The sequence below is a fragment of the Pseudopodoces humilis genome, chromosome 2 (genome assembly GCF_049639895.1).
Source record: "Pseudopodoces humilis isolate 2021_Gansu_Grassland_sample_001 chromosome 2, ASM4963989v1, whole genome shotgun sequence".
NCBI classification, from domain to species: Eukaryota; Metazoa; Chordata; class Aves; order Passeriformes; family Paridae; genus Pseudopodoces; species Pseudopodoces humilis.
In genome coordinates, this window is record NC_142201.1 from 67878232 (window position 1) to 67949558 (window position 71327).

Below are 71327 nucleotides of genomic sequence, written 5' to 3' on the forward strand. Positions count from 1 at the left end.
ATAGTAATGACTTTTTTTTTTTTTGTCCTTGTTGGAAACTGTCCAGGAGGACAGCGCGGGCCCACACGCCGTGCACGGCACCCGCTTTGGGAGGCAGAGGCTGCGGGGGGAGCGGCAGAGCCCCTGAGGGAACTGCAGCGCCCGTGGGGGGAAAGCGCCGATTCACGTGGCGCTCGGGGGTCTCTGCTGCCCGGGGGGAAGCGGCGCCGCCGGTGCCGCGGAGCCCCCTCGATGCCGCCCTGGCCGACGCTGCGGGAGCGCGGCGGGGCCCAGGGGCTCCCGCGCCGGGCCGGGCCGGGGGCCCGCGGAGGGCGTGAGGCCCCGCCCCGGCGGCGCTCGGCCCCGGCCGCCTACAAGCCCCATGGTGCCGCGCGGGGCGGCGGCGTGTGCCGCGGCGGGAGCGGGGGTGGCGGAGGCGGCGGCGGAGGGTCCGTGTCCCCCCTGCCGCGTCCCCTCGCTCGGCTCGGCGGGCGCCATGTTGGCTTGAGACGAAGATGACAGGGGGCGGCTGCGGGCGAGGACCGCGCTGAAGGAGCGGCACCTCCGGCTCGCAGCACGGCTCTCGGGGGGCGGCCGGAGCCGCCGGCGGACGAGGCGGGGGAGGGAGGGAGGGCGGACTGAGGAGGAGGAGGCGGCGGCGGCGGCGGCGATGCGAGCGGAGAGCTGAGGCTGCGGGAGGCGGCCGCCGCCGACCGCCCCCCGGCCCCCTCCGAGCGCCGCGGGGGAGGGCTCTCCCCTCCGAGCGCCCTCCCTCCCTTCCCTCCCCGGCCCGCGTCCCCGCCGGGCGCTGTTGGATGCCGCACACCGCCTAGGGGGGGCCGCAGCCCGGCGTCCTCCCCAGCGGCCCCGGGCCCACCCCGGCCCTCCCGCCTCCCTGCCCCGCCGCCCAGGGCAGGAGCCAGGTCGTGCCTGCGCGCCCGGGTCGCCTGCGCCGACTGAGGAGGTGACTTGGACGCACTATTATCCCGTGTGAATCATCCTGTCGTCATTTGTCGAGGCTGGGAGAGAAGGCAGAGGGCGAGAAGGGGGGAAAAAGCCCGCACGCAGCTCATGTGGCGGTGTAGTCCTGCTGCCTGGTCTACCTGGCACCGCTGGTGCTGCTGCTGCCGCCGCTGCCGCTGACAGGGATCTGCTGCCATCTCTGGTCTCCCGCTGGCTCCTCCGGTCCAGCCCGGCACCGCTGCCCCTGGATATTCCTGCTTCTCAGCCGGCCGCCTTCCCCACTGCTTATCGAGCACCGCTTTCGCGTAGGGAACGTGGAAGCTGCTGCCTCCCATACTGACACCGGTTTTGCATCTTGAAGATCTCCGGCGGGCTGCTCCTGGTGCTGCTGCTTTTTTTTTTGTTTGTTTTTGGTTTTTTTTAAGTTGATTTTAAGCCATTTAGGGTAACATCAAAATGTCCAGCAGCGTTCCAGCTGATATGGTGAGTGTTGTACTGTTTATTTGATAGTTTTATTATAGAATAACGTTTATTTCAGCCTGATTTTGACAGAGAACATGGAAAGAAGCGGGGCGTGGGAAGGAAAAAAAAGGTCTTGGTTGCATATTTAAGGAACATAAAGTTCCCAGTTAATTACATTCCCCCTCCCTCCCCAGATGCTGGTTTTGCTTCGCTTTTAGGTGGTGGAGTGGGAGATCTGCAACGTCGCCTCCAGTGTAGCGAGGGAAGGGGGATGCCAGACTCCCTTACCTATGGCAGTCAGTACCTTGAGTGCTCACGTTTGAGTCGTGTAGCACTGCTCTTCAGCTCCGTTGAGTGTTTTTTGCGGGGTAGATAAATACGAAGCAGAGCATTCGGGATGAATTTCTCTACCCATTTATTTCTTTCTTTCTTTTTTTCATTTTTTTTTTCTGGTTTTCCTTTCTTTCTTTCTAAACCTCTTAAACTTGGCTTGTGTCTTGCCAACGCTTTGTCTTCCGATGTTGGTGGGAAGTTAATCTCTTCACTTGCTCCCGGCTCAAGAGCGAGAGAGAAATTTTCATGCGCTTTATTTTCATGGCGAGGTCCTTTGTGCACTAGCTGCAATCTGGACATTTTTCAAGGGCACTCCTAGTACTTCTTATGGCGGACTGTACTTCAGCTTGTATTGGATACTCGGCTCGGTACATTTAAAAAAGGAAGGTATAGCAGATCATGAAGAGGTAGGGTGAATCAGGTCTGCCAGGTAATCTTCCGTTCAGCACGACTTTCTCCATTTGTATGTATTTCCATAAATCAGGTTATATTTTCATAAGTCACTTTATTTGAAAAAACACCCACGAACTTGTAGCCGCAATTTGGTATGTTAATTCTTTATTCTTACAGCAGAATATTTTCACGTGTCTCCGCACGGCTGTTCACATTTAAAGGTACTTTTTTTCCTCCCCAAAAGCAGAGGAGTTGTCTGTGCTTTTTTTTTTTTTGATTTGTGAGTAAAATCTGCCCTGGTAGTGAGAACAATAAAACCGAGTAGCCCTTGTTTAAGTCACTGATGTACAGTTAATTGTGATATGTATGGCAACTACATATATTTCATATATTGAAATAATGGTATCTGTTTAGTTGCTTGCTTTCTGTGTTTCCTTCACAGCTTTTGTACAGCAGTCACAATGAGTGAATTTTTATTAAATAAAGCAGAAACAGTATGATACAGAAGATGATCAAACAGCAAGTTATAAGCTTACAGGTTTTTTGTTTTCTTCCCCCTGCCTTTCTCAAATACTATAAATCTATAAATAAATTTTACCTCCCCTGGATGAAAAGAGCAATGAAAGGATTGAAACTCAGAGGCAATAAGCTCCTCAGCTCTCAGTTTTCACGTATTTCTTTTTAGTGTTTCTCTCTCTGACTCTAGGAGCCTTTTGAACCCCCTTCTCTCCTGCACGTGGCTGTCTAGCATTATATCACAGAAATCCTCGCCTGGGCCGTGGTGGATTAGGTGCAAATCTCTCAGTGCTGCTTTTTAAGTTGCCTGGAGGAGTCCCTTGACGGTGACATGAAGCACACTCCTCCTCCCTGTCACCCTGGGCTGAGCTGCCACCTCCGTGCTCCTCCTAGGGCCTGCCTGCCTGGGAGTCCCGGTGCTGCCACTAGGCTTGTAGTGCTTGACATTTTCTACAAAGTACACAGATTTTAAGATAGGCAAAATACATTTTTTTCTGTGAAAAGTACTTCCTTGTGTTGTTCTGTAATGAGAATACCACTGCTGGGGATAGCTGGGCCTAGTGCTGCCCTGTTTATTCAAATCAGGAAGAAGCTTGTTATACATAGTGATGTTTAAATACTGAGTCATTACAAAAACATTTGAATGAAGATGTTACCAATGTCAGTAGAATTTAACTAAATAAATAGATATTTTCTGGCCTGTCAAGGGATCATTTTTCTCTTAGTTTCTGCATTGTTAGATGCAGTTTCTCTCTGAAAGTTTGAACTGTGGTGTAGAAATTCCTGTTATTAATTACAACTAATAAATATTACATTATGAAAAGATTGCTTGAAAATTCATTTTTAGTCTCCTTTTGTTGCCATCCTCCATATTTGAAAGGAGTTTGTTCAGGAAGGAAAATGGGGTTGCCATTCCTTAGCTATTTGAAGAGGAGCCCTTACCAGGCTGTCACCATGTTTATATATGTTTTTATTTAGTGTAGGATTTTGCAGTTTGCATTTCTCTTACCCACCCACTGTGTAATTTGCATTTGCAAAAAATTGATTTCTCATTTCTGTAGGAGCTGGCAGCAGTGTGATGGAGTGTCATTTTATGAAGACTCCATTATACTTAGTAAATCTGCTATGAATTACATAAGTATTATAATAATAATGTTTGAAACTGTTTATGCCAGATTCACGAATTAACCTGCTCATAATGATAATATTATAATTGCTGCTTCTTAAAAATATGTTAATTTGTCTTCCTGTCTCACCTTTGAGAATGATCTGCTGTGCATGAATTCATAGTAAATTATGTGATTTCCAGTAAGCTTCGTATTTCTAAGTAGACATAATTTGACCCAGCCTCCTGTTCTCTGACACTGAGTTGACTTGCTTCCAGAACTGCAGCAGTTTTTACCAGCTAACCATTTCAACATCACTTCTTAAATAATTAACACAGTACTTTATCACTTGCATTCCACTAATAGATTGGATGGTGACATATCACATTCTGGGTGTTGTAAGTTTGTGGTGCATTATTCCTTAGCAATGTGTGCTACTTATGGCTTAAAACTCCACTCCTGGAATGAAACCTGCTAATATTGACCTCTCTGCCTGAGTAGTTTCATTAACTTCATTGGGACGAGATGTGTCTGTGGCAGTTCTTGAAGACTAAACTGCATATCTAGAGCCTAATTTTATTCAAATTTTCACATAAGCACTGATGACTGTAGTGGCAGCAGGGCACCTCTGATTGCATTCAGTAATTTAATAAGGTAATTTATCAGTTTTACCATTTGGTAGCAGTTAGAGTTTGACTGTGAATAACAGCAGGGCTGTTTGCAAGTTGTATTTCTTTTGTAATGATAAATAGACATGCAGTGGTTTATGGGCTTGTGAAATTAATCACACTGGCTTTTTGGGTGGACCAAATGAAAATGGTTTGATATTTGTTTAAACACTCTAGCTGGCAATTTTAAAGCAAGCTATGAAAAACTTAAGCTCAGTCCAAAAGTTCTTGCTCAATTGAATAATCCCCTTTATTTTAGTGGAGTTACCATCAGAATCTGGGAAGCTTCCTCTCTGTATTTTGTGTGCCCATGGTACTTCTCCTTATAGTTGGAATTCTCCTGGGATTTTAGGAGTCCACAGACAGCTGCCTGCATGACTAAAAAGTATTAACGGTGTCCACCGTTTCCTGTAGTCGGTGTATTTTATGTCTGTATGAAAAGGTTCTGCCAGCACTTTCTTTCTGGGCAGTTCTTTGCATGCCCTCTAGGAGATCCAATTCTTTTTCTGTCTGAGCGGTAACAGAGGGTGATGCTTTTGGCTCATGGTGGAGTTTTTCTTGTTGGTTTGTTTTCTTGTTGGATTGCATTCTGCATTTGGTAAACAGCAAAATGTTGGAATCTACCAAACAATTAAAGGTTTTAATTTTAACATGCATGGCTCTTCAATCGTTTATACTTAAGAGATGTCGGTGGTATGGGAGAGGTTATTTTTAAGAAAACTAGATGTTTGGTGCAAGACATTTGCAGACATAGAAGAGCATGGATATGTCTGTGGTTTGTATATGGTCTAAAATGGTTGTATGTGGTCAATGTTAATAGGGGGCAGTAAGTGGAAAAGAATAACAAATAGAAACCCTGCTCAGTTTGCTCCTTGTTAAAGTCAGCATCTGTAGTGGAAATGTGTATGTATATCTTCTTTTTTAGGAAATTTAATATAGAATGTTGATAAATAGCTGAACATATATAGAGACATTCTTTTTGATATGTATTGATGGAGGCTAACAGTGGAAAAGGATGGCTACATCAGTAAAGGCATCCAAGAATAAGGTTCAGATATGAGAGACTTAAAGGAGCAGCTGGTTGTGTGGCAGCTGAGTTTTGTTGTCCGTCATTCAGTCTAAAAAATTATTTAATTGATGAATAATTAGTGCAGTAGCATTATAATACACTTGGAACATAGAAATAATTTGTTCACTATAGCATTTTAATGTATCAGAGCAAAATGTGAGAAGTCCTGCATCTCTGTTCTTCTGTCTTAAGTGCTTTTTCTTTTGCCTTCTGTAGATCCTTTTTGTGGCTTTGAAAATTATTGTATTCCTAGTAGCCTTTGTGCATAATATTCTGAAGTTAGTCCCTTATGTTTTTGTAGCAATAGAAGTATGATTATTTCTCTGTATTTTTGTATTCCCCACTTGTTGAAAGTTCTGATTCATTATATTCTGTGATAAAAATAGCTAATTGAGTTTTTCTGTATGGATATTTTTTCCTTCCCTTTTAAATTTTTTTTCACAATTGTTTGCTGATTGTAACATAAATGAGTAGCCTATCTTTTGCCATTCTCAATATTTGTTTTGGGTTTGTTTTTCTCCAGTTGGAGAAGGAATTGGAGGTGGCGTCTGAGAAAGAAGAGCTTGGAGAAGCTTCTTTCTGACTCCTTATATATTGAGTCGATATAGCCAATATTGACTCCCAATATATTGAGCTGGTTGAGCCCTTGTAGCATGTTGCAATGCTTCTTGTAATGAAACGAAGAACCTCTTTCTCTGTTATCTGAAGCAGTGGCTGGGGATAAACTTACTAAAGCTCGTCTTCAGTGTGTATATATTTGGGAATACTCCAAAATTATTTGTATTTATCATTTCCCCCACCCACTTTCTTTTTTTTTTTTTTTTTTTTTTTTTTTTTTTTTTTTTTTTTTGTTTCACAGGTTAAAAATGTATCTAATAACCAAAAAGAAGCATCTTAGTAACAACTGACATTTTTAGGTATGGCACTGTAGCAGAAGCTTCATAACATACATCTGCCATATGCTGAAACAATGTTTGCATGACCTTCATCTCATTTTCTTTGGGGATGAGCAGCTGTAACCTGTGGTTGGATTGATCCTTGCTCTGGGCTGTGGTGCAGCTCTATACTTCAGATGGAAGTGCAGGCTGATGATATAAACTGTTCCTTCCTTCCTGCCACACACCCTTGTTGTTGTCATTACCTGAACTGGTTTCTTTCTGCTTTTGTTGTCTAACTTCATGAAATACTGGAGGGGATGTATACTGAAGGAGATTTAACTCCTCACATGTTGGGAATGCTGGGAAGTAGCTACTGGCAGGTTCCAGCAAGACTGGGAGGCAAAAAACAAATGCTGAGTATATATGAATGCAGGAAAATGATCACATCTGCAGCAGAATCTGCAGCTCAATTCTGCATGTTAAAAAATTAGCAGACATCATCTGGTAACTGGACAGGTCAGCCAGGGCCTGAATGAGGACGAGTTGCACTTCTCAAATATGGAATTAGGGACAATGTCAGGTATCTGTAGTGTTTCACCATGGAGCTTGTGACTGCTTCATGCATACCCAAACCTAAACTTTCGATCATTCGAAGACCATATCTCACTTCCTTGGTTTGGCTTAAGGCTGCAGGAGGAACTTAGGCTATCTGAATGTGGTCCTTGCAGCGGTCTTGGTAAGAAATATTTTCATGATACTATGAACAAAATGACTAAAGGCACGCTTTACTACTTCTTTTAGTTGAGGGTTCATCCTAGGTATAACTTTCGTGAATGTTGAAAGCCATGGTTATAGTATTTGTATGGGATTTACTTGTTTTATACTTCTGGTCAGTCAGCTTTGTTACTCAGTAAAACTCAGAATGTAAACTTCTGGAGATGTCTCTGTATCTGCTTATGCAGTAGTGAGCAGAATGGAGACCTCAGTTCTGACTCAGCCTGTAAATGCTACACTAGCTTGCAGGAATCTAGAAATACAGATCTGGATTGTGACTAATCATTCTTGTAGTTTTATGTAAAAGAGATAATTCACCTTATTTTCTGTCTCTTCTGAGCACAGTATTGGATCCACTAGGTTGGTTATTCCTTATTCTGAATTTGGTGAAAAACGTTCCTGCTGATCAGTATTCTTTTTCACATTAAGTCTGTTTTTACTGCAATTAATTGAGCCTACTAAAGTAGAAAGCCTTTCCCGACACAATTTTGCATGGGTAAACTTTAGCTCATTGTAATTGTTAAAGGAATAGGACTGAGCATGTTGTTTCCATTTTAGAAGCATTGGAAAATGAGCAGTGTGTCAATGAGAAATCTTAATTTCGTTATGATAATACAAAATCTAAACTTGGAGACCCCAGTTCTTCACCACTTTTCACATCATTTAGAGATATGTCTTTTGGAATTCAGTTATTGTTAAAATTATTCTGTAATTTCTTCTAGAAGGCCAGTGTTTAATTTTTGACAGCTTCAGTTATAGATATGTTGCAGAACATCTTAAAATAATGACTGAAATATTTTTCATTTGGTATACCTCCAGACAAATATAGTCACAGATGTACTACTAAGTGTAGAAAGCACTGATTGTAAGGAAGGACTGAGGCAAAAAAACCCATGAATAATCAAGACTTTGCAAGAGTTGGTAAAAGAAAGGTTGCTGAGACATCAGTTGAGGTTCTGCAAATAGCATTGTGCACTTCAATATCTGAAAAGAAATTTGAAGTGGGAAAAAACTTGCTATAAAATCTTCCTAACAGTGTAGATAAATTGTTTAGGAGGTCTGTTTGATTTTGAGTGCAATACTTAAAGAAAAAGTTAAGACCTTATTTGTAGGTTTGCTGAGCCTGAAAAGTATAATTTGCAGCTGAGAGCTCTTATATATTTGTGGAAATTTGGTGTATTTTGTGGTCACTAACTGGGTTTGTGTTTAGCTCCTTGACAGAGGATAAATTTATTGCTCCTTGTAAACCATCCACAGTGAAGGCCTGCTCTCAATTTGTAGTAAGACTCCGCATGTATGGTAAAATGCGATTAAAAAACCTAGTGTACATTTTCCACAGATAGAAATGTGTAAAATGAAGATTTGGCAGATTGCACAACACTGACACTGCCATCAGCATCTTGGAATATTTTTCTTACTTTCTGTAAAGAAATTTGAAAATAGCTTGCCAGTGACAGGATCACTTTTGTGGTTTTGTTTTGATTTGGCTGCTTACTTAAAATTATTTGGGAGATTCATTTTAGAGTTAAACGGAAGGCTTGTGGCAGAGTTTAGCTAAGACTATTCCATGACGCTGTTGTTACAGAGACAGAAGCAAGCGAGAAACTCCTTGAGTTTTATGTATCCCATTGAAATTAGCCAAGTAAAACCAGAGATTATGTCTAGGAGTTTGGTAGGTATGTTTTACTACTACCTAAGAAGAAATCTGTGCCTTAGTGGGATGGAGGTGCCAAAATGATATTTGATGTTCACACAAGGGATACAAACTGGAAGTGTTTGTGTTGGTGTCTACCTGCTGTGATGGTTTCAGTCTCTTTCGGGGCTGGTCTGATTTACGTAAAGGGCTCGGACCACTGCTGAGAAACAAAGGTGGCCTTAACCTGGGGTGCTCTTTAGCTGCAGCTGAAGGTCTGGTTTTTAGTCTGACTCTGTGGACAATTTGGATGGAAATTAAAGCTAAGCTAATTTTTTTTTTTCTTTTCATTTTTTTTGTTGTTTTCTTTTTTTTTTTTTGTAAAGGAAGTCCTGAGTTCTTCTGTAAGCTCTTCTGTCATCTTCATTATGCAATATTAACTGTTTCACATTGCATAAGAAATTATCTCTAGCACTTGATAGAAGTTGGACAGTAATTTCAAAATAAAAAGAAGGAAGCTATATGTGTTCTTCGTTGAGACTGAAAGGAACAGTGTATTTCATCTCAAAAAGAACAGTACTTCATAGCCATATACTGTAGCAGTGCGATGTTGCACTCAGTAAAGCTGCGATGTTGCAATGCTCTGTGGTTTGGCAGAGACCCACATCACCATAATCTGTTTCTGATACTTAATATATACTGTAGATGGTACAACCTAGTTTGTCCCCAGAATCTGACATATGTTATTAATACAGAGAAATAATGGAATAGTGATTAAATAGGGAAGTGCAGTGCTAGTCAAAAATCTTTCATAGCTGAGGTTGTAAATTCAGGATTCTCTTCTTAAAGTAGATTAGTGCCAATCTATATGTGAATATATGTGGCATATACTAGTAAGTCTCAAAAAACTTACTATAAATTACATTACTATAAAATAGTTCTTCTAAAATAGCATTTCTTTTCAGTATTTCTTTGAAGATTAAATATTGCACAAGATTTTTAGGTATATTTACCTTTTATATGCTATTAGAGAGTAACTAGAAGCCTTCATGTGCTTTTAAAGTCTGGAATACCTGGTTGCAGTATTTTCTTTTGTTTATAGAATTCTTATTATTATGGGCAGTAACATCAAGATAAAGTTAATTCTTGGACCAGTGCTTTGTTGTTGTATTTGATGCACAACACATTACTTAGGGCATATTACATGTGAATATTTATGTCATTTTGCCTGTGAGTTTATTTTTAACCTCTGCATCATAACAGTTATGTTGTGTGACAGTGAAAGCTTAGCTCTCACTTCTGAATCCAGGTTATTGATCTGAGATACAAATAAACTCTATTGGACTTGCAAGTTTTAGTGATTTATACTTTGCATACTTGTATAGGTTTGGTTTTTTTGCAATAAACCCCAAACTTGCAAAAAGCTTTATTAAAATATTTTACATGTGGGGAATAAGTCCACATTTGCTAAGTCCATGTGATTTGGTGGTAATGATGTTAACATGAAGTCCAACACAAAATTAGTAACTTCCACTACCTATGTTACAGCCCATAAGTGGAGTATTGTTTGACATGAATATTCAAAGATTTTGTACCAAAATGTGTTGTAATGTGTATTCTTCATGCTGTGGATTTCCAAGAAAAGGTGTGTTAGAGACCATCTGTATAATTTAAAGATACGTTAAGTATTTTGTGTAAGGTCAGCTCTATGCACGTTCTTTTCAATCTCAAGAAATTAGGAAGGGAAGCTTTTTATCTCAAAAAAACCCATTACACTGGTGAGTATTTCTAGTGGTCTAGACATAAGACTGAGGTTTTTGAGTGCAATAGGTTAGGTCTGGCACCAAGACAACAGTTTGTTACTGAGATATTTGACTTTGTTTGCGGATCTCATTTTCATAACTAATGGCAAGATAGCTGGGAGCTCTTAATAAAGAGAAACTGCAACTGGGTTTGATTTCTGTCTTCTTACTGCATCTGGCCAGTATATTTCTGGATAAATCGGGATTTCATGTAAGTCTGCAAATGGAGAATTTTTTTTTCAAATTACATATGTTTGAAATTATTTGGAGGTTCAGAATAGCCATTGTAGTGGGTGGAATGCTTGGTAAACTGTGAGCAAGGTTGTGATGAGTGCTCTGGTGAAAGTAGCAGCAGGTATTTGCAAAATAGTTTTAATTTGGAGAGGGTCGATTTTGAATTGTTTCTTCTCACTAGGAAGGGAGAAGGTGGTTCAAGGGATAGCCAGGGAAATCCCTACAGAGGGCTGCAGTGCAGTTGCACAATACTTCTTGTTCCAGCATTCTCATGCAGGCACTTGATGATCCCAGCATATGTGCTCCTTGCACTTAACTGCAGGAGTAAGGAGTGGAAAATTTTTAAGGGCTACTTTTGGTGGGGGTGGACTCCAGAAGGGCAGCTGTAACTGTCCCTGAATTAACTATGAAGACTGAAATATCTCTCTACAAAGAGCCTGGCATTTTTAAGCTGAGATTGTCTTTCAGTACAGATTTTGTGGCTTTCACTTTTATCTTGTATGCTCTGCTGCTGTGAGTGTGGTGTATGTACCATAGTGCTATGTCATACGTGGAAACTCCATATTGGAGGAACTCCCTTGACTTGTTAAATGAAGTACAACCGGTCCTAAATCTGACTGTTCAACGATATTTATCCATCCTGTGGTAAATGCATAATTGTCTCTTCTTCCAGAACCATGTGCTTTTGCCCCTCCCCTTATTCAGCACCTCCTTATTGTTCAGAGACTGGATAGGTATCTTATCTTCCTGCACTGTTCAAACTTTTCTTGGAAGATAAATCTTAATCTTGAGCCTTTCTTTAATACTGGTCTTCTTAACAAGTACTTAATAAAAATCTATCTATTTTTGGGAAGGTTATTATTTATCAAAAATGGTGAATGTTGTGGAAATGCAGTTTCACTCAAATACACTCTTATGCTAGATAACTCTGCAGCAGAGCTGCAGGGAATAAAATCTTACCGTTTGAATTGGAGTGAGTCAAATAAAATTCAAACAAGATCAAGGCTTTCTTGTGTTTTTTTGTGGTTTGTTTTCTTAAATGACATTTCATATTTTAGTCAAATTCTGTTGAAATTTCTCAAGCCAGTTCTGCTCTTGTGCATCTCCTGTGCCTGTCAGTCTCGGTTGTTCTGAGCATGACTTTACCAGCATTTCAGTTAAGCCAGTGTGCTCAGTGCTGATGTGAAGGGTTTATTTCAAAAGACTTCTGGACTGCGAGTTAATTAAAATCAGGCAAAAGACAATAAAATATTTATACATTGAGAAATGCTCCCAAGAACATTTGGGTAAAGGTTGTAACTGTATTTGGTAATGAGTTGTAAAAAGCAAGTTTTGAGGCTAATGCATATGGGGCAGCTGTTTTTTATATTAGTATTTCTTTCCACTCAATATTTGAGAATCACATGGTTTTGTTGATGTGTTTTTGTTGATCTTTTAATAGAGTAGTAATTCTGAGCTCTTGATTGTCAAATATTGACTTAAAATATGTCAGTTTTCTTGTTCTTGCTTTTGAAATGGCATTCCTCAGTTTAAATCTGGAACAATCTCAGGAGAAGCAAAAAAACCAGAGTAGTTCCCAGCGTTCAAGGACATGGGGATTTAGTTTTATTCTTAAATTATCTCCTTTAAATTCTGTATTAATTTTTTTTTCCAGGAAATGAAATGTAGGAAAGACAGCTTGCCCTAAGCATTGAGCACAGAATGATTATCAGTCAGTGCCTTTATCTCCAAATGTGCTGCTTGGTAAATTTCAAAGTCAGCTTTAAAAAAGCCCACAACCAACAGACAAGCACCAAAGTGAGTAATTCAGTGTGCTGAGTGGTGCCAGATAAGGGAGAATGTAGGTAAATAGTTTGCTGCCTTTCATACTTGATTCTGCTCCTGCATGTCTGTCCTGACTTTGATGCCTAAATAAGTGTCCTAAGTTATGAATTTTATTTATAATGAACTTGTGGTTTGGAGGCGGTTTTGTTCCTCTTTATTGTTCTCTTCGGGAAAGAAAAAAAAAAATCTCCTTGTTTTATCTTGTAATTCTTAGCATATAGAAATTAAGACCAGAGGGGAAGAAAATTGGTGTATTTAGTGCCTCTGTCATTACAGTTTTGAAGTTGTTTTTTCTTTTCTTCAACTAGGTGTTGTTTTGCAGGAAATGGAAGACAGAGAATTATACTTGAATGAACACAGCATTTTCTGCTGTGTTTTGTATCACATCATAGTTTTTCTTGTAAAATCAGAGTGTAACATGTTCCAAAAAATGGGATCCGGTTTTTAGGAAGACACATAGCTCTTTGTTGTAGCAATTTAAAATTTTCTATGCAAAAATCACTTACTCAAAATTCAAATATATAGTAGTCTTGTATTTCTGTCCTGTGTTTAACTTTTGGATAAAGCCAGCAGTTGTTCTGTGGTGCTCTGTTGGAAGCTTTATTGGCTAAGCCCCCCAGACAGTCTGTGGAGCCATTGGGATAGGGAGGAGAAGTCTTTTGAATTGCTTCAAAATAGTTCTTGCTGAGTGGCTGGATAGGATGGTATTCATTTGTCAATGGAGTGTCTTAGCAGTTTGTAGAATGGGTGGTGGTAGCAGCTGAAAGGAGTAAAAGGGAAAGACAAATCATGATTACACAATCATGTAGTGATAAAGGTACAGACACTGAACTTATCAGTGTCAAAGCCATCAGGCTTATTTATGGAGGGTAACTTGCTGTACAAGCACAATGGGCTGCAAGAAACAGTCATTATAATTAATTTCTTTTACCATGCATAGATTGTACTTGGAGTGATTGAATTCCATTTAATTAAGCTTTTAGTGTGTCAAATGATAACAGGTTTCTGATGAAGAACACCCTTGCTGTTCTTCTGCCTTCCAGACACAAACATATCTAAATCCATCACTTAATATTTGTATTTCCAGTATTGCTGCTGAATAGAGATAAAAAAGCAGTGTGTGTTACTTTGCTGGGTGGAAAAACTGTTGAGAAGTGTCCATATAAACATTATCTCACCTTTTGGCAAAAGTAAATTTTGCCTTACCAAATACAAGCTTTACAGCAATAAAGCTTCAAGCACATGATTTGGTTGCCTAAACATGGCATCCAGTGCCAGTGTGCACATGCCAGTGTTCTCAGGATGGCCAGAAAGGGCAGGCAGCAATGACACATGAGCTGTGGGAGACCCACGCCCTGCAGGAGATGCAGCTGCTGCCCTGTTTGAAGGGAATATTTCATGACACCTGGAAATAGCACTAGATGTATATATTTAGATAATTCTTCTGAGCTGTTGGGGCTTTGAAAAACCTCACTTCCAATCCTTTCATACTGGTTTTTGGTAGGTGGGCTTTTTGTAGCTTAAATTCATTAAGTAGTGTTTCAAAATTATTAAATGGTTCCATTTGCAGGTAATCACAGTTCTACCAGCTTTATTTCCTACAGAAAACTCACATCTACAGATGTGAACACTGCAAAAGAAAGAAAATTTTCTGGGATTCAAAATACATTTCTGACATTTGAGTGTAGCACATCTTCTCCTAACTACAACAATATGGAAATACTGTGCAGCTGCTTGTGGTGGTGAAGTAGGTACAGTGTGGATGCAGATTTTTGCGAAGTATGATCCCGTCTATGCTGTTGCACATGTCCTGTTAAAAAGAAGAAAAAGGAATTTCATACACGTTGTCACAGTAAATTTAAAAATAACCTAAGGTATCAAACAAATGAAAATTGGGTTAATTTAATTTGGGGTAATTCTGAAAAATTTTAAAGAGCATCATCCATTCTCATCATAATCTGTTGTATAAAATTGATCTTGAATAATGATCTGTTCTAAAAATCACAGCAGAAATGTGGTGTGTTTTTGCTTAGGTGTGTAATCACACCTGTGGAGCAGGAGCGAAAGAACACTGCCTATACCAATGCTATGTTGTTTTAATAACTGAACTTTTTATAAGGGAATCTTGCAAAGAAAGATATGGATTGCTTTGGGGGTTTTTGTATTAGATTAAAAGAAAGAGGCTTACTGCTTGAAGCTTGACAGGTCTCTCTTGACATTTGGCCTGAAATGTTTGTAAGATATTTCATATCCTCGGAGCAGAAATGAATATGAGTGGGTTGAAAAATTATGCTTACATAATTAAATAATGAGAATTCTTTGGCATTATGTAAGATATAAATGCAGAGAAGCTTGTTATCATTGCCCTAGGAATTCAATGTAATTTCTCCAGTTGGATACTGGGGTAAATTTCACACTTAAATTTTGATGAACATATTTTCCATTTATGTTTTGGAGGGCAGCTTTTGATACATGTGCACTGGTAATGATTAACTTACAGATTGAGAGAAGTCTTTCTGGTGTGCTTCATATTAGCACTTACATCTGAATTTCAGTTTTGAAGCATTAGTTTTGTATGTGTGGTGGTTTTTGTTGTGTTTTTGTTGTTGCTGGCTATGGTTTGCCTTTTCAAATTGAGATAGAAATCTAATGGTCATAAATGAAACTTTCCAGCATAAATCGTCATGAAAATTATTTTGCTTATACCCTTATTCATGTTTTGAGGAACTTCATGTAGAGGAATCTTTTCATGGTAACTGTGTAAATAGATATATATCCACATACAGTCTTCATTCCTTTGACAAAAGTAAATTTTGTAGTTTTGTTTCAAGCAGACTTCTTTTGTGTGGTCAGATTCCATTACTAAGAGGTGAATGAAAAATTGGCAAAGAATTGATAGATTGGGAACCCTGGAAGCAATACTTGACCTGAAGAGTCATTATTTTTTTTTAAATAATTTTAAATTGCTAAGGAGCAAAGAACTATCAGCCCACAAATGTATTCATCAACTCCATCCCTTTTCTCTTGTGGGTACATGGGCTGTTACACATACCCTCTGTTTGAGGGTGAGTGTATCATAATTGTTAAATGCAGGCAGATTTGTTTACATGACTTTGTTATTGTTCAAACTAAGCTGAAAATTATCTGTGAGAGAAAGCTGTGACATAGTTCTGGGTTTCCATGCTTTGGGAAGCATTAAACTGCCAAATCTCTGCACATGTATGTCTATGTTTAATTTTATTTCCTTCTCTTTATATATTGATGATGCATAAATTATTTTATGTTTAGGAGTTACATGTCTGTTAATAGAATGTGCGCAGTATTTCTTTAAATGTTAAATTTTAGGGTTTAATTTTAATGTGAAGAGAATGTTTCACCCAATGTAACGTAATGGAGAGGTCAGCCTACCTAATTGATGTGGGCTCTGGAGTAAGTAGCTTGCACATTTGCAGCACCAGCATGCTATGTATTTAGGGAGAATTGACTGCCCAGCCTGTAGTGATAGGTATTTGAATTTTGTCAGTCTGATAATTATAGAATCATGGAATACATTAAGCTGAGAAAGACCTGTGAGGTCAAGTTCAGTTGTTAACCCAGCACTGCCAAGACTGTCACTAAACCATGTCCCCAGGCACCACATCTACATGTCTTTTAAATACCTCCAGGGATAGTGACTCCAACATTTCCCTGGGGAGCCTGTTCCAGTGCTTAACAACCCTTTCAGTGAAGAATTTTTTCCTAATATCCAATCTAAACCTCCCCTAGTATGTATTCACATTTCTTTTTCAAGGATGGTCAAGTGACTATAAATGAGCAAATTTATTACTTAAATATTAGAATAAAGAATCGCAGTTAAGTAGTTAGGGTCTGTGTTTTGCTTTCCTTTCAAATTGATGAAATATGTGGCTGTGCGACTTAATTAAGCTTGAGTCCAAACTGATCTTGTTTTTTATGGTGTTAAATTTGCTGATTAAGAGTTCACTGAATTGACATGTTATTTGCAAGTTTAATATAAAAAACATTATTTAAACCAATGTTTTTTAAGAGGATACCTTCATTTTTTTCCTGTACCATGTGAAAAGCTTGAACTTTCATTTGTGAAGGAATAGAAGGGAATGATCTTTGTTATTTATAAAAAACAAATCTCTTTTCCCCCTGAAATCCTGTAATACAAAACAAAGATTACAGCATTACTCTTTTCTCTGTGAAAATCACACTGGTTGCATGGCATTACATTCCAGAACACCTATGTAGAAGACAACTTGGTAGTTATATGAATTAAAGTTTTAATTGTTTGTATTTTTTTTTTTAAGCAATATAATATTTAGGTACAATAAAGTCACCCTGAACTCCTCACTTTTGTGAGCACAGATTTTTTTCTCAGATAACAGAAATGTGGAATAGGATATAATCTATATACACACATACATTCCAGTAAGTGCTTAGTTTTGTTTCATCTGAGAATTATTCTAAGGGTGTTTAAATATTATATCTCAATTATGTTAAAAAAAAAATATTTGGAGACTGAAGCAAAGACCAATTTCATAACCTGTGTCACCATCTGTTAAATACACCAGAAGCTTATTTTTTTTTTTTCTGGATGGGTTTAGCCAGCTGTCCATTTTATAATGTTGCCTGGATGGAGGCGTGCATTTAAGAATAACACAGTAGGCTTTCTGTGAGTTGACAAAAAGCTTTTTTATTTTCATCTGAAACTCCCCTAGCTTGTCTGACACTTCCTTATATTTAGTCTCTGGCTGAGGAATGTATTTGAAACCTTTTCCCTGTTTTACTCCTCTGTTTTGTGCTTTGATCTTCTCCCACTGAGGTCTGGAGCTGCCCCACAGGAGGAGACGTGCCTTTGCAGCGACCCCTCTGCGAGGCATGTGGACGTCTGTGCTCGGGCAACCAAAGTCCACTCTAATCCTACTGACATCTAGCCCACGTGGCGTTCACTTAATCTGTCGAGTGCTCTCCTTGCTTTATCTGACCCTTTGAGATGATACAGCTTTTTGTAACTTTATTTTCCTTTATATGAGTGTCTTGGGATGGTCGTTTAGACCATTAGAGTTTGCTGAAATCATTCTCTGGTTTCAAGTGTTGTCTTCACTTTAAAAAAGATCTATTCTGTAATGGTGTCAGGGTGACCTGGCAGATTTTAATGTTATGTTGTTTGTGTACTTGATTATAATTTATATAAGGGATGATGAGACAAGGAAAGAAGTCAGTATTTGCAAAAGCCTGGAAAGAAGGTTATTGCAGGTCAGGCAGTCATTCTGTTCTGCTGCTCAGTTTGCAGCAAGACAACCTGTATTCAGGAAAAAAAATAACAAATTGTAGAAAATGGTTTAGAATTAAAAACCTTTTGCTGATTACAATTTAGAGCTTGCTTCAAAACATAGTTTTAGAAGTTAATTTTCCACAGGAATTTTGCCTCTTTTAAATTGCAGAATAATGCCTTAGTAAAATCGAGCAGAAGTCAATTGAAGAAGCTACCTGAGGCAATGCACTGTATTTTCTGATTTGGATTTCCCTGAAACACATTGTGTGTTGTGTCTGATCACTCAGAGTGGCAAAGCTGCTTTCATTGACTCACTGTTCAGGCAGGATGAGAATGCTGTGCTGGGAAAGATCGAAGTCATCATTTGTTTATTCTTCATCACTGTGTTAGCTAGACTTGTGTACCACTTAAAAGCATGGAACTTCTCAATTCAATGTTGCGTATGAATACCCCAGTATATTCCTGCCCTGTCCAGCTTCATTTTTGATCTTCTCAGAACAGCAGCACTGTTTGTGTACAGCTTGATGGAATAGCATTTTGCTGTTTCTCTGAAGCGTAGATATGTTAAGTGAGATGAAAACAAGAATTTGTTGCGATTGTATGGAGTACATCTGGACTAGTAATCAAGCTATGGTATCAAAATAGTTGAAATGCTTGTGTTTTTTAATGCATATGTGAGTCAGCTAAACTGAACTTGAGAATTAATTGCATCCAGTCTCTGCTGTTTGTAGATGGTTTGCTTTGGCTTAACTTTATTGGCCCAGCTCATCAGAGGCTTATTGTAGGAAGATCAAGGACCTCAAGTCTATGCTTTTAAAATCTCCTTTGCCCCAGCCCTTGTCTTCAAAATCTCACGGGAAGCTTTGTAGCTAAAACCAGAGTATATAAGATGATTGCAAGATGGTCCATTTATCTGTGTTCCTGGCAAGTGGACAGACAAACCAAGCACCTCTGGAGATCATCTAGTCTAGCACCCCAGCCAAAGCAGGGTCACCTAGGGTGGGTTATACAGGAACACATTTGGGTGGGTTTTGAATGTCTCCACATGAACCAGTAGACAAAACTGTGCTGTAAACTCTGTTTCTCCCTCTACCTTCCCATCCAGCCATTATGTCTGTACATGATTAACCATGTAATACTTGCCTTCCACTGGCCACGTTTCCACCACATCCTTATAGGAGGATTTATAGGAGTTAGAGGTCCTACTGCTCCAAGAGGAATTAGCCAGTGAGTGATTTGAAGGGAAGGTAATCTACCAGAAATTCCCCCAAAGCTTTCCATAGGCCCAGCTTGAACCCACTCATCAGGTGATAGTAGGTCATTAGACCTGACCCCAGCAAAGGGGGGAGAGCAGGAGCATCCCTTTTATCAATAGCCTGTGTCACAAGAGGTAACAGAAAATGCACACTTGTAATGAAATGACCAGCAAGCTGAATGTTAGAGGTCCAAGCCTGCTTACCTTTATGTAACCACCACTGTTCTGAGACAATGCCAGTCTCCAAGTCGGATCATAGCAGTGAACATAGCTTAAAGGATTAGTTGCTTGTCAGGCAAAACAGAAGCACTCCTCTAATTTTTTAATCTCATGAACTGAATATATTAATAGTGAAAGGCACATGAATCCCTAAATAGTCTTCATTTTAGGTAGTTATTTCTATTATTGACTTCTGATGCAATTGAATAACCAAGAGAATTTAGGAAATAAACTTCTTTCATTTTAATACCTTTTCAATGCAATATTTACTCACTCTCTTCTCATATTCCTGGTGCCATATTTATCAGACATTGGTCTCCCAACAAGTTCTGTTTTGAGAGGGCAGGGAGGAAGTAAGTCAGAGGAACAGTGAGGAATCTGTAGCAATTTTTATTGTCCATTGTCTTTCTTTTGTCCATTGGCCTGAGAGAGGGCATGAGTTTTAATAAAACTGTGGTGTGAATGTGTGTGAGAGGCATTGGGCATGTTCACTTATTCCTGTAAAAATTTTTTTTTTTGTTTTGTTAGCCCTTCAGCTACCACTTGTAGTAGTGAAGCAATAGCATAAAATGTTAAGGTAGAATAAATTTATTTTTTTTTTCTTTTTAACTCCTGGAGTCTCATAGAAAATTTCCAAGTCAGAGTTTGTTATGCAGTTACAGTTCTAGACTCATAATAAATCATTTTTCCAGAACTTACAGGGCTTAAATCTGTCGGTGAGGCTGCCAAACACAAACTTTGAAGCTCTATTCAGTTTACCAGTGCTTTGATATATGCAATATGTTTAATACAAATAATAAATATAAGTAAGAAAATCTATATTTGTAGATCATTGAGTCTTAAGATTAGAAGAGACCTCTGAAGGTGTGTAGCCCAAAGCATAGCTAGCTGTGATGGTGGTTCAGAGCAGGGCTAACCTCAGACTTAGGTCATGCTGCTTGAGCCTTTTGCATTTGAGTTCTGGCTGTGTCCAAATGTGCTGATTCTGCTGCCTGTTAGGGCCAGAGCTTAACCTGCCTTCACTGGGAAGGTTTTATCTGCATGGGCAACGGGAGTTTCCCTTGCTGCACCTTGCCACCATCGAGATGGTAAAAATGCTCTTAGATACTTTTGCTCTTGGAAACCAAACTACATCAGAATTCCTTGCATTTTGAGGTCCATATGTGATTGATTTGGCATCTGTAGCAGATAAGAAATTTGCCTGTACATAGGAGCTTGCAGATATGTCTCTTGAACTTTTACCAAAATAGCCTATCTTCTACATTCCTCACTTCATTTAAATGTTTGCCCTCATCTAAAGGTGGAATGGTTGTGATTGTATAGATTTGTATTGAAAATCAAGCTTACCTGAAATACCAACCAAAAAGGCCATCTCAATTACTTGGGTGGAAGTAGGAAAGAGAAAATAAATTAATTTTTTTCAGGTTAAGAGGGACTTAAATAGCAAGACACTTCAGTTGAAACTAGATAGCTAAATAGGAACAAGGGAAATAATTCTTCCCAAATGCTAAACAGGCTATTGTGTGTGTGAAGCTTTGGAGAGGAGCACTTGATCAGATTTTTATAAGGCAAAAAACAATAAACAAGGAAAAGTTTATTCTCGTTTTGCTGTTTGTAACAGGCAAAAGTGCTTTAAAAGTGTATGCACAATGTTATGTTCTCCCATCCAATCTTCTGGGTCAGAAGTTAGACTTTTGTTCCTTGCATGTATAGTAACCTGTATTTTGTTCACTTACATACTCTAATGTGTTGGAGGCGTTTTATGGTTGGTTGCTTCTTGCTTTTGGTTTTGTTTTAAACTTTATTTGAAACATTCAGGCTACTGAAAGAAATGAACAGGAAAAGGGGAAAAAGAAACCAGCAAATACCTTATTTAATCTAAAAGGTGTCAGTGATACTGAAAGATGTGGAAATTGTATTTTAAGTTGTTCACTGAAATGCTTTATTGCATGTGTTTCATAAATTTTTGAAAAGAGATATTGCAAGGGTTGTCATCTCTGAAATATGCATCCTGGTGGAATTTGGTACTAATTACTGGAAAAGAGGGAGATCTGGAGCAGAATATTGCTCTTTGCTTTAGTTATCAGCTAAGAAAGGATCTTGTCCCTGTCTGGTCAAACATGTGATGTGTGTTTCACTGTCCTGTGCTTCACTTGAATGTCCACGCTGTCGCTGTACCTTGCTATTTGTACATAACAAACTTTTCCATTTGAGTGTCTGTTTCCCTGGCTTTATTTCTGAAAAGCCCTTACATTTTTTGAAGTGATAAAACACAGCAGTTTAATCTTGCAGGGTCACTGGGAGCTATGCCACTCAGGATAATGTCACATTAGAGGTACAGTACCTTCATCTGAGTGCTATCAAGCAGTGTCATCCTTGCAGCAGGTTGTGTAGTATTTTAGGTGGTGTGACCATACACTGGGTAGTGTTTTTCACTCTGTCACTGCTCGTGTGTGTCCCTGTTGCTCTCTCATTCCAATACCAGGTGTGAACAGGCAGTGACTCAGTGAAGAAAGGCATGTTTATAGCATTTGCATATCAATGGAATGCCGGTGACTGCTTATACTTGGTGACTTTTTTGAACCTTTCAGATACAGGAAAAAAAAAGTACATGCCTGGCACTCAAAGAAAGCATTTCAATACTGGAAATAAAATTATGACCTAAGAAAATGCCTGAACCACCCATAAAGCTTTATAAAGGGTTTGGTAATATTCTAGGAAAACAATGCTCCTGAATATCTTAATTGTAATGAAAATGGCGCTATGGGATATTTTTCCCTCCCTTCAAATATGGGCCATGAAGAGAAAAGTTCATGCTGTTTTAATGAATTCAAAAATGACCTTTTCATATTTGTAGTAGTTAGAGGAAGAAATAATAAAAAAAGCACAAAAAAATACCTTCAAATCCTAAATTACTTTCTGAACAGATATTTATTCCCTGCAATGTTTGTCTTTCTAAAGAGATCCAAAGATTGGTATATTAAATGTACATTTAATTCTCAGTGCCAAGGGAGGATTCTGAATAAAACAAGAATAATATATAAATAGGTTTATATACCAACAATTGAAAATTTTCTGATAAGGCATACCTTTCTTCCCTGGGCTTTTGCCTGGCCTGAAAGTCCTAACATCCCTGGTATGGTTGTGGAGAAAACTCTTTTAATTCAGGTATTCTGTAGAGAGACATATGGTAGGAGAAGAAACAGAAGGTTGTTTTTTGGTTTTTTTAATTAGATAATGGTAGAAATCCTGTAGACTGCAGCATCCTACAGTGCCAGCTGGAAACTCTGCCATGCCCCTTGCCAAACTGCTGAAGCTTCCCTTGTCTGAGCTTTCTTCATCAGGACTTTTTCCAGTTCCTCTAAACACAGAGATAGTCCATCCCAGGAACGGGGAAAATGAAGGGAAGAGCCCGTAGGCTGGTTGGTTAAACAAGGAACTTATGGTTGGAACATTAAACTTTAGAGGTTGTGCATAATGATTGGTTTCCATCCTGCAGGTTGGAAAGCAGACATGCAGGGCTCTGTTGTTGAACCAGGTTATTTAATATCTTATATCAGTGACCTGGAGGAGGAGACACTCCTGCCTTGTGAACTCTTGTGAACACCAAACTACAGGTGCAGTTGACCTGCTTGAGTTGCAGGGCTGCCATGCAGAGGGACCCAGTCAGCTGAGGGAATGGACCAGCAGGAAGTTCAGAAGATTCAGCAAGAACAGATGTCTTGCACCCAGGGTGGACCAACCTCTAGAAGGGATGTATGTTTGGGACTGAATGTGGTACCAGACATGAGCTGCCAGAGCATCTTGGCAGGAGTGAAGGCTGACAGCACCCAGGTGATTCCAGGAGGAGCATAAACCAGGGAATTAGGGGAAGTGAACATTCACCTTTACTTGGCTCTCAGTAGACTGCATCAGGAATACAGTGGCCAGCTTTGAACATTGTTTCCTGTACTGCACTGGAAGAGGAAGCATGTCCATCAGCTGCAGCATATTCAGCAGAGAGCACTGAGGTCAAGTACTTCTGTGAGGAGAGGCTGGGGGAACAGGGCTGCTTCAGCCCAGAGAAAAGCTTTGGGGAGACCTCACACAAACCTCCTTGTATCTACAAGGAGTTTGTCTAAAAGCTGAATCCAGGCTTTTTACTAAATTAAAAGGGTAAGAGAATGAGTGACAGTGGTCATAAATGGTAACAAGAAGGTTTTGAATTAGGGGATAGGATGGGGGAATACTTCTTTTTTTTTTTTGCTTTTGCATTCATCTATATGAAGTTTTTTGACTCATTCATAAGCTTGCTTCACATTATTAGTGTTTAAGTTTACTTTGAAATTATTTTTAATTAAGTCTAGGTGTAGATTAAATTTAACCCCCCCCACTATATTTATAATATTTCAAATAGAAAACATAAATGATGTAAAGAACACAACTACAGAAATGGAAAAGAGTTAACTGATTTACAGTTAACTGATTTACATTCAGATTGAATGTGGAATACTTCCCTCTTATATCCAGATGGTTTGCCATATTTTATTTCTTGAAACCCACCTTGACAGGGATGCTGTCTTTTTTGTGTTGTGTTCCATATGTAGTTGCTTCTTCTGGAGCCTCTTTAACTTTTTTTTTGCATTTTTTTTTTAAATTTCTGGCTTTTAAGTCCTGAAAGGCTGTGATTTAATCACCTCCTTGAATCATCTTAATATATGCTTCAGATAATGTCTTCTCTTGTGTTAATACAAGTACTGTATTACTTTCCTGAAGATGGAATTGCAGTTTTTTTTGGTATAATTTGCAATTGTTTTTGTCCTGCTAGGAACAACTCAAAAAGGCTTAAAACCTCTTGTTCCAACTTCTGTGCCCACTCTAGTGCCTGTAAACCCTTGAGAGAAATGTCATCTTCAACTACATATTATGTCTGTGTCCAATATTCATTAAATAATACCCTTTTTACTAACCTCTAAATGAGATGTATGCATATATCTCACTATTGGAAATAAATTACAGTCTTGGGTTCATAATGGATTTGAGGAAGCTTGTCCCTCAGGGATACTATAACATTATTTTCTCTTCTTTTTTTCTGCAGTATCTTTATTGCTTTAGATGGCTCAAACTCTTTCACTCCAGGTTTTCTTGTAGAGGTTTCAAAACATACTGTCCTTGGTACTTTGCTCAGCTGTGTTTGTGTACCCGTCTTTGCTCTGTCTCTCCTTGCTACGACTTTCCCAAGCACTTCCTTGTTCACAGAGAACCATCTGCTGCCAGGTTTGTGTGAAAGCCTCTAGTCCAGGCTTGTCTTTTGGTCCAGCTAAAATCTCTGCTCCTCTGATACATCTTTTATTAGCTAGGGCAGAACTGGGCCTAAAGCAGTTCACTTTGCCTCTGCTCTGGTTAAATGAGCAGCAGCAGCTTTCTGATGATCACTTGGGCCTGTAAGCTAGGTGACATTTTTGAATGGGTTTGATTGAAAGGCCTTAATAAGATCTTCATCTAAAGCTTACAGATTCTTCTTTCATAGCAACTCAGAGTTACGTTTTCTTGCTGTCGTGGTTTTAAACCAGTAACTAAAAAAAAAGATTACTTATTTCTTGCTGTGAGATATGGATTAGAACAAGAGCAAAACAGGCATAAAACTTAAAAGGAATAAAGAAAGTTTATTAACAAACTACAATAATAAGAACACCAGAATAAACTTCCAGAAAACCCCTTTTTATCCTCTACTACTCACCATTCCCTTGTTCACATGACAACAGAGACAAAAACTTTGGAACTTTGATGGTTAAAACAGTCCCAATTCCTGCTACAGTCTTTTCACCTGTCTTTGTAGAGAACCAGAAGTCTCTTTCTGTTAATTTATGGAGTTTCTCACAAGAAAACTATTTTTGTTATAGTTTTCTATTGCCCTGATGTCAGCTGCCCAGAACTGCTGTTATCAGAGCTCACTCCTCCCATTTCACATCACTCTGAGGTGTGTATGGGCCATGAGTCTAGGGATGGCATTTTAAGGATGAGTTATTCAAAGGCAAAAGTCTTCTTCATCTGTCTCTGTGAGCTTCACTAGAAAACAGTTTTTCTCACTGTCCCCCAAGGCTTCAAATTTTCGCTTCACTGTTTCTAGCACTTCACTGTATCACAATCACTCTACTTTTTACTCAAAATTTACACTTTGAACACTCTATTCCTCCCTATATACTGTCATGAATTAAAGGAGTTTTTTCAAGACTTTATTGTCCATTTCTATAGCTTCAACAGAAAGGTATTTCAGCTCATAAACGCATCTTATTCTCTACTTTTTCTGAAACTTAATTCTTTTCTTTACTGTCTCTGATAGTTTTATAAAGTCTCTTTACATGTTGATCACTCTCTTTTTCTCTCTCTGGATAAAAGGATTAATCTGCAAATCTCATCTGGGTAATGAAAAGTTTAAAATCTTGCCCAGGCTTTGTAGATGGTTCTGTGGCCTCTGCCGGTGCAGGAGCTGGAGCTGTCTTCGATAGAAGATTCCTCATGGCTGTTCTGGAAAGTGTAGTCGCCGCTTTAGCTCGCTGCAGGTCCAGAGCTTTTTCTCCTTCTTTACTCGGCAGTCCTCGGTGAACTCCGTCACTGCAGCTGAGCCAGGAACCGGCCCGGCCCAGCCAGAGCTCAGGCCGCAGGCCCCCATCTCCCTGCCGGGAGACGTGGCAGGCCCAGCCCAGCCCCCGCTCGGCCGCATGGCCGGGCAGAGAGCAGGAGGCCAGAGCTCTGTTACTTTTCACAGCCAGGAAACAAAAGAGAACAACAGAGCTCTTTCTTTACATCTTAAGGTAGGGTTCACAAGTTGATCTCACTTTTCAATGGTCAAAACTGCTGTCAGTTCCCAGTAATGACTGATAATTGGTCAGGAGAAAAAAACTCCCATCAGTCACCAGCAACTTCAACTTCCTTAGCTCTCACAACCACCTTAAAGGTAAAGCCACCCCATGACACTTGCCCCTACAGCTCGTACTGTCCAGGTTCTCTTTTTTTTATTTTTTTTAGTTGCTGCAGTATTCTTTTCTCTAACTCATTTTATAAGCTTTCAGGATGATCTGCAAAGATAATACATGTAATGTTTGCATTCCTAATATGTCCATTCAATGTCTCTTTCTTCCCTAGTTCATGAAAAAAATAGATTGCTTATCTTTGTATTATGCTCTTCTGTTTGCTGCTGGATTGTTTGTCTCTCACAGGCAGCTGCACGTGCACTTAATGATCCAGTGAGTACATCTTGACCTTTATCCCATACTGCTCATTCTGTTCAGAAAGATTATTGTGTATGTCTATTGCAAAATTAATATTTTCCATTTTTTTTACACCTTGAATATCTTTTGCAAATTTCCGCAAGGATTTTGACAATGCACGGGTGTTATTCTAAGACCACTGAGCATAATAATAGTCAGCAGTGCTGTCTTTGTGGTTTGTCTGTAGGGGTTTTGTATTTTTTTATCAACCTTGAGTTATAAGGGACAGCTTGTTTATTCTGGTAGCAGTTAAGTGTGCAAGGCTTGGATTTCTAGGCAATATTGTGATACAGATAAGTAAGGAAAAGGTGGTCAGTGTCTGTCTATGTTTGTAAGGGGCAAATGAAAATTGAAAGGTGCTCCTAGTGAGTCCTGGCCAGTAGCAACTCAGCAGTCAAGAAAATGGGACAATAGGAATAAGTACAAGTAGGAATACCTACAAGTAGGAAAGAGTTTGAAGGCAAAACACAAACTTACTTTGGATTGTGCTGAGACTGAGGTACCTGCAGGTGAAATGAATTGTCACATATGTAAGTGACTAAATTGAGGGAAAGTGCTTCAATGCATACTGTCAAATAAATGTGTGAACACAAATGAATTGCTTTGTACTGGGTGCAGATAATGAGCAAACAGGGCTGAAAGGGGGAAAAGTTAGGAAAATAAGTAAGAAAACTGATAGGAAGCTGAAGTATTGTAAGAGGTGGAGAGAGCAAGGAGCATCCAGGATCACAGCAGATGACTTGGGATTAAATAGTCATCAGAGTGGTTTCTTGCTAGTTTTGTTCACCTTCTAAGAGTAAGTTGGTTTTTGGCTTCTTGACAAGCTCCAGACAAACAGGAAAGGTGATGTAATACATGTTTTCTAGTGATTTGTACTCTTTTTCCCGTGGAGCAATAACTCACCCATCTAGAAAAAGTGAAGTTAATTGTATAGGATGATTCCTGAGGGAAGCTGAATATGAGCTAGAATGCTTATAGGAAGATTTCCTCAGTGTTACATACTTTTCTGTATTATTGTGGATGCTTGGTCTCTTGAATAGTATTTACTTCTTCATCTAGTTGCATCTAGTTCACTATGAGCTAGGAAATAAACCTAAGCTACAGACAGGAATGTGGGCCAATGAATTAATTAGCAGAAAGCTGTCAGCTGAAATGACATCTGCGAAGGATGACTTGTCGCAAAGCTTCCTTTTAAAATGTAACTCTTTCCGGAAAGACTAAATGTTGTGTTCTGATACAGTTTCCAAGATAACTGTAAAGAGGTTTTGGTTTTTTATGTGCTTGAGTTAGAAGGTAGCTATGTTAGATAATAAACATGAAGGGGATGGTATGGGCCTTAAAGATGATCCAGTCCCACCCCCCTGTCATGGGCAGGGACAGATCCCACCAGACCAGGTTGCTCAAGGCCATTTCCAATCTGGCCTTGAATGCTGCGAGGGTTGGGATATTCACAGCTTCTCTGGGCAACCTGTTCCAGTGTCTCATCACCCTCACAGTGAAATTTTTTTTCCTAATCTCTAACTTAAGTTTTCCCTCTCCCAGTTTTCATCCAAAGCTCCTTGTCCTATCAGTTCCTCATGAAGTGTCCTTCTCCAGCTTCCCTGTAGTCCCTCTTCAGGTACTGGAAGGTTGCTATGAGGTCTCTCTACATATCTTCTCCAGACAGAGGAGCCCCAGCTTCCTCAGCCTGTCTTCATAAGGGAGGTGCTCCAGGCCTTTTATCAACCTCATGGCTCTCCCTGGATGTGCTCCAGCAGCTCCATGTCCTTCTCTTGGGGACACCAGAACTGTAGGCAGTACTCCATGTGGAGTCTCACAAGAGCAGAGTAGAGCACATGGTACACAACACTTGAACATTACCACTGGACCTTTAGGTTCCTTTCCATTTGTATTAATACAGTTGTTTCAAACTTTAAATTTTAAAAGTTGCTTTTTAAAAAATAAGTGGGAGTGCTTATCCTTTTTTCTTGTTTCTTCACTTTTTTCAGAAGCAGTTACTTCATTCCAGATCTCCTTCTGGACATACAGAGTAAGCCCTGTCTTAAGTGAAAACTAATGTAGAAAATCTCAGTGTCACACATGTAGGTCTCAGAATATTAAGTGTGATCAGTGCAGAAGGTTTCAATGGAAAACCTCAGACAGTGTTAACTATCTCTTTGCTGCTAGCATTGTATGTGCTAGTAATGCAGTGAATGTGGGCCTGTTTTTCTCTAAAAATGTTTTTCTGGAAAGATTGTAGTCAATGTACAACCTGCAGTTTTATACAACAAAAATGTAGTTATATTGTTTCTGAAGCAATTAAAATAATTGTGGCCATTTAAAAACCCAAGCAACTCTAACCCTTTATTTTACACAGAAGTATCTAATCTCTTAAAAGATATGTATTCACAAGCACTTAATGCTTTTCTGGAAAGGAAAGCAATCTGTTATTTCAAGAAATTAAATATTTGTTCTGTGTTTTGTACTGCTTTCATACTTGAACCATGTGCAAAGGGGAAAATATTTTGGTTAGTAATAGAGTTTCTATGTTAGAGCACAATTTTAAGTGTTACAAAAAAAAGAAGAAAAAGAAGCTACCATAAAAATATACTGAAGTTCTTGAAGTACTGTGGGAAAAACTACAAATTGTTGTCCTTACTAAGCAGTCTGGATCAGAAGTCATAAGGTCTTTAAAATCTCTTAATTTTTGGAAGCTGATGGTTCAGTTCCATTCCCTGCACACGGAACTGCTGCCTGTGGAAGACTGGTAAAATATACATGTTATTCTTTCTCTTAAGCTCAAACCAAGAGCGTCTACTGAGGGTGGTACTTTTACACCCCTTTCCAGGGATGTTATGTCTAATTAAAACTATTTCAAATGCGCACATGTACGGCACAGTTTTCAAAATGGAAATGGAAACCTGTCTCAATTTGAGGGTTATGCCTTTGGCCTGTTGTCATGAGCTTATGCTTCCAACTGTTAATCTTGCCGATTTACCTATAGGATAATTTTTCCCCATATGTATTTCCTAGTGTTTCTGTCTGCACTCGTTTATGTGCAGGAGACAAATCATATGACAGCCTGTGTGTGGTTTTGGAGAGACAGAAGGGAATGGAAGGGGGTCCATTTAGCGGCTTGTCATCTTTAATATTTCTCTTTGGTTTTCTTCTTAATGCTTTTCTACAGAGCTGTAACAGCTCTGTAGGAGAATCTGTTTGGTTTCAGCCGGTTGTTAGGAGGCAGCAGAAGCAGGAGCCTGGGGAGCTGCAAGTCAAACTTCAGGTCAGCCCCACCTACAAGCACATGGAAATGATGTAGAGGCCTCACTTGTAACTTCTCCTGTTGAATCAGTGTCAGCTGGACACTCAGCATCCATTCAGAGCTTAGTTTGTTGAGAGAGGGGAAAAAATAATAATTAAGAGTCATAATGACTTTGTCTCTTGTGGTTTTAATGTCAGTTACACTTCCTTCCTTGATGAAACAAACAGTATCATAACAAGAAAGTATTATTTACTGTTGTATTTTCCTTTGGAAAGTTGGCCAGTCTTTAACTGATGAGTGTTTGTGAATGTAACTTGTGAAGCAGAGGAGGGTGAAATACTGCGTTGATTTATGTCCCTATGGTAATTTAGCGTATTGCAAGTACCTTCCCTCTGTTACCAAACCACAAAAGAATTAATTAGTAGGCAAGAAACATTTGGATATATACTGCAATTTGCAGAGTTCTTAAGAAATGTATTTTCTCTGTATGTATGTGCATGTGGTTTTTTGGTAATGATTATCACTATTTAAAGAAAGATCAAAGTTAATGTTTTTTCAAACCTCCCAGTGTGCACCTTAGTGCACTTGTATTTGACTTCAACTTTGTCTATATGGTGCAATACCATATTATGAATTATGTTAACTATTAAACATTAACTGAGAAAATAATGGAGTCTGAGTTGCTGGGAATTGTTATTAACCCTTAAATTTGAAGAGAAGTGAGAACTTAATGAATAAAAATACTGTTTTGGGAGTGAAAGGTTACTTTTTCTTGATTACATACAATGTTTCAAAATACATCAAAATCGAATATGCCACATGCTGATTTATTTCCTTTTTGGACATGAAAAACATGCTTAAATCTCCCTTTTGAGGTAAGAAAAGGATGGGGAAATGCTGTAAGAGTTAATAATGATATAAAGTGTCTTTGGACACTGAGGGACATTAATGGTCATATTTCAAGAACACAGAGGATGTGCAAGGTAAGTATTCAGTGGAATTTACTAGTTTGTTTTAATGAGACAAAAGATGGAATTTAGTAAGAATGATTGTGAAAATTATTGTCTTGATTTGCATCAAACAGGGCTGTTTATTTTCAAGAGCCAAAACCAGTCATTGAAGGCAGGAAAATATTCTTCAGTTGTGGCACTGTGGAAATGAGACTCTCCGTAAAAATTTTACTCCTTTCTCTGATATATCCAGAATAGGTTTGTGATAAGATAAGGCTCCATCTGCAAGTTAATATTCTCCATAGGTAGAATTAATACTGAGAAGTAACACTATAATTAATAGTTGTGGAACTTCTTGCTAGTACATGGACTTTACTGTTGTTTATTTGGCAGTTTTTAATGGGGAAAGAGAGAGGTGCTTTTTGTAAAAACGCTAATAATATTGGAGTTGCAAAGGAACATCTCAGAAGTTTAAGAGGAGTTCAAACTTGTGACCTGACAAGCATTCTAGAATGTAGGATTGAAATACTGCCTCAACTTTCTTTCTGAAAGCACAAATTATTAATATTGTATGTATTATTAATATTCTCACTATTAGTGAAACTAAATTCTATGGGTATTTTATCTTAATTTTTCACAGTGACATTGCATGTGAGTTATTTTTCTTATAATGCAACCAGATTGCTTCAGTGTATGCTTAGAAAACTAGTGAGTTTTAGCAACACTGGTCACTTTTTTATTATTTAATCTGTTCTCGTATATGCAGTCCTGTTTGTTCAGTGTTTTGAAGTTTCAGATCATATCCTGATGGAGACTTATCTTTTATGAAGACTTATTCTTGTCTCCATACTTAGTGTTCTCTTTTGTTAATCTATTATATTTCTTGGTATAATGTATATAAATGCATGTAAGTAATGTAAGTAATATTATATTTATTAATATAAGGATTTTATTGTGGAGGAAGTCCATTTTCTTCACATTTAAAGAAAGGAAGGTGGATTATGGAGAGCAGGTGTGTTCTCAGTTCCAGAGTGTGGATGGGTACAAGAGTGCAAGGTCTGTGCTGTCTAACACAGAGCAATCATGTGACCTTTCCTGTGTTGTTTTGAGGTGGCACTGAGGCTTTTGAGATTTGACTGTTAGCAGGTAATCATGATAATGGTCTCTTCTTCAGAGAGCAAATAGTACCCTGATGACTTTACTGATGGCACTTGGGGAGAAAGGTGAATATGATCAGCTGGTTCAGTACTTGCATAAAAAGCTAATTAAACTTTTTAATCCTACCTTTGAGGCATGTATTGGAAAGGTCCAAAATACCACAGGTTTTGAAGAGAGGAATTTTGCTTATGGTCTGCTACAATTCTCTGTGCTGCAGTTATTAAAATGTGAAACATGTTTTTGCCAGGATGGAATATAAACTTTGATACTTTATTAGAAGTTTCTAAACATTTGCCTCAGAGGTACTTTGGCCAAGCTTTTATTTGGGGCATATCATGTTAGGTGTATTCACCTGCTCTTTCTTGGAAAGGTTTGCTACTCAAAAGACTGAATTGATTATTACTTTGGTTTTACTTATTTCTAATTGCTTGGCCATGAATATTTGTGGCCAGTTACTTTTCATGGCTTAGAGCCTCATAGGCTTCAGGGAGCTTTCCAAAGTTTGTAGCTGGTGGCCATCAGTCTTGTTCCATGCTGTGTTGTTCATCACCACTGTTCCTGATTTTTGTCCTTTTGCTGCTGCTCTGTTTCCCTTGCTGATGTTATTCCTGTGTTCTTTGCAGTCTGGAATTGAGTTGGCTTTGGGGTTTTGTGGAGTTTTTGTTTGTAATTATTTTCTGTTGTGTTTTGCTTTGGATTTGTTTGTTTGGTTTTTACCCAGGGAGACAGTTTCCAGGTTCCACAAGTTTTTGTAGCAGTCATCTTGTTTCACTTCTACATTTCCTTCTCCTCTCTGCGCTGCCCTGTCTAGTTGCTTTATCGTGGTTTAAAGCTTTATTTAAAAATCTTGAATTTAAAAAAAAAAAGGTTTTGAGTATCACTTACAGTACAGATTAAAACTGAACTGAACTGTCACTCATGGGACTCACCTGTCAGATAGCTGACACATTAACAAATGTGTTCCTGAGGTGACAATATTAAATGTTTGTGTAATGTGATGATGTTTAGATTCTAGACAGTATCCAGCAGTGTATGCTTGCTTATTCAGCTTCTCAGACCCTTGATTTATTGTGTAAATACCACACAGTGCTTGTATAACACTTATTTGGTATGGTCTGATGGGCTGTTTGTTGCAAGTCTAGCTTGTTGAAGTAATCAATGGAATAGTTATATGCACATGAGAATTCATTATATTTGCTGAAAAGTAATTTCTGAATGAGAATGGGAATGTGAAAAGCAGATGGTGCCATAGCTGTGTCTGGCACCAGTAAGGGACAGTATTACTTGTCGCAGGTTGATGCTGATTGACTCTCTGCTGAATAGTCACCCAAGCCTTGCATAACTTAAGACAATAGTTTTCTTGATAGCTGGTTTGTATGACAAAAACACTTTTCTTTCTAAATGCCAGATCTTCCTTTCAGCTTTGTGTAATTATTTGTCTCCCAAACTGATAGGGAAGAATGGAATAGATCTGACTATGTGGACTTTCATTCTCTTCCTATAGAGTGGCTGTATTTTTCTAGGCCATCTTGTGTGTATGTGCTAGACCCTTTGTAAGAAGCAGTTACAGCTACAATTATAGTATTGTGTTGCAATTTTGACTTGGTAATTAGCTAGACAATCATTTGCCTGATAACTGGAAACTTTTAAACCATAACACTGTTAGTATCATGTTGTATGAACAGAATTGACATTCAGCCAATTCACATATGTATTTCCCTTAAAACATATTTATAATAATGGATATTGTGTCTCCTGACAGAGAGAGCTTGCTAAATTCTATTCTTATCCTCTTCTCTCCAAAAGCATGCTTCCAGTGACTTTATTATGCCATGACAGGAAATGCAAAACTATAGCATCTTTCTTTCATCTAATGAAAAGAAGCCTTTATATATATATGTGTGTGTGTGTGTGTGTGTATTTATATATAATTATTTGTGTTAAAGATTGGTCATTGTTGCTGACATGGACATCTGTCCACAACTCTTGAGTTGAACATGTTGAAACCAAATAAGGACAACTTTCTGGCTTGTTAGTTTTTGCAAGAGGTTATTCAGTTTCTTATAATATCAAATTAATGTTGCAATTGAGATAAATACAAAAGTTTTGTAATTGTCTGGGGAATCATTCTTCTCTAACTATAGCTAGTTATAACCAGTAGTGCTAGTGAGATTTTTCATGATGTAGACAGTTGATGCTATCAGTCTAGATTTTCAGGCCTTTTCTGTAGTGAAAATAGAGCATTAGAGGGTCTTTGAAACCTATTATAGCATTTGTGTAACTATTAATAAAACACTCTTAATTTTAAATCAGCATCTGTCCTGTAGCCTGGAAGTAATATTACATGTCAAGCATAACAAATAGTTATCCTAAAAAGCTTAATAGCTTGAGTACACAAGAAACAAAAATGAGGAAAGGGTCAGGTCATCTCTGATCGGGTCATCTCCAGGTCTCAGAGGACTTGGACATGTGGAGGTGATGAGTACTGTGTGCTAGCTGTATTAACCACATGTGCAAAAACATGAGGACAGGCAAATTTAGAGTTTTGGAATATGACTTAGGTCTAAAATTATTTTATTAGAGCAAAAGTCACAACGTATGAGAAGAAAAACATGCTAAATTATGTATTCTCCTGTTGCCCTATGTATATAGATTCAAACAAATTAGTTCAGGGAAGTAATACTAATTCCTTTTTTCTTTAACGGTAAGAATCATAGCTACTTGGGGAGCTGTCAATGACATACCTCTGTGGTTGTCCATAGTGTTTTGTAAACCATAATTAAGATGCAAGCTAGAACACATGTTGCCCCAGATTCACAGAAGCCAACCTTACTCACTGCTTTGACACAGAGCAGATGGCTTGTTATAATGTAGTTGTTGATGCAGTAAGAACTGAGAGCCGTGACTGGTGTTGCTTATAATCACTACTGATTAGAAGACTGTATTGCCTTCAAGAAGGCATCACTGTTGTCTCCTCGTGCTAAGGATTTAGTGAGATCCTAGACCAAGAGGATATTTATGCTTAGAAAACGTCTGAATATCAATAGGGTCTTAAATTTGTGCTATTTGTATGAAGACAGATTTTTCTGAAGGGGTGGAATGAAGCATTTTTATGTAATTTGATGCTTTTTGTGTAGATGCTGGGAATATAAGACAAATGAAGATAGAAGAAAGCTCTAAAAATATTTTCTTATAATTTTTTTTCCCCATCGTCACTAAAATCTGATTTTCTTTGAAGAAAACTCTTGTGTGGATGAAGAAGGCGAAGGTACCTTGCCTGGCACTGTCTGCTTTGGAAGGGCCTGCCTACTCTGGTGGCGATTACTTCACAAAGCCGTGGGGTAGTCATAAAAGGATACTGCATCAGGAACTACATCATGCAAGGGAGTTGGGTAGCAAATTAACAGCTGGTAAATTGTATGTTTCTGACTATGGAAGTCTTACCAATTCTGGAAAAGGAGGAGACCAAAATGAAAGGGCCGCTTTAACTCTTTAAATCATTAATAGGCAGTCTGGATGTGCTAGTGCTCTTCATGATGGAAACAGGATTAGAATTACTCTTAGACTGACAGCTGGTTGGAACACAAGCACTTGACTGGCTTCAGAAAGAGAGGTGGATAAGCTGTGCCTTTTAGTGTTCAACAGTGAATGCAGAGCACAGTAAATAACTGGATCAGATCTTATTTGTGATGTCATTCCATTAACTTCAGTCAGTTGACTTCAGCAAACTTAGCTTGGGGATGCATTAGTCCCATAATGTTTAAACAGAAGAAAAATATATAAGCTTTCTATAAACATGGCTTAAATTTTTTTTTGAACATTAAGGGTAACTCATTGAAGAAAGAAAAAAAGGGGAAGAAAGTGTGTTCATTATTCTGTTCTGAGAAGTACAGGCAGAGGTCAAAGTCAAGCTGTTTGCTCTTGAAGAGCTGTATTCTGAATAAATTGGCATGAGCATCAAATTCCTTCTTTTTTATCATGTAATTCAGTGTTTTTCTGGACTATTTTAGAAGGAAAACAATTAGAAAAGGTTGTGTTCTCATTCATATATGAGTTGCTTGGTTTTGCTAGAGTAAATGAGCTCTGTGGTCACCGAAACATCCATTTTGATTAAAATATGAACTATATTTTGCATCAGAGACAAAAATGTATAATGTCCTGTGTCTTGCCTTTAATTATCACAGATCAGTGATTTATATAGTGCTTTGGAATAGCAAAACTTTGGCTCACTGCCATGATACACAGTAAGCTCTGAGAAGCTAGGAATTGGTAGCTATTAATAAAAATTTAATTTTATGGTATGCCCACCCAAGTGATCCGAAATACATCTCTAAGTCAAGGTGCAACTCTTTGCCTCTTTCATGTTTTAAAAGAGTTTTATGGGGTTTTTTTCTATCTTGTTTTTGACACATACTCTCAAGACCTGAAAAATTTCATACTTTGATGCTGACCAAGTTAAAGGACCTGTAATCAGAGTACCAATATGACTCTGAAGTGAGAAGCTGCAAATTTGTCCTCCTATTGCTGGTATTTCCATTGGGATGTAGGTCCTGAAAAATCTTAGGGAAGTTTTTCTTTATTCATGCAATGTGCTTAGTAATAGCTCAGAGTTGATATGAGGGGACTTCTATAGAACTATGTCACTCTTTATTTATCTCTATGGAGTGACTTTTTTCTCATAAGAGTTTTTCAAGCTGTATTTAGTTTAAATGGCAAAGAGTATTTATTTTAGCTATAATCTCCTACTTAGTCACAGTGTGGTGTTTTCTGTACTGCATAGTAAACGGTATTAAGTAACATATAATGCAACAGTTATTGCAAGAGAAAAGGGAAGATAAAATTTGATTCAGAAGGTTGGATTGTTTCTTTGCTCTTGTATTATTTTTCTTCTGCTCCAAATTAGGCTATTTTTGTGCTTGGTTGTTGTTGTCCCTTTTTGGGAGCCTGAAGAGTAGCACATTTTAAATATAGGTTTTGTGTTGGAGATCAGTTTGTTTCTGAGGAAAAGTATAATCTCATGCTCTAATCTTCATGAGATAGATCTCATGAGTCTTTGTGTTCTTATATGTAAGGTGTATACTATTCATTTCCAGGAGAGCGGGGTGATTTTTTGTGGGTTTGTTTATTTTTTTTTTGTATATTTGTATGTTTGGTTTATGTTTGGGTATTTTTTCTTTTTAAATAAATGCTTTTCCCCCCCTTATTTAAAGATTTTTCAAAAGATTTTCTGAATTGGCTAGTTGCTTGTGTCTTTTTATGTATATGTTCATGTACTTGAGTATACACACTGAAGTGATCCTTAGTTAAGGATTTCTACCATGCCTCACATGGTGGAAAGTGGAAGCAAAGGGAGGAGCAGAGAGCCCAATACATCTTTATTATGTTTAGGTAACCTTTATATGAAAAATCATGTTTTAAAACTTCTTTTAAAAACACACAAAAAACTATAAAACCCCAAACTTTTCTCCGGAAAATTAGGATGTGGAACTAGATGATATCCATGAGTATGTGCTACTTGCAATTATTTTGATTACTCCAGTAAATAGCAGCTCCCTTGAAATGTCATTTTTTTCATGTATTTTTAATGTTTTCTTCATGTTCACTTTTTTTTTCCCCCAAAGGCCTTCAGTTTTGGTCAGATTGAAGCTGATGTTTATATTCATCCAGGCTATAACTGGAAGACTACTTTGACTTTTGTCTGCGGTCTGACTTGTGTGGGTTATAAAATTGCAATACCTTCCAGTCTAGGTAACCTCCTAGATACATGCTTAAATCAAATTGAGCCCTACAAAGCTGATTAATGGTAAGGAAAAAAATTGACTGGGGATTATGAAGGGATAGAAAGCATCTATCTGCCACTTGCAGTTGGAAAAAGTAGCTGTGTATGGAACTGGTTCCATGGAATTGTATGTTCTCCTTTGTTAGCAGCAGTGGTAGTGTTCACTTTCAAATTGGAGGTTTTAGGGATTGCACAACATCAGTGATTACAGACTTGGTGGTCTTGCATCAGTCTTTTAAAAGATGCCATTGAACTGTCCTAAATAATATTTTTAAATAATGCATGCATATTCTCTCAACAGAACACATGAGAACAATTACTGACTTACATCAGAATTAAATCCAAATTTAAGTGACTAGAATTATCATTAATCATATTTGTGGGGTGAACTTCTAAGCTTCAAATATCAGCTTAATAGGAGAGGATGAAAACAAGGTGTTGGGCTTATCCAGGGGCAGCTCTTGAGAATAGATGGTAGAATGGTTACACAGATGGTACACGCTGATTTCACTTACAAGTTCTGGAGTCAAACATTGGGATGTGTGTCATTAAAAGATATTTTTAGGGAGACAGAGATTGAAAATATAGAAACACACACCTTCTTCTCTCTCTATCTCCAACTCACACTCTTTCCCACTTCAGAAAGAAACCCTGGAATGTTCTTCTCTGCTATTAATATATGTAAGTTCTGAAGAAAGCATACAAATGCCTGTGTTAGCTTCAGCACTAGCTCCATGCACTACAGGCCAGTCAGGATATGTCACAGCAGGTTGTCCTAGTTCCTGTTTTATGGGTCCCTCCTGAGAACAGGGGCTGGAAACCACCATAGTTACCAAACCACCTCACTGTGGCTGTGCTGACCAGAGCTAATTGTTTCAGCCTGCAAGTATGAACTTCCCTTGTGGGCATTGACATTTGATGCAATTTTACTGCTGTTTCCACTCTTGTGTTTGGAATTGACTGGGTCATAGTGGTATACTGATTTCTATAATGGTCTCTACCAAAATTTCATGTTAATCTGAGTATATCAATTTTTCTGTTCCATGTTTTAGTCACTTAATTCCTCAATGAAAGTACACTTATTCCAACACTGAGTTGAAAGGATGAACTTTGAAAACAGCAGGCTTTAATGCCACATGGCTTTCTTTCTGCATTTTTTACTACCTATTTATATTAAGTCTTCTGGTCTTCTGACATGTGTTAAAGACAAATTAAAGGTCTTTTGTGTCTTGTAATTTGCACATTAGGATCACGATGGACTAAGACAATTATAGTGTGCAGGGCGAAACTACCCTGACTATGGCTAGTGGGTAATCAGAGTAGGTCTTTGAGTCTTTTCTGTCAGAGTGAATTCTCCTGGGGGACAGCAGGGGACAGTTTGTGATTAAAGTATATACTTGGGATGCAGTAGCCAAAATTCTAGAAGATCAGGTACTTGATCACTTGCCTTATTTCAGGTAAAGCAGTGCCTTAGTTTTCTTGTATTGCTGGGAGAGAAATTATTCTGTGGTAGTCTTATTTCATTAAATCATGAAAAAATATTTTGCTAATAGAACCAATATATTGTAAGGAGAACTTACTCTTCTAGTTTTAATGTCTTGTTAAAATTGATTTTCAGTGAAAATTCTTAGTTCTTAATTAGCTCCAGCAGACATGTTAGTGTGTTGTGTTTACCTCATCCCCCTCCACAAAACCTAAAAAAACCAAATCAATCCAGAATTGTTTCGGGAATGCAAATAGCCAGGGTAGTAAAGGAAATGGTATGTAAACTTGACTGAAATCCATTGTATTTTGCTGGTTATTTATCACAGTGGCTGTATTAATTTATTTTGAAGAAGTGTTTTCTAGATATTTCTTCTGAAAACATAACCCTGGACCTCATGGGAGGATATTGCCATTGTTTTTGTGTTATTTGAACTGAAGCGAGGAAATGGATGAAGTGTGACCAAGCACTAGGATTTTAAGTTCAAGAGTGTCATGGTTTCCATAGAAACAGCTAGTTCTATCATAGCTACCAAGTTAAATGCCTATAGGATTTTCCCCTTTTCCCCCTTTAAATGAAATTTGTTTATGCTCTCTTTTGGATTTCTCTTTCTTTTCACTTCAAGTTTCTGAAATTTGTTTACTAAATTTTTAGCAGTGCAAAGCTGCTTTAGCCATTCCTTGTTTGAGAGAGCAGTTGCACATAAAACCGTATTTGTTTTACGTTGTAGTAATCTAAAGGTGAGTGCGTCATTGGAACTGGTATGAAGTTCACCTTGGCCTAGAATAAGTGACACAGGGTGCTGTCAAATTTACCTGGTGTCATGTTCGAATTGCCCTTCTTTCACAAGTGGTGTGGCTTTGAATGAGTGATGCAGATGGCAATGAAACCTCAGAGCTTCATTCATTCACATGGACAGTTGATGTTTCTTCTCAATTTCCATGTCAATCTTTTTTTCATGATATGCAGTAAATTTATTACACGTAATGCAAGGTGCTGTAGACGTAGAGCAAAGCTAAATACAGGGGTTCTGAGTGTTGCCAAGAGAAAATTTTAGGTGTTCAATTGAAGAAGTGTGGTTAAGTTACCTGTATTTCCTATAAAGTGTCTAGTGAAAATAAATGTCTAGAAGTATGATTTGTGAGAACTGTAGTTTTATTTACTTTACCAAGTGATTCTTGAACAAGACTTCTGGATGAAGGATCTCTTCTCTCTCATTGAGAATGTTTGCATGGTTGGGCTACAAATTTTTATATTTTTGCTCTTTCTTACCTTGGGCACCTCAGTCCCTCTACCAGCTAGTTTCTTGGCTGAGAAGGAGCTAATAATATTATTCTAGATGTGTCTCAAATTCTCAGAAAGTTCTGGAAGACTTCAGCAGGCTGCTTGGGGAAATTATTTAGCTTCAATGACCATGAGCTGATACAGTTAAAATCAAATGGAAGAATAAACAAAGCAGGAGTATATGTAAATGCTTTGGATTTCAAGGGGGCAGATGCTGATTAAATTTACTGGGTTAGTAATAAGGAGTGTATCTGAAGAATTTGCATGCTTGGTGTTTCTTCAGGTTGAAGAAATTAAGTTATAAAATATCTGCGTGCTAGACGAGTGAAAAGATGTGAAGAGAGACTTTGAACTTGACAGACGAGTAACCATCTCAGGAAGGATGCTGAGAAGGAGCAGAGAAGAAGTAATGGAATAAAATTAATGATTTATATTTATCCAAATTAGATCATGACAGATTCATCAGCCAGTTTTCTCTGGAAGGAGAGTATTTTCCACACTTCCCATTTCTTCAAGGGAAATGCAGAAGAGGTGTAATCTGCCTGGACTTCAGTGAGTAGCTGATGTTGTGTAGGAAGGGATCAGTTGGGGAAGGCAGGGTTTAATTAAGTGTGTGACTTAGGTAGAGGAGATGGTAAGGTACAATGTTCAGGATGTGCCAGGCTGTCAGTTGTGCTTAGTGGAATTCCTTAAAGATAATTTTGGGACAACCTGCCTTTGTAATGTTTTAATTTATGCCACTAGGACAAGGAAAATTGGTATGCTGATGGAATTTGTTGATGATGAATAGCATAGAAGATGATTGTGGTGTTGTGTGGAGATGGGATTATCTCAAAGACTGAATTAACAGGAACAGAATTAATTGAATTAAAATATCTTGTGTATTATGGGTGCTTAAAAGCTGTATTTTGAAATCCAAACTTGAAAGTTTGTCATAGAAACAACTGGGCTAGAGAAGAGCATTGTCAGATTACTGCATTATAAATGAAAAACAGTTGTCATGTTTGTAATTGAAAATGGAGAGGCTTTTGCAGTCGATTTAAGGAGGTTCTAGTATCATTTTATAAATTCTGAAATACTGCGTATCATTCTAATTATGCATACTTAAGAAAGTTTAAACAAAACTAAAGCATAACTTAATATGGATTAAAGTGGATTGTGGAATTGTTCACTTTGGGAAGGACTTTGAGCAATTTTCTAGCCCAAACTCCTGCTAGAAGTAGGGTCACCACTGAATTCAGACCAGATTGCTTGGGGCTTTGTTGGTTGGATCTTGAAAATCCACAAGGCAAGAGCTTCCAGAGCACTGTTTTGAGATCCTCAGGATGAAAACTTTTTACCTGATCACAGTTCAGAGTCTCTTGTTTCCATTTATGATCATTGTCTGTTGGTCTTCTATCTTGAACCTCCTGTAAAGAGGCCCTTTGGTAATTCAGGCATGGGAAGGCTGCTAACAGGTCCCTTCCAGGCATACCAAGTCCAGTCACCTTAATCTCTATTAATGTGCTTCAGAATTCCAAAGACAGTGTTCCCACCAAGGGCCAGCCTTTTTACAAGGAAAACCTTTGCTTGTTAATTTTAGCTGAGTCCTTGTCTGCAGATGTAGAAGAAAGCCATCAAAACCCTAAGGTTTTTTTGGCTAAAACATGATGTGTGTGGGGCATCAGTGAGTGCAACATATTCAAGAATAATTTTAAATTGGGAATAAGAAGAAAGCACTTAGTGAAACAGTTCAGGTTCTACAACATCCTTCCAGGGCATGTAAAAACTAAAATTCTTCATTATACTCAGGTGGGTGCATTCCAGGAGTGACCTGGTGTACAGAACCTGCAGGTTCCTGCTGACTTGGCTTGTGTGGTGCTGCTGTGATACTTAGACTGTTATTTGGGCTTGGTTCAATCTCGTATGTAAATCTGGCGGAATTCGGTCACTAAAGTGGGACTGGGGGGTTTATCTTTGGCCTAGAGACATTAGGAAACATTAATGTATCTATAGAGAACCAACTTACTTCTTACAATAATGAACTTGAACAAGAAAGTAAATGTATTGGTGGTTGAGGAAAAAACTGATTTTTGTATGTATTTCAATCTTAAAACAGCTAAAGAAACCAGTTAGTTTGAACTTGGGGCTGCATATAATGTAGTGATATGACACTTTTCCTTCTCTGCATTTTAGTTTTAAGTTGGGGAGCAATCTTAAGCTGCTACTGGAGCATAAAATTGATAACCTATTAGCTTGTTTAACTGAATAGATGAGAAGTCACTTAAACATTAAGAAGTGGGATTTCCAACCTACACAATGTTTATTGATGTTAAAGTGACTTGCCATTTATTTACCATTAGCTGTGAAATTAGAAGCCCTGTGGGATTTTGTAGGTATGCCTTAAAGAATGAACAAACTATGCAGATGCCTAGAACAAAGAAAACACAACTTACTCTATGTCAGCATATATGTGACCCAAATTTCTCTTCCAAAAATTGTGGTCACTGTAATCTTTTCATGAATGTAATTTTATTTTTGGGTGGTTTTCTGTTTGGTGGTGGGGTTTGTTGTTGTTTGCAGAATATAATCTACACTGAAAATTTTTATTGTGTATGCAACTGATGGGGTGGTTACTGGAGTTGTGATTATGAGATTGGGGTGGGAGGGAGATGGTGATGTTTGCCTGCTCGAGATCACAAACAGAATGTGCTATTACATAACTGTGCAGAGGGGATGTAGTCTGCAAATTCTGTTTAATCCTTCTTCTGATACTCTGGCTGCCCTTGACTGCTTTCAACAGTAATGTTACAGTTGGTACTACAATGCAGAAGTGTGAGGATATGATCGCTATCACTTTGTTGTAGCAAAGGGCTGGAACTGCCTTTGGTAACCTGAAAAAAAGAAAAACCATAATCAGGACAGTTGTTGTAACATCCCCATTTGAAGAGTAAACTTGTCAGGGCTATGAGAATTGCAAAAGTTTTTGTGACCAAGACACTTGACAAGAATAGGTGGAGGGGCTTTAAACATACAAGGAATACAGATACAACCTCCTTGGCAACTTTTATTATAGGAAATAGGAGACAGGATAGATTACTACGAATCCTTTCTTAACTTGAAAAACAAAAATTAGATGCTTTTGTGTCAAAATTCTTGTACCTAACCAAGACTTTTTTCTGCACTTTGAGTAATTGTGTATGCGTATATGCTCTCACATTTTCTTCTTTTAGTTCTGAGGTTTCTGGAATTTTGCCAGAAATATTTTTTTCAGATCCCCTATAGTTTGTTTGCAAGATTAAGTAGTACAGCAGTTGCAAGTCGTTAAATTTACCAGTATTCTTGAGGGAAATGAGATTGGACTCTAAATTTAGAGGTAAGTTTGGGGATTATTTGCTTCAAACCCTTGGGGGTAGCATGATATGCAACTCAAGAATAAGATTCCTTCAAGCTGAGATTAAGAAACATAAATATATATGTGTGTGTATATATATATATAGAGAGAGAGGGAGAGAAACATTCAAACTAAATGTGTCAGTGGCATGCTGTACTATAAATAAGAAAATATTCAAACCTTTCATTAGAACAGCTATTTCTTTGCACTTGATGTAACATCTGCTTGACTGACTTAAAAATTCATTTTGGGCTTCTGCTGATATGTGATGATTTTTTTTTAATGAAAATATTTATTCTGCATTTTACACATACTTTGTAATATACCCTGTAAAATTATTGCCTTATCTCAATATGCCTTTTATATTTCATAGTAAGACTATAAGAAATGCTCTTCAGCAACAAGAACCTTATCTATCTAAGGGAGTTAGGGAGAAAGAAGGATCTACACATTTTTCATTCTTTTTTTTTCCTGCCTCATGTTGCTTATATTGATTTTATGGTGTATATTAACTGCAAAGGTATGACTTAATCAAATTTTCCAGTAAGCCAAGCTAGTTTTGGTCATTTTTTAGTGATATGCATCTCCTTTCTGTATTCGCTTTAGTGTGTCTGGTGATCTCAAAACTCAGTAGTGAGAATAAAAAGAAATGTCTCCCTAACGTTATGGTAGAAGAAGAATAACTTCACTTCTCTCTTAATGCAGTGCCATAATCATACTGAGCAGTGCTAATCTTTTGGGGTTTTTTTTAGTCATCTCCTTGTAGAATCCAAACTAGGTAGTTCTAAGAAGTGGATGATTTGGTTTTATGTCTAATGGCTAGGAAAGTGCTATGGTCTTCAAAACAGGTAACCCCCACCACAGCTAAACTACACACAGATGAAGCAAAATAAACCCTCAGATCAATTATATAAATTCAGAGTTTGGGAGCTGCTTAGCCAGAGGGAGCAAGCTAAGGGAGGTGTCTTGTGAGCCAGTTAGAGTATAGGAAACAGATATTAGGAATTGGAGTGAGAGGCAAAAGGGCTGCTGGGAAAGAAGCTGAGGGGTAGGCACTTGTGCTGAAAATTTGGGGTTGGTTTGTTAGCTCTTTTAAACAGGCAGCCCATTCCAGGCACAAGTAACAGTTTGTGATTTGGTCTGAACTTCTAATTTTTGGCAGTATGTTGGTATTGTAAAGAAGTGCATTAATGCTTAAAAAATAATTAAAAATAAGGAGGTATTGAGAGAGTGGAATCAAATGCAGTATATCCCATTTCCAAAAGCTGGAGCATGGAAAACTGATGAAAAGAACTTACTTTTCTACATGCACATTTTTATAGTGTCATCTGAATATGTACTTAGTAATTGATGTGGTGCTGTTTTGCAAACCATTGGTTAAACAGGAGAAATTACAAAGTTTTAGAGAAACTGTGTCTGTGAGCCTCATATAAAGGACCTAGCTGAAAGTGGGGAGGCACCTCAGAGAGAGCTTGTTATTAAATTCATTATGAAACAACTGTCAGATGAATTTTGATGTTTCCTGAGTCATTTAATGACAAAGGTAAGTGTAATGACATCTTGATGCTTGAATTCATTGGTGACATGAAGTGTGAAAAGTGCTTGTAATGTAGAGAGGAAGAAGAACTTTGGGGGATTTCTTAGGTCCAGTGCCCAGAAAGTGGGGGAAATCTGAAACATCTTTGTTACATAGAATACTTCTTTACACCTAAGTTCCTTTCTCTCTGAGGGATGGAGTAGTAGGAGTGGGATGAAATTTGGAGCCATGTGATACAGCCAAGATAAAAGCTTGGAGGCTGAATAATTGAAAGGATCAAAGTAGAAAAGGGTGCAAAGTAACCGAACAAACAGCGTGGTGCAGTTATGAAGAAGGTATATGTGCTCTTGGGATACAATCACAGATGTTTCCAGCAGACAGAGGAAATTACTGGTGGTGTTATACAAGCATCTGGTGAGACATCATGTAGTACGCTTGTCGTTTGTTTGAAGAGAAAATAGAAGAAATTGTGCAGAGACAGGCTCCTAGGATGAAAGGAGGTCTCACTAGAGAAAACTTGAAGAGCATATCTAGGGTAGTCCAGCTAAAGAAACTGTATCTGTGAGTGTTGTCTATACATACACAGGTGGAGACAGTAAAGGGGGGTGAAATACTGAAACTGAAAGACAGTATAAGCAAAACAACACCTGAGCATAGTCCAACTTTTTGAAGCTGTAGTTTCATCACAGTAGTCAGGTTTTTGGAGTAAACAGAAACAGTAGAACTTGATTTTCTCTTTCTGCTAAATATTGGTGAAATTTGAAAATGATTCCTAAATCATTATGGAAATTTCAAAGAAAACAAAACTTTGTGTATAGCCAGATATATTCTGAATTTTATGAAGAATTGTTTTTGACTAAACAGCATTAATTCTCTCGGTTTCTCTCTTTCAAGTGTTTTTATGATTTCCTGGTATGCAATGATGCTCCTGGAGTGGCTATGTTGCTTTCTCAGAGACATCTACCACTTGGCTGCTTTCCTGGGCTAATGGGAGAACTTGTATTTTCCAAAGGGTGTTAGTAGGAGGACAGGGAGGAGAACCTAGCCTTTTATGCTCACTCTTTTTATACTTGCTATGCTTTGAAACAGACACTGAATTGCTTTTAAGAGGGGTCAGTTCCTTCACTGACCTTGAAGTGTGTTGGATGATAGAGATTGTAATTTGGATACCTCCATTAGGTGCTTAACGATAGGTGAGATGAATCCAAGCCAAAGCATTCAAGAGGCAATAGATGATCTGTTTGAAGAGCTTCTGAAATAAGTGGAAAGTAGGCAGCTGATGCAGGGATCTTATGTTCAGTGGATATGATGCACAGAGATTTTTTCAAGAAGTCTGGAAAACTTGGACACTGCTGTAAATTTTTCACTTGATATTTGATGTAGAAAACAGTTTACCAAATTCCAACAAAGAAAGCTTTGTTGCAACTTAACTAAAGAGAGGGCCACATCTTGAGTATGACTTGGAAAGAAGTATCCAAGCAGTTAGTCTGCTAAAGTCTCACTGATGCTTGATGAAATGTGGGCTTGTAGGTCAAAGTACAACAGCAGCTAGACTCCTGCTTGCCTTGGGCATTGCTAAGTGTTAGCTACCCAAATGTATTTTGTGACCTTGCTAACAGTTGCTCGTGGAGCCAAAAATTAATCTCTTTTGCATTGTAAATAATGTCATAGTGAACTCTTTATATGTGTTATTTTAATGCTATATGGAAAATGAATTCTATTCAGTAATTTGCAAATAGAAGAGAGGAAAATTATGGCTGAAGGTGTTGGTGGTTATATGGAGGAAATTAATGAAAGAAAAATTATGGTGTGATGTCATTACTGTGTTGCATGTGGACCTCACTTTGCTTGTGGTGAAAGACAGTAAGACAGTTACGGGAAAAAGTTTTCAATTCAGAAGACTTGCAGAGGGAGTCAGGAAGATGGCTTTGTGGCAGCTGGGAGCAAGGAAGGATGTTCCTTCTGACTCCCTGGCATTTTGTAGGAGATGCACTGGCTGAGATCAGGAGGGAGCATTCTAGGGCTTTTTTTTAGGCTCACAGGCTATTCAGGTACAGATTTTGATATTTTAATTCTCTCTTTTTAAGTTAATTTTTCAGGTTTATATTTTTCCTCTTCATTCAGGAGCTATGTTGCTTATGTGTCTTTGCTAGAGTATGTTTCTACCTTATTGAAAGCTATTTTTTACTGGCACAGTTGCTTCAATCACTAACAGAACCTTCTGGTGTTTATAATCAAAAATACCAGCTGTTAATATAATCTTCCTAGATTATGGGTTTGTGAACAACATTTTATTGACCTCTTTGACCCTCTTTTTAACATATGTTAACATGTTAAACTGTTTTCTCAAATAATTTGGATCAGTCTTCCAAAACCAGTAACAGTTTTTAGTAACTGTAAAAAATAAATAATTAACTCGTCTCTGTAAACTTTCCTAATACTGATGTTTTGGGTTTTTTTACCAGATAAATTTGCGCCTCATCTTGGTAAGCGGGAAAACAAAAGAGTTCCTGTTTTCACCGAATGACTCTGCTGCAGATATTGCTAAACATGTGTATGACAACTGGCCAATGGGTGAGTAGCAGTGTGGCTTTGGCTTTTCAACTGGCGAGCGAGGAGCTTCCCTGTATATTCAGACTAAAGTGTCAGTAAACTGATCTCTTGCTCAACATTCAAATTAATTACATCTATTCACTATCTGGACAAAGGTTTATATAGAAATACAGGTGTTCTGCCTTCTTTCTCACAGTTCCTTCAGTTGGGCAGATTTGTAGATGTCAGGACTGTTTCCTACTTTGTTTCTAAAATTTGTTTCCCCAAACGGAAGTACCTCTTTACTCCTATCTTTAGAAATTTTTCTTTATCGATCAAGTTAGCAGATCTAGTAAGTGTGAGGAAATGTTGGAGATATAAAACCTCTTACATGAGGACAGCTAAAATAAAGCATGGGAAGTCACAGGAATGCATTAGTGAAATTGAGTCTGAAGTACTTTTTCCTTACTGCCTTATCTTGGCAATACTGATCTGCAATACTGATATTTTTCCAGGAGAAAAACAAATATAAAAGCCCATTTTAAGAGACATTAGAAGAGTGGATGCTGTTTCTGTAAATATACTTGGTGTCATACAGGAATACTGGCTTCAGAAAATGGACTTGAGAACTTAAGATGTGTATTCACATATGTGAATAGTTCCCCAAAACAAAGTGCTTCTGTTCTCCCTGACTATGATTTCATGGGAAAATAGCCAAAACACAGACATAGCATTACATACGATGAAAGAAAATGCTTCTTTTGGTACAGGACTTCATTTGGGTTACTGTTTTGATGTTAAAAAGACTACTATTTAGGCAAACTAAAACATTGCACTATCTGTTTCTGTGGTGCCTTTGTCAAAGACATATGGTGGATGATAGTTTATGCCAAAAAGTTAATGATGATAATCGGTATTTTAGGCCTTAAACTGATCTTTGAGGTCAGGAAAAAAGTTCAGTTTGCTGTTTGATTTGCTGGGATGCAGTATTATGTATTTAGTAAAATACGTAATGAAGAAGGAGTTTTAAGTCCTCTGAAGTATTAGATACAGATGTAAAATGCTTTATAAAATAGGTTAACATAGCATCTGTGCAGTACATATTTTAATGTGTGTGTATAACTTAACTGTTATAACCAAATGTTCTTTGTGTACATTTATCTGAATTGGTAGAGGCACAACTGGATTTTTTTTCTTCACTCAAGTTTATGCCTGTGAACATGTAAGGTCATGTTCACAGTCTTGTGAAGAGCTTGAAAGTTGCAGATTCTGAGTTTAGAGTTGGGAAGAAACACAGACTTTAAAATCTCTTCTTTAAAAAAAAGTAGAACCAGACATGGAAACCTCAGTTCGAATACCTGCTGTCCTGAGGGAGTGCTCTAAATTTTGATGAATATTTAATTGTCTTTGCAAAGAAGAATAGTCTCAATTTAAAAGAAAAAAACCAAAACAATCTCACTTCAGAATAGCATATAGATTTTCACAAACATTAGCCCATTTGCTGTTTTCAGACTGAGAGTGCTCCTCTTTGCCACAGGACTGAGAAATCTTGATGAGGGCTAATGTTGCCTTGAAACAGATGTTACAATGGTTTTTACCGACATTTTGACTTGTCATTATTTTGTGGGGGGGGAAAAAAAAAGGAATGAAATAACCTGTCACATGCTGGCAGGATTAAGGCGAACCTCACCCCACCTCTTCTGGCAATTGTTGTTAATTAAGTTGTTAATTAAAGATTTCTAAACTTGCAGTAGAAATTGCCAAATTTATATTAATGCATATCATCTAGATAGGTTACCTCTTTTTTTCTTACCCTCCCCATTTTCTTCTAAAATATTAACTTTTTTCTTGTACAGCAATTATCTGAACTTTTTTTTTTTTTAAAAAAAAAGGTAGGTTCAGTGAGTTCTTGGCTCATTTAGTCATCGGTGGAAATTAAAATTTGAATTCATGTCAGAAAGAAATGTTTCAGACTTCCAGCCAAGAAGCAGAAATTAAAAGGATGGGTAACTTGGCAGCTTAACAGTGAGAAAATACCTGTGCCAAAATCTAGTCTGACTTCTTTTGGTTGTGGTTTTACATCATTATGGCACTGTCAACTGGCTGAATTTCTCCTCTTAACAGCCACAGTATAGTGGAGTTCAGACTGTATGGAGTAAAAAATAAGACAAAACTGTTATGGTAGCAGTGTGATAATTCAGGTCCTTGATGTAGTCTACTTCACAGCACAGCAAAACAGGCATGTGCTTGAACAGCAAGACAATTGAATCAGACCCTAAGTGGAAATACTTGAAATACAAATAGCTTTGGTTGCCTAATTTGATCTAATCTTATAAACCAGGCACAAGGGAGCACCTGGGAATGTTGTAGCTTCTGCTGTTGGTACCAGCCTTGCTCCTGCCACGGTCTGGGGCTGAGATGGCTCCTGCTGCCCAGTCTCTGCCTGCTTGCTTTTTGCACCAGATGCCTCTCCGTACATTCTGCAGCTGTGGCTTTTGTTTTAAATGCGAAGCCCTTCTACCCTTTTCGGTTCTTCTCCTTTTGTGGTGCCAGTTGCTATTGCCTGTATGTTAATTGTGTGTTCCCAGTGAACAGGTTGGTTTCTGTGGCTTGTCCTGATCCCTTGCTGAATATTCATTTTGTTATATAAACCCTACAAAAACAGAGAGAACATTTGTGAACAACTGTTGCCAGATATCTGGTCATCTAAGAAACATCTAAGACACTCTATTCCCAGAGAGACCATTTAAATTCAACATTTCAAGGCTTTATGATACTTGTTCTGAAAGCAAAGTGCATATTTATTTGTTCTTCATATTGTGACAGGGAATGGAAAAAGTGTAGGAAAAGACCATCAAAGCTTATCATTTATTTATGATGGCTTAAGTATTATAGGAAGATGCATGCTTGCTTTTTTTTTAACCACTGTTTACCACATAAAAACATTCACGGATGGCTCCTTAAAATGTATTGGTGGGTGTCTGCTCTGAGAGAGCCTCTGTTCCGGCTCTGTGGTGGCGGTCAGGGGCTGCTCAGGTCACTGCCCCCTCCAGACATGGAACTGGTTGGATCTGGCCATCATCGAACAGCGCTGAGCTGCCTCCCGAGCTTTTTTGCAGTGCTGTGATCTCAGAGTCCTGTTTCAAGTGACCCATCACATGCGCGTTCGCTCTGTGTGTGGCAGCTTCCCGTTGCTGGAGAACAGCTCCAGTTAGTCAATTAGCTGGTGATGAGGAGAATGGCTTGGGAAACTTCAGAATGGCCTGCATATCAACAATCAGAAAGCAATTAGCATGTATGAAATATTTTCTTTAGGACTTGTGTATGTGCTAAATATATCCTGCAGTCTGTGACATCAGTAATATTTATACTTGCAGACATAAAATTACGTGTTTCAATGTGCAGTGTCAAATAATAAATTCAGCTATAGACTTCAGGAGTGCTGGCCTTGAATTATCTTCCTGTACCTTCAGCCTGTGTTCTCTCTTTAGTGTTCCTGATTTTCTTCCTGGGTAAAGGTGAGAGAAATGACAAAAGATGTTTTTATTACAATGTAACTGTGGAAATTCTCTCTTTCTTCAGATTGGGAAGAAGAACAAGTCAGCAGTCCAAATATCTTGCGGCTTATTTATCAAGGGAGGTTTCTTCACGGCAATGTGACATTAGGAGGTATGAAAATAATTTTCACTATACATGTTGCACTTAGGCAAAGGGGATATTTATTTACAGTTCAGTAAATACTACTTTACTGTTCAAGATCACAGGATGGCATGCTTTATACTGTTTTTCTTGTGCATAGAGTGACATTGTGCTTTATTGCATATTTTTCCATCTTGTTAACACGAGTTGTTAACTTTGTGAGGTACCACCTGCTAAGTAAAGTCTCCTCTCACACAAAGAAGCTGTAGTGCTGCTTTTATTTGTTGTCCCTCTAAATGGAATATTTTGTTCCACCTCTCTTACCACATTTGCAGGACAAGCTACTTAATAAATATCTGAAGTATTTTAAAATGCTTGATAAACTTTATGATAATTAGTCAAACAATACTTTAAATCTTAGTGCAACGCAGGAAGACACCCTATGAATGAGAATGAGAGGAAGCATTCTTGCTGTCCAGTGCTCTCCCAGGGATACAATTGCATAGTTATGTGAAGACAACAGTAAATGGCTTCACTTCGTTTGCTAAGGAAATGCAATTCAACTGTGCCCCCTCGTGGCAAGTGTTTTCCCACAATTACGCATTTTGGTGGGAACCCTTGATAGAGGTGTGACACACGTTTGTTAAGTCATCTCTCCTTTTGTAGGTAGCATTTGCCATTAGAAATATCAGTTGTATCAATGACTAAACAATATGAGACTTTCCATTCTGTGCGAGTTTAAAAACAAATTAATGCTCCTACTTTGTATGTTCAAATTATGCTTTGGTACCTGAATGCAGTACAGAAAGGAGAATGTAATATAATACAAAATCACCAATGAATTGTTTTTGAAGAGGAATCTGAAAATAATATTTCTTTTTCAAGTTAAGAGGAATCTTAAAATAATATTTCTGGACTGCTTATGGTGATATTCCATGTAGAATTGACTGGGATGATATAGCAATTGATTCACTTTTTACCATTCCTGGTGTTGCCTAGTAATGTACTTATAGATTTACTCTCCACATATAAAAATTTTTAATGCTTCTATATATACAAACAAGATCATTGTCAGCTCAGCTGGAAGAACTCTGAAATTTTTATTCACTCTTTAATTTGTATTTTTACCAGGTGACAGTGAGTGCAGCTAGTAGCAGTTGGAGTAGAGTTGAAAGACAAATGTTAAGTCTTGGATCATCTCTGCAATTAAAGATGCTAGTCTTACCCTACATTTCCAGGCAAGGATAGCTAACTGGGATTTACTTTGCCATTCATCTGAGTGTTGCTCTTTACCACCAGCATTTTTTCCCTTTAGTGACATTTGTCTAAATTTGAAAAAATGTTGAATATTTGTTTAATATATTTAATATTATATTTAATGAGTTAAGCTGAAAAATAGTAGCTGCATGCTGATGACTCTTGCATTAACTTAGGTCTGTGAATTTTGAACACTTACTTGGGTTCAGGGCATTTTAGTTCATTCTTAATCATTCATGCGTTGCGATTTAATCATCATGTTTTTACCCCAAGGATCTTACATGTATACAAGTGTTTTTCAAAAATATTTTTGTTGCTGTATTGTTTTAAGAAAAAGAATCCCTAAAACATTGGCTTAACTTCAGCACTAATGAAGTTATCAGGACTAAGATTACACAGCTGAAAGGGGAATAGGAATTCATGAAACAGCCTGAAAAGACTCTTACTTCAGTTTGTGTAGTTCATTAGAGGTAACCTTAAGTGAACTAGTTACCTTTAAAAGGGAGGTGGAGTGGGGGAGGTTTCTTGCTAAGTACAATATTTATGTTATGTTTCTTATTCTATTATAATACACTTTCATTAAACTTTTCTAGCTGCAGTTCTCTTTGACTGAGTTATAGCACTTGGTATTATATTTGCTTTAGGTGATTAGGAAATATTGACTGGAATTTGGACCTCCTGAATCATCCAGAGAAACAAAAGTTTCCAAGGAAACAGTTTGTTGTTTTCTTTTTTAACTGGAGTTCATTTTTTTTCACTTTTACCTTACATGCCTGTGTAGTGGGTTATGAATTCGAGACTCAAATTCATAAGCTCAAATCAATAAACCAAGATGCCTCAAAAATGAGAAATTGATAAGAAAAAGTGCTTTTGAGTGAAAAACTTTATTTTAAAGAAATCATCCATTTTGATACCTCCTCTGAATGGCCTGTCACTAAAAGAACAGCAGAGCTAATGGCACTGGAAGCAGTGTAGAAGAGACACCTCTGTAAAGCTGCACCACTCTTGCCTGCAGTTCTTGAGCCACACTGTTTTGTTATGTCCTGCCTGTGCAGAGGGCTGGGGAGTTGGCTAGCAAGGCAGAGTCTGTTGTTCAGCTTCCAGCAGGAAATTTAATCCTTTAGCTAAATATTTGTTCTGCAGTTTGCATTTCAAATAATATTAATTAGGGAAGTAATACATAATCAACAGTTCTCCGTTTCTTGGTAGATAATGGTAATCAGCAGCATTTGCTTCCTTATTTACTGGGGAAGGGAAGTCAACCCACCATGTGCCATCCACATTCTAAAAGGGAGTGAAAAGTAAGTTTTGATGATAGAAAATACAGAACAACAATAGAATTGAACAGTTAGGAAAGGAAATAAATACCATTTTAGTCAAAGTGAGAGAAAGGGGTGAGAGCACAAAGAGAAGAGCAAGAAAGGATTATTGAGTATAGGCTGCTCAGATGCTGTCATAGTGCTCCAAACAAGGAGCTGGAAATTTCTATCAAGAACTTGTGTAAACTATGCAAAGTACTAGTTGAAATCAGTTAATATAAATATTAGCATTGTTCTACTTGATTACTGTAAATAGTTAATCTCCACAACTCACTAATCAAGTCTCCTGAATTGTGTTGATATTATGAAAGATGTTCCTCATGTTATCATTTTGCAATTCAAGGGTTTATGTTAAGAAGACAGTCCTTTTCCATGGAGTTTGCAAAGAGCATATTAACAGTCAGAATTTTCAGTTGTATCATGGTATTAAGTATCCAAAATACATCATCTTTGTCAGAATTCAAGCTATCAATATCTTCTAGTTGCAGGCACAGGCAGTGCTTCAAGTAAACTAAGCAACTTTGGATTTGCCTTTCCATGGAGATGGCTTTTCCCAAAGTACAGCTGCATTAAAGAATCTCATGGAATTCTGTATCAGTTTGTGTGCTTACACCTGTGTTTTAACCTGTATTTTAATCATAATTTGCATTTTTGAAAATAAATATGTGTCAGCAAACATGATTTAATAGTGGTGTTGTAGTGAGGCTTTTTATTAGTGAATCTTTAATCTATGCTGTAGTGATTAAAACAGACGCATTTGTCACTTCAGTTGCCTTCAGGTTTATTGGCCATTCCTTATTCATTTATTCACTTAAAATGCCATTTCACTGTATGTGAAAATAAAAGTTGTAATCTGAGTTTGATAGGACAAAGTCTACTCAAATAAGAATTATTTGTGTATTAGGGATTAAATTCTTAAATTTAATTTAAATTTATCGCTGACTTTTTTCCAGTATAAGGTGGGAAGGACAGAACTTAGATCATCTTTGCCTTCTATTTTTTAGAAAAACAATCAAGGAAGATACTCCAAGTATACAGTGTATTTGTATACTTAAATTGGAATGTAAGAATTATAATTTTAGTTTCAGACACCAGTAGAATGAATTGTGGAAAGAACCATTTTTTAAAATTATGTGTTACTAAAGCTCACAAAGGCAGCATTGTGAGAACTACTTTAAATCTGATTTTTTTCACATGCAGCTGATGTTACAGATTAATATTAAAAGGCAAGATGCAGACATTTTGTATTTCGAAAGATCTGTGTCATGGATCAAAATATGTTTTAGGAAGATCTGTTTTGCCGTAGAGGCTTAGTGTTTTGATATCTCAGGCATAACAATTTGGTGGCTGCATTAGCAACTTTTTGGCATCCATATCATTAAAGAGTGCTTAACACCTGAGTCTTGGCATGAATGTCTACTTCACTTTTTTACTCAAAAGAGGAGGGCTATGTTTCCTAACAGGAGTATGATGTCTTTAAGAATTCAATGCTCTAAGTGACTACTGTCATGCCCTGTGTCCCTGATTTACCAAACTTCAACCAGTAAGCAGTTCAAACCTGGTGGTATGAACTTACAGGTGCTAATCCAATTATAGTTAGTTTCAACTGGGTATTTTGGAGAAAAAAAGGCTGATATAATTGTTAATAACTCTCCCTTTCTCCTCTTGCAGCATTAAAACTTCCTTTTGGCAAAACGACAGTGATGCATTTGGTGGCTAGAGAGACACTGCCAGAACCAAACTCTCAAGGTAGGCTGGACACTAGAGGAGTTTCTTACTCGAGTAATGGCAAAGTGGTCAGGTCTCTTACAGGCTTTTTGAGTATTGCATAGTAGAGAAAAGTCAAGTCCTTGTACACTTTTGTGAAGAAGGTTAATGGAATGCTTTTGTACATGTTTGTAGAAAACTAAGAAATTAACTTTCTGGTTTAGCATTCTTATATAGTGCAGAAACTTACTCAGACATTAAAAGCTCTTGTTTTTATTGTGGAAAACTATTGCTGATTTATTTTTCAGTTATGTATGTATAGCAATAAATAATATTTTATTGGAAATAATTAAGAACAGACTTTTAATAAGTATACTGTCACACAGGAAAAAAAGCCTCATTGCTTTAGAAAAGGAATGTAAATAAAATAAGTTCCCTCTTCTTTGCAGGTCAAAGGAACCGTGAAAAAACTGGAGAAAGCAATTGCTGTGTAATCCTGTAAACCCTGTTAGCTTTACCTGCTAAGTGTGATGTAATATAGTCTTTGTCTTTCATGCTGCTGGAATAGAAGAGGCCCTACCTTGCTTCAAACACCTGTAGGAAGAGCCTGTCTGTAAATCCATGGAACTGAAATAATACACGAACACTGTCTCATTAGTCTTTTTAAAAAAAAAAAAGTGAAAGATCTATGAACACTTTAATTATTTTTTTCAATTCCTCCTTTTTGTTTGTTGAATAATCTTACAGTACATCACTTTTTGAAAGAATTCAGTCACCAGAAAGGTTTGTGTTCTTTTCCATAGCAGGAATCTTTTTGCTACCACAAAAATCTGCATTAACCGGATCTAACCAGTCAAGCTTTCTAGATGCAATTTGCACTAAATATGGTTGACAGTATATTTCTCATCAACAATATCTAACAATATTTGAGACATCTAGTAATAACCCACAATGTATAATGCAACACTGGAAAATAGTATATTAATAATTAAAACAAATCTCACTTATGGCCAAATCAAAGGAAAAACTGTTAAGTCAATTCTACCTAAGTCAACCTCGGTGGCCAAACTGGCACAGAATACTAACTAAACCAAGTCTAAGTATATATATTTTCACTACAACAAAGAAAAAATACTATGTGCCTGTAATTTAAAAGCACTCTGTAGAGGGCTGATGAAACTGATTTTTTTGTTACTGTGTGCACTCCAATTGTGTGTTAGTTGAGTGCTTATTCAGACAGCACAAACAAGTGCAGAGAGTGCATTTCCTAGCCTTAATATGGGAGGGGTAGTTTCCTGTAGTTCATAGGCTTTTATTATTGTGCATAAACATTAGAAAACAACATTTACTGATCAATTTTATGTATTTGAATATTGGCAATGGGTGTTTTTCAGTCATTTTTCTCATCTGTACCTTAGACTCCAGTGTCATGCTTACTCATTAGAGATTTCAAAAAGAATTATTAAAATTTAAAAAGCAAAAAGAAAAACTTCTGCCATAGTACTAGTTTTTTTTTCTTTACGTAATCTGCATTTGGTATTAGTGCTTGCAATGATATTAAAATCAGAAAGCTGATTTTTGAAGGCATACATAATTGAAAAGGATGCCATTCTTTTATTTCATATCAATAATTTAAATGTTGATATGCGAAAGAAGTTTGCACAGCACTAAAGCATGAGCTAGTTTCATCTAAACCTGTAAAAAATAAAAATAAATAAAAATTAAAAAATATAAAAGATTTTATATTTTTTCACTGGGGAGGAATTCTTCCTGGGTGAAATTACAAATATGTGTAGAATATATTTAATAAAAATCTTATAAAATACATAGCTATAGAAGTTAAATATAGATTGGCGTGTAGTATAATAGAACAATATTCCATATAAATAGCTTTAGCCTTTAAAAAACTGAGTCACAGGTTGACATTGTGTTCTGTACTTAAGTGTCCACAACTCTTACAGATGTTCTGTGTAATCATTTTTCCGAATGATTGGCATCATTCAGATGTAAACAGGTTATTTTATTCATTGTTACCGCTTTGATGAAATGCTTTATATGCAGTAGATTTACAAAAATATTGTTCATACTGATCAGAATTAAATTTGTATAGAGCAGAGTTTTAAAACAAATTGTAAATAGCACTAAACATTTTCTTTCTGCAACCTGTACTGATAGACACTTCTGTAAACTAAATAAAAGAATATTGTAGTGCATTTCAGTGGTGTTTCAAGGGTTGTAATTGGGTCTGAACTGCTTTGAATAGCACTTCTTAATCTGGAAGTTAAGTAAGGACTCCATTTTATTTATTTTTTAAAAAGGAGGGGCACAAAGCCTGCTGAAAAATGCTAATGGGATTTATCACTTCAATGTTTGTTTTCCTTTCACTTCATAAGTGGCCTGGAAGTCTTTTTTTTCTGTTGAAGAGGAATGTGAGTTTGAGCAGTTGTAAATGTGCAGCTGTCACACGCTTGAGTGCCTTGCACACCCATACTGTGAGTTTTTGCAGTCTTCATTTCCTGATACATACCCCTTGAGGTGCTGAGAACTGAGGTGACACCATTATGTGCTCATTACCTAAATGAATCTTGGGAGGGGGCATTTCCTTCTACTCTGCAATGTGGTTGCTAAATAAGAAACACAAAGGGACACAAACCTTCTTCTTTAAGAAGACAGAAGTGTGATATACTTCCCTTTTCCAAAATGCTGACCACCCAAGTAACACAGACTTAGATGGGAAATGGCTATGACAGCACAAGAAAAAGAAACGGTCTGAGACAGAACATGCTCAGTTAAACAAGTCTTTCAAATGTATTGATTTTGAAAAAACGAATGCATGAGATGTAATCCTGGTTTGAAAAAGTAGCCAGGTATTTCATACAGATTAAAGACATGGAAATCCAGAAGCTTTGAGTTAAAGTATTTGGTGAGGTTCTGTAGCAAAGTATGTGGAGTTCTCTTTGGTTAAGATGAATAAGATGCATAAATGCACATGTCCAAGCAAATCCGTAAATACTGCCTGGCGTTTAAAGCATGCCAAAATGACTCCTGCAGAAAGTGGTTAGAGCAGTTTGCCTGTATTTTCCCACCAATTGTCAGAGTTCTGCCCTTGGAAGAGCATTTCTGTTGTGGTGTGAGGTGGGTGGAAAACTGGGGCAGGGGGATTGCTAAAAGATGTGTGCATTTTTCCTTGTGTGCTTTGTATTGTGGTTTGTGTATTTGCCAGAACAAAAGCAGTAGTTCTTAATCCCACATTTCCCAGCCTTGCTAAAGCTCATGCATATGCTTCTCTTCTACTTTGATTGGAGTAGATACTAGCAGCCCAAAAAGATTAAAGCTAAGTCTTTGCTGGGTCAGGCTGTTGGATGGTGTGATAAGACACTGAAGAGTTTGACACTTGATTTGCACTGCTAGATGGAAATGATCTTTACCCTATGCATGAGTTCAAAGATGTCATGAAGGAGGGGAAGGAGAGGATCATCTGGAGCTCTTCTTACTCTGAAATACCATGAAGGGACTACATCTGTCTCCTATACCACTGTGTGTGTGTTATAAACAATCACACATGTGAGGAGGAATATTGTGGCCGGTAGCCCAGAGTGTGCGGCCCTTCAGAAGGACCTCGACGGGGTGGAGAGATGGGCAGACAGGAAGTGTCTGAAATTCAGCAAAGGCAAATGCAGGGTTCTTCCCCTTGCAGCAGCACAGGCTGAGGGAAGGAGCTCTGTGGAGAAGGACCTGGGGGTTCTGGTGGACAACAAGCTGTCCCTGAGCCAGCAGTGCCCTTGTGGCCAAGGCCATTGGTGTCCTGGGGTGGATTAGGATGGAAGAGCAGTGCCAGCCGTTCGGGGAGGGTGATCCTGCCCCTCTACTCTGCCCTGGTGAGGCACATGTGGAGTGCTGTGTCCAGTTCTGGGCTCCTCAGGACAAGAGAGACATGGAGCTCCTGGAGAGGTCCACTGGACAAGAGCAAGGATGCCTGGGGGACTGGAGCATCTCTTACAAGGAAAGGCTGAGGGAGCTGGGCCTGTTCAGCCATGAGATGACTGGGAGGGGATCTCATCAGTGTCTGTGAGTATCTGGAGGGAGGTGTCAGAGGACAGACCCAGGCTCTGCTCAGCAGTGCTGAGCAATAGGGCAGAAGGCAACGGGCAGGAAGTGAAGCATGGGAACCTTCACCTGAACATGAGGAAGAACTTCTTTACTGTGCAGTGACCACACACTGGAACAGAACGCCCAGAGAGGTTGTGGAGTCTCCCTCACTGGACACATTCAAGAACTGTCTGGACACAATCCTGTGCCATTTGTCTGGGATGGCCCTGCTTGAGTAGGGGGGTTGGATCAGCTGACCCACTGTGGTCACTTCCAACCTGGCCCACTCTGTGATTCTGTAATATCTGGTAGCAATGAAAATTCTCTGCAACTTCTGTTCTCTTAAAGGATAGCAAAATTACAGCTGTGGAAACAATCATGGAGATTAGCTCAGCTGCTGGAGAAAGAAAGTATGGCCACTGTAATATTAGAGGCTTTGCTAAGGTGCTGCTTCAAGGTTAATTTAATGCTGATCTCTGCAGCGTATGGATACCATTCCTTAGTACACTGTATTTGCAACAGAAGGAACAATGATTTAATTTAGAAGAGAAACATACAGCACTTGGTAAAAACTTCCTTCTTCTCTCACAGGTAAGAAGGCAGGCAGGTGTTTCTGGGCTACCAGAAAACAGGAGTGGCTGCTGCTGCTGCTGCTTTCCAGGGGCATAAACTTGTGTATTTTGTAGTTCTGTGTGTGCTCTGATAAGATTTCTTACACAAATCTTGCTTCAAGAAGCAAACAAAGGGGTGGATATACTTCTCCATCTTAAACTCTCTTGCTAACTTCACGTTAAGTGGTTAAGCTTAAGCAGATTTTGAGCTATATGTCCTGTGTAAATTGGCATTTAGACAATTAACAGCAGTTACACTATTGAAACCTGGGGGAATTCTGTGCCTAAATCAGACAAAATGCCAAGATCTGTTAAGACTCATAAAGGAGAGTTCCTTCCCCCTTTATTTCTGCTGCAGTACTGAGGTTCTTCCCAGATACCCTGTCTTGGTAGTAGCTTTGAGTTTCAAGTTTATTTTCAGAGCACAATAAAAGGTTTGTTACTCAGGGGGCTGATGGTAATATATAGTTCATGATAATAAGCTGTTAACAGTCCTCATAAAGTAGGATAATAAAGGCATATTTGTCCTTCTGTGCCACATGTACATACCTGTGAAGAGATTTAAAATGTGAGAGCTAATTTGCTTACCAATTTATTACACTAGACTGTATAATTACAAAACCCTTGTTAAACTCTGGGTTTTTCCAACAGTTTATTATTGACTTCTGCTGGGACTTTTTTTTTTTTTTTAGTTGATAATGGTTTGGTTTGGTGTTTTTAAATTACTCTGGAAAAAGAATGACCAGTGAAATAGAAAATAATGAAAGTTGTGAAAATCAAGCTCAAATTAAATAAAAAAGAAACTGTAACGATACCTTATCAAGGTTATGGAGCGGATCACAGTGACAAATGAAGTTGCAGTTTGGAATGTGAAGGACAGCATAGGTAGAGAAAGCAAAGTCTTCTGACAACTCTTTTTTTTTAAATTACCTGGATCAGTCCAAGTCTGAGTTCTGGGCATCATGGGCAGATGCTTTGTATTTCAAGTTCCTTAGGATTTTGAAAATGCTAACAAAAAATAGTGAGACAGCAGAAAGATTACAGAGAGATTGAAGAGAATGAGAGGTTAAAATAGCTTTAGTGATGATTAACACAGACAAAATGGATGGAGAACTTCTATTTTTGTCTTGTAGCTTTATAGGCCCAGTTTTTTACATTTGTAAAGCAGAGGTGACAAATTCAGATTTGATAGAAACATTTTTTCATTAAATGAATAGCACTCACTGCCACCAGAAGTAATTTGAGGAGAATAGCTGAACTAGATATAAAAGTAAAATGGATTATTGTATCAATGAAAATGGATAGAATTTCCAGAATTAGCAACATCAGTGATGCAAAACTCCCAACAAGGCAGTAATTTTGTCCTTCAGACATTATGTTACCTTTCAGTGAAGAGCCCAGCTTTGAGGGCAAAAATACTTCTGGCATGTTACCACCTCCATTATGTACAAGCAAGTGCATAATATGAGCCCCAGGGCCAGCATATCGTGTACTCCAGCAGGAGTTTATCTCTGCAAACCTCCTGCTTCCCGAGAAGAAATTTTGGTCAGAGTCAAGCTGATGTTTGTACTTTCCTGGAGCAGGCTTGAGGGAATAATTTACTGTCGTTTAGCTTGTAGAGAATGTGAACTACAGTTCCTTAGGGCACAAGCTGCTGCCTCTTGAGTGGTGCCAGATGTAAGCACCCTGCTTTTGTCAATTTCAAGGGTACTGAATTTACAGATAGTAAATTTTTTGACACTTCTAACAGAAAATACCCTTCAACTAATATTTTGTTTGGATAGAGGCAAAGTAGTGGGATAAACCAACAGTTCTCCTTTTTCACTTTCATCTATTCCTTGAATTAAAAATCAGGAAGAAACAATGGGAGAAGTTTTAGGTACCTACGATAGGATCAACCATCAAATGTCTGGTGAAAATAAACTGACCAGCAGCTATCCATGCAAGAAAGAGCAACTGTAGGAAAGAGGTCATCACTGCCCACAGTCAGCAAGTGATTGCCAGGGTGAAGTAGCTCAGGCTGAGAATGAGAGGCAAAAGGGGGTGACATGTTGTGACTTTGGGACTTTCAGTTGTTGCCTGGCAAAAAAGGGGAATAGGATCTCACACCAGTCATTAGGGAGCAGAATAACAGAGTAGAACTGCCTGTAGAGGTTATGTTGGAAAATCAGTGTTTTAAAAAATCCATGATCCTGGAAGCCAACTCTCTATTGGATGGATGATATTGGACTTCTAGAACGAGGGAAATACATACTGGTGTATGTCTTACCTTGATCTGTCTGTTATCTGTGCTGGCTAAATTAAAGAAATATTTGGTTTCAGTTCTTTATTCCCGGTCGACCCAAGGTTATGGCTCTGCTGGAGCTGGCAGAGAGCTCCAGGGTGCCCTGCAACCTCACCAGGTGAAAAGTCATCACTGCAACTGTGCCCACTGTGTAAGAATAAAAGCACAAAGTCGTGAGTGGGATAAAGTGTCAGTGTCGTGACTCGGCAGGTGTCCCTGCTGGGGAACTCCACCAAATCCATGGGACTGTCCCAGCTGAGCTGTCTTTCAGTGAATTTGATGGGTACTCTGGAAAGCAAATAGCCAAGAGTCTTCTCTTGCACTCTTGCATTAATCAAGCGATGCCAGCCAAACATTTTGGTTCCTGTCACCATGACTGACCGCATCCCAAGGAAGGGTCTGCTCCCAACAAACAGATATGAAGGCTGCCTCAGGCTGTATTTTTCTTGTGCCCTGAGAAATGACCATCTCTGGCTTCATCTCCGAGGTCTTTGAGCATCACATCATTCTCCTGCCTGCAGACAGGACTGCTCCATGGCTCTGGTTGTTGATGGTAGTCTGAACTGCCTAGAGGAGAGGAACATGTTCTGAGCTTCCAAGCAAAGTGTAGACCCACCGTGCATGACACAGGCCAGCCCCTAGCTCCAGCTGCATTTATCCCTTTCCTTTGGGTAAGACTGTGTTGCAGCAGAGAACCTCACTGGTGACCAAACTAGTGAGAGACACTGTCCCCCCTGCAGCAGGGAGGCTGTGACTCCTGAGGTGCTTTTCCAGGTCTAATCATGAGAGCAGATGTGGGTCAAGAGCACCCTAAGTTCTGCCCCTACTGCAGGGCTGAGTGCTGTGCTGGCTACCCTGGGGACCATGGGGAAGAGACCCATGGGTTTGGGAGCTGGGCCTGTTCTTCTCTGCTGCTGGAACTCCTTGTCACAGTGGACCAGAGCTGGGATCACAGGCCCTGGCTTCAACACCCCGAGCTGCCCTGGGAGGAATTTGCCTGGGGGCTGCTCAGCTGCCAGTGCATTTTACCATCTCAATGCGATGATTAGAATAATCCTGAGCTCCCGGATGGGAGGCTGGGATGTAACTGCAGGGCTGGGACAGCCTGAGGCAGCCCTGTCCTTGGAGAGCCGCTGGGGAGGTGCAGTCAGTGCAGATCACTTCTCCCAGCTCCTCGTGGCTGCATAACTGCTCATCTGTGCCCCAGCCCCTTTCCAGCAGTGACCTTGATTGCCACAGTGCTGCACGGCTCAACCTGACTACCCAGGAGCAGCCTCACTGCTCCCTCCTATTCCCAGATCCAGCACCCACACCTCAGCTGGTAACTCCTCAGGAATCAAATGCTCCCATGAGGTCCTGGTGCTCATGGTGAGTTCCCCCCATGCCCACCAGCAGGATGGAACCTGAGCTTCCAGAAGGTCTTGCAGGTACCAGGACTAAGCCTGTTGCTTTCCTTTTCTCATTGGCCTGGCAGCTTCCCCTGGGCTTCAGGGGTGTGGGGGTTTCATCTTCAAAGACATGGTTTCTTCTCCCTTAAAAGGCTGAGAAGGCTTTTGTTCATGCTAGATCCTGTGTGTGCCTGGCTGTTCTTTTTCACCTGAAAGTTAATAGTTAAGCCCTGGAGACTGCAGCCAGGCACTGAGAAGCCTCTCATTACCCCTGGAAATTAAAGCTTGAAAGTGTGGTGGCTTGTTGCCTGTGTACATGCCAAACGCCCACCCTGCCTTTGAGGAGGGCTGGGTTATCAGCGATGCAGGGTTGTGCATGGGTGGGAGGCTCCGTCTGTGGCAAGGCTTGCATGCACAAGTTCGTGGGCTGCTTGAAGGAGCCTGGCCTTAAAGACTTTGGGTTGGTGCTGCGGTATCTACATCTCTAATCCAGCTTCCCTTTGATTCAGGAAAGAACTTTGGTCCTGCTTCCTGGAAAGGGAAACCAGTGTGCAGAAGTTAGTCAGCTCTGGTAACAGTTCTGCTGGAAATAGCTGCCTGGAGGGCAGGTGTAGGCATTCCCCTGTGCTCCAAGAGGGAAAAGCTGGCCACAGACAGCAAACACGGAGATTCCTCGCGTCCTCTTTAGAGTGAAATATCGCTGCTGACTGGTTCCTTCTGTCCCTGTAGGCTGATTCCAAAACTTGGAGAGACGGCTCTCCTTTCTCAGGTGAAAAAATGAAAAATGGAGACGAGACATTTTTTTCTTGGTGGATTAGGGCAAACACCAGAGCCTGGAGATAATGAAGCTTCTGAGAGCATGACATAATTGGCGTTCAATAACTCACCTTTTCAGACACTGAGAGCTATTTAAATGTGAGTGCTTCAGTTCCTACCCCCTGGGATGAACACTCCCTGACTCGCCAGATGTTTCTTTGAAGATAGCCAATGGGATTTGCAAAATCCCAGACCGAAGCTTATTATCTGCTGAGTGAGAAGACAATGGAACTTGAATAGTCCTCCAGAGCTCCTGGCCTTGTGTGGGGCCAGAGAGTCTCAGGCAGCCCCAGCCCCACTGGCACCGGTGTGGGAGGAGAGAGAAGGGGCCCAGCAGCTGCGTGGCGGAGCTGCCTCAGCCCTGCTCACCTGCATAAGGAGGTCTAAATCAGGAATGTGGGCATCCCTAATTGCACTGTCAGGCCAAATAAGTCAAAAGGGTTGTGAGCCAAACAAAGTATTTGTGGAAGGAGAAAGAGATCGTACAGCCAACTCCCCTGAAGCAGCATTACTGTCAGAGATGCCAGTTTCCAAGGTGAAAGGCAGCACGGTAATGGAAGGGGAGGAAAAAGGCTGAGTGCCATTCAGCTGGGGAAGCAAGCAGGCTACCGCAGTGTCTCGGCATCAGCAACGAAAGGCTGCTTGTAAATAATGCTGCTTCCAGCACTCTGGGAATTTGCAGACTGTCATATTGAGGCTATATCGATCCCTGGATACAGGTGCTGAATTTCAGCATCTGATAGCCTGTTACAGCTGCAGTTCTCAAGCTCATTTCTTTATAGAAGTAGAGTTTCTACTGCTGAAAAGAGCTTTGCATTAAGAAATGCCCCAAGGAAGATGAGCTGGTTTTGTAAGGAAGCACAGAAGTGACTGGTGAGGGGAGCTGAGGCCATGGCCTTTCATCTGACATTTGTGTCAGGTCCTGACAAGGGACTCACAGCACCTGCAGATCAGGACTTTCCCTCCTGTACCTGCTGCCATTCCTGCATCAGGGTATTTGTGCTTACTGATATTTTCCTAAGGGTGAAAATTAAGGTCTCACCAAAGGATAATTGCCAGAGCAGGCCCTTTCTGTCACCTTTACAGTACCATAAAAGTAGCCTGACTTTTGGTCCTAGTTTTGTAATGAAGACAGTATTTTTCTACTGAAAACTGGAAAAAGAGAATTGTTTATTATACACTAAAGATGCAGAAGCTTGTAATAGGTGCTATTATTTATTTCTAGACTGAAAATCCAGCCACGATGTTGGCATCTGATTCAACAAAAATTTCTTCTTTCCCTGTGTGATGTGCCTCCTTTACACCTCTTTTGAGCACTGAATTCACTTGATCAACATGAAAAATCACCTTTCTGGGTGATGTGACATCTTGGCAATACTGGACCACCAGTCCTGCTGTGGAGAGAAGTATTTCCTTCTTAGGGCTACTCCATCACTGCTCCCTCTTGGGACTGCTGGCCCGGGCATGGACAGAGGTCACCACCTCTGGCTCTCAATCACACCCTGGATGAGGCTGCCAGTTTTCAGGTGCTATGAAGAAACTATGAATGGGCAGACCTCTGAACTTCTTTAGGAAAACCCTATAATAATTCCCCAGTTTGTGTCTCTGCATAGATCCTGTACCAGTGCTCTGTGTCCTTATATACTCTTTTATTTTTTTTGATTTGACAACTACAGGATCTGGTTGCCCAAGCTGCAACAGCGTCAGTCTCCTTTCCTCCTGCGAGGTAGGCATCTTTACGGTGCAGTTGTGTGCAGAGCAATAGCTGCTCTGCTAGTGCAGTCGTTACCAAGCAATCACAGGGAAGGTTCAGCAAAACCAGCTGAGAGCTGAATCACACACATCACACTGGGAAGGAGGAAACAAGACTGCTGTACTCCAAGACTGTATAGAAAAGGCTTTAGTCTACACATGGAGAGGTGGGCTGGTGTGCAGGTGCATCATGTGATGACTGACTTTGGGCTGGTGTAAATTAACATATTGGAACACTGGGGGCCAAACCAGAAGTCTGACTGCTCTCACCAGCAGCTGTTTCACAGCCACGCTCTTAGATTCCTCTTCCAGTGCATCCTCTCTTTTGGGCTTTTTTTGCATTTGTCTTATGCTAAGCTGCAGGATTGCATTCATCATGTGTTGAGAAGGAGGGAAGAGATACTTTTCCCTGAGCAAGTTAATACAACTCCAAGCTGACATAATACCCCTGTTAGGGAAAGGGCAGACAGTAAAGGAGCTTGTACTGACTTAGTTGCCCTGTTTAGTTTCACTCCTGTGTTAGTCCCTCAGTGCTTTTTTGCATGTCTGAAAACCTGAGGGTCCACCTTATATGAGTACTTGAAGCTCAAGTGTTAAATGTTGCTCCTGTGCAAACTAGTCTGTTAAATCTGTCAAGCCTGACTGGCCTGTTGGAGAGCTACGGCTGTCAGAGAGATTTTGCTCAGTCCTCCTCTGCCCAGACTACCCTGGGATTTATCAGCAAACTGAAAATTTCTGCACAGTTTCCTTTCCTTCCCTTCAAAGGCTCCTTGGTCAGCCATTGGGAGCCGTTTGGTTTGGCAATTGCACGTTGTTCCCTCAGCAGGCACCTGTTCCGCTGAAAACATTTTGAAAATCAGAAAGGCTGATGCTCATTTACATGAAGGACTGGATGTGCCATGAGGGAGGTTTCAGCATTAACAGATGGGAAATTTGCATGTGGATGGAGCCTTCCTGTCTTTGTGTCAACAGCGATGCAAAGGGCTCACAGCACATTGAACCTGATGACACTCCCAACCTAAAAATCAAAACAATTCCTAATGGATATGGGACAGAGTCCTACCTGAGCACCACACAGGAGCAGCAACTGCAAAAAGACTCATGAAGGAGCTAAGGTCTTTTGGAGTCTCCTCCAGAAGAAATCGTTTGAAATGGTTTACAGAGTACTGGAGACCCAGTTGTCAACACAACTGTTTTACAGTCTTTAATTAGCTGAGACTTCATTTTGTCAAGCTATCCTTGTTGCAGGAAATGATAATGCACTAACAGAAGCAGCCAGTGCAAGGCTGTTGATTTTTAGATGTGTGCTGAAAAATGAGGAGCACAGGAAGCAGACTTGGCTGGTCTCCAAGGACTTCCAATAGAGAGGAGTAGCAAAAAGAAGAAGGTACTGAGAAATGTGGCCTTGTTTTGTTCCTATAGTAGCTCATGGAAAGTTTTCTGTTGACTCCAGTCATTACTTTGCATTTGGCCTGTGTACCAAACATGGTGAGAGATCTGATGGAAGTTCCCCAGTGAAAGGCTTTGTCCCTTTTCTGAATGCAGGATATCTCTGTCCTTCTCAAGACCAGAGTCAAGTCACTCTGCAGGACGGTCCCCCTGGATATCTGAGTAAGTCAGCAGGCTGGATCAATCTTCCCCTCCCACAGTTCTCCTTTGAGGACTTCCTGCAAGAGTCTAGGAGAGAGCAGTCTTTCTTTCTCTTGGGTGGCTTGTTGCTTTGCTCTGCCCATGGTGCAGATGCAGCCATGGATGGGACCTGAGGACACTTTTATCTGCCCAGATTATTATAGTACCACTTCACAGGTTCTGTTTTATTCCTCTTAATCTTTGTCATGTCCTCTCTTTGAGAAAGCAAGCTACCGATCTCACAAAGACTATTGTTAGCACACTTCTAAATAATTACTGAGGACAAAATTTGTGAAGAGGGGAGAAATTATTAGTGCCACCAGAAACCAGCTTTTCAAATTTACCGTCCTCTTCCTACATTTTGCTGTGCTGAAGAGTAAAAGCAAAACCCTGTCTAGTTGGTCAGAGGATAAAGGGTTGTGCTGTACCCACAGCTCTGTGGGTGGGGTAACAGGGGCTATCGTGGGGACCTGTCCTGTTAAACATTGTTAACCAATCACCTGCAGGAGGCAACAGAGGCCACTTGTCAAGTCTCAAAGCTGACCTTGCTCTGGGCAGCAGGTTGGACTAAAGACCACCTGAGGCCCCTGCCATAAGTATCCAAGGGTCCTAAGGTGAAGAAAACGCTGAACCATTGTTGGAGCTGCAAACTACATCTTGGTGCATTACTTACCCTCTCACACATGCAGCAGCCTCAGCCTTGTTTGGTGTGTCTCTATTTCCAAATGGTTTCCTGACAATTACAAAAAAACCCAGAGATACTTCCATTAAAAATGTCTCCAGTGTGAGCAGTCATACCAAATGATGTGGCTGACTACTAGGTCCAAAAACTATTTACTCATAATTTTTTCCAGAAACCTTCTTGCTTAAAACCAGGGAGAACTACAAAACTGGTTGTCAGCATGGAAAAGGCAGCCCTGCTCTTTGGAGTGGCTTTGGGGAAGATAGGAGGAGCAGGAATAGCTGCAGCATCCTCTGAGGATGAAAACAGAAAATGAAAAGACTGATGTGCATGCACTGGGCAAGTGGAGGAGGGAGCCTCTCTCTGGCCCTGCCTGGAATGATGGCAGGTGATGAGGACCCCTGCATACTTAAAAGCTTTTGCCTTCCAGGTTGGAGTGAGGCAGGCAGTCCCACATTAAGGTAAACGTACGAAAGGTCAGTCTGAAAAGGGTAATTTATTTTCTCTCTTACATTTAACAGTGTCTCCAATTCAAGTGATTCTGCCAAAAAAATACATGGGTAATGACACAGGAGTAGGAGGCAGTTAGTTTCCTGTCCAGGCCATTTTTTCATCTGGCAGATATCTCATAGCTTAAAAAAAAAAAAAATAAAAAAAAAATTGTACAGTTTCTGCTAAACAGCCCTGGCTTTCCTGTGCATCCTCTGCATGAAAGTGGTCTCCAAGCCCCTAAATCAATACATTCCTTCCTGTCCTTCTGAGATCACTTATCTGCCGTGACTTCACCGCTCTTGCTACAGACTGCTGAGCTTGTTGCTTTGCCAGTTGAACTGAGTGCACAGAAAGAAACCTTTGAATTCCCATGCCCCAGCTCAGTTTGCTGGTTCAAAGGCATTTTCCTCCTTTGTCACAGCAAAGCCCAGTCCCTGGAAGCTGCAATTCGTGCTGCCACTCCAGCCCCTGCCATGTCACCATTTGCCACTGGTGGCATAACGAGAATGCAATTCCTAATGGATGAAAAAACCTCCTTTACAATTGACGGAAAGTGCTCCTAGCCTTCACTACAAGCCCATGCAGTGGAAATCCAGTGTTTATTTTGAATGGTACAGGCAGGGGCAGTGCTGGATCCCCCTCCTGTCCCTGGCTATGCTGTACTCCCAGTTACTCCTGCACCATCCTGCAGCAGGCAGTAGAGGTGACTGAAGACGCTTTTACTCCCTTTAACATGGTTTTGGCTACCACTTGACTGGATTTTGAACTTTTGGATTTCGGAGTCAGATGACTTTAGATTATACCTTGATATAATGTTTATGGAATGCCTGGGGAAAACCTTCCTGAGCTCCATTCAATTCCCCCTGGGTGTGGGCCCCATGCCAGGGGCTGCTGCCTCCGCCTCAGCTCTCTGCCCTTGCCAGGACCTGCAGTGCTGCTCCCGGGCTCCACAGCAGGGACAGGAACTGTGACATGTGGCACACACCACAGCTTTCACAGGATCAAATGGTTTTATTGTCTGCTTGTAAGGAAAGGGCAAAAAACAAATGCATCTATTTCACAGCAGTTTGTGCAGCAGGGCCACTCATGGTGGAGCTTCAGGGACAGAGAGAGCAGCTTCCCACTGCCGCAGCCCTGAGCCTCAGGGGGCTCAGACAGACCCAGAGGCACCTCCAAACCAGGCAGCAGGGGATGAGGGGGGGATAGCTGTCCTAGGGTGACTTTATGTCCCTAAACCAGGACAACAGCTCAGCCCTGGCCCTTCCCCTACCACAGACCATGTGTGCACACATAGGTCTGTTCTGGCATGTCTCTCCTAGGGGTGAATCTCATCCCTGATGCAGAAGACTTCCCAAGCCACAGGCATTGGCTGTGTGGTGAGAGGTTGGCTCCAGGAGGCTCTACTGGCACTTACAAGCTTAAAAATTTTCCCTCACCTTCATAATTGACATAATTATCCAATTACAGGAGTGAGATGACGACTGAGATTCATGTCAAAGGGGGAGCCAGGAGGATGGCTGTAGTCAGGTGAAATTCTGGCTGAAAAGCAAAATCCCTCGGCCGACGCTTCTGCTTGAACACCAGGAAATTTCCCCTTGTCCCTGCCATTTAACGGAGCCACTTCCATTTTCTGGTGTCCCTAGTTTTCAATAGGAGCCAGCCAGGACTCCTGGCAGAGGGTATGTG

At 39.3% G+C, this 71327-nt stretch overlaps 1 protein-coding gene across 1 annotated transcript; it reads left to right on the forward strand.

Moving 5' to 3' along the window:
* Nucleotides 1–406: 406 nt before the first annotated feature.
* On the forward strand, nucleotides 407–58111 carry UBL3 (ubiquitin like 3). The gene is made up of 5 exons (XM_005516294.3): nucleotides 407–1425; nucleotides 47910–48018; nucleotides 51559–51645; nucleotides 55863–55940; nucleotides 56348–58111. The coding sequence occupies exons 1-5, from the start codon at nucleotides 1399–1401 to the stop codon at nucleotides 56398–56400; spliced, it is 354 nt and encodes a 117-aa protein (XP_005516351.1). The 5' UTR covers nucleotides 407–1398; the 3' UTR covers nucleotides 56401–58111.
* The last annotated feature ends 13216 nt before the right edge of the window (nucleotides 58112–71327 follow it).

Excerpts from the sequence above, each read along its gene's own strand:
- UBL3 (XM_005516294.3), top strand. The coding sequence starts at position 1,399 with ATGTCCAGCAGCGTTCCAGCTGATATG. Across the intron at positions 51,646-55,862 it reads CGGCAATGTGACATTAGGAG|CATTAAAACTTCCTTTTGGC; the intron begins GTATGAAAATAA and ends CTCCTCTTGCAG. Across the intron at positions 55,941-56,347 it reads GCCAGAACCAAACTCTCAAG|GTCAAAGGAACCGTGAAAAA; the intron begins GTAGGCTGGACA and ends TCTTCTTTGCAG.